General features: G+C 37.1%; 7 protein-coding genes, 1 long non-coding RNA gene and 3 other non-coding genes across 12 annotated transcripts in view; 4 read left to right on the top strand and 7 right to left on the bottom strand.

The window, feature by feature from the left end:
- Nucleotides 1–31, bottom strand: part of trnar-acg (transfer RNA arginine (anticodon ACG)) — a 73-nt gene extending 42 nt beyond the window's left edge. Inside the window, exon 1 of the tRNA in view lies at nucleotides 1–31. This exon is cut by the window's left edge and continues 42 nt beyond it. This is a non-coding gene — a tRNA (tRNA-Arg).
- A 114-nt stretch (nucleotides 32–145) lies between these two features.
- On the bottom strand, nucleotides 146–217 carry trnah-gug (transfer RNA histidin (anticodon GUG)). The gene has a single exon. It is a non-coding gene; the product is annotated as a tRNA-His (tRNA).
- Nucleotides 218–870: 653 nt separating this feature from the next.
- Nucleotides 871–942, bottom strand: trnae-uuc (transfer RNA glutamic acid (anticodon UUC)). The gene has a single exon. It is a non-coding gene; the product is annotated as a tRNA-Glu (tRNA).
- Nucleotides 943–8,095: 7,153 nt separating this feature from the next.
- cdk1 (cyclin dependent kinase 1) lies at nucleotides 8,096–14,465 on the bottom strand. The gene is made up of 8 exons (XM_060880418.1): nucleotides 14,357–14,465; nucleotides 13,613–13,659; nucleotides 12,617–12,773; nucleotides 10,526–10,649; nucleotides 10,172–10,342; nucleotides 9,922–10,085; nucleotides 8,643–8,784; nucleotides 8,096–8,547 (listed from the first exon to the last, which is right to left on the bottom strand). The coding sequence occupies exons 2-8, from the start codon at nucleotides 13,647–13,649 to the stop codon at nucleotides 8,434–8,436; spliced, it is 909 nt and encodes a 302-aa protein (XP_060736401.1). The 5' UTR covers nucleotides 13,650–13,659; nucleotides 14,357–14,465; the 3' UTR covers nucleotides 8,096–8,433.
- A 1,626-nt stretch (nucleotides 14,466–16,091) lies between these two features.
- On the top strand, nucleotides 16,092–19,397 carry dnal1 (dynein, axonemal, light chain 1). The gene is made up of 8 exons (XM_060879127.1): nucleotides 16,092–16,199; nucleotides 16,571–16,609; nucleotides 16,688–16,797; nucleotides 16,893–16,948; nucleotides 17,074–17,129; nucleotides 17,995–18,121; nucleotides 18,230–18,370; nucleotides 18,714–19,397. The coding sequence occupies exons 1-8, from the start codon at nucleotides 16,197–16,199 to the stop codon at nucleotides 18,761–18,763; spliced, it is 582 nt and encodes a 193-aa protein (XP_060735110.1). The 5' UTR covers nucleotides 16,092–16,196; the 3' UTR covers nucleotides 18,764–19,397.
- A 3,330-nt stretch (nucleotides 19,398–22,727) lies between these two features.
- Nucleotides 22,728–30,034, top strand: tedc1 (tubulin epsilon and delta complex 1). Its single transcript, XM_060880391.1, has 8 exons — nucleotides 22,728–23,108; nucleotides 23,222–23,315; nucleotides 23,486–23,697; nucleotides 24,746–24,889; nucleotides 24,965–25,051; nucleotides 25,669–25,755; nucleotides 27,936–28,109; nucleotides 29,041–30,034. The coding sequence occupies exons 1-8, from the start codon at nucleotides 22,962–22,964 to the stop codon at nucleotides 29,401–29,403; spliced, it is 1,308 nt and encodes a 435-aa protein (XP_060736374.1). The 5' UTR covers nucleotides 22,728–22,961; the 3' UTR covers nucleotides 29,404–30,034.
- Nucleotides 30,035–37,073: 7,039 nt separating this feature from the next.
- LOC132852880 (uncharacterized) lies at nucleotides 37,074–47,886 on the top strand. Its single transcript, XR_009649136.1, has 3 exons — nucleotides 37,074–37,138; nucleotides 37,230–37,311; nucleotides 47,543–47,886. It is a non-coding gene; the product is annotated as an uncharacterized LOC132852880 (long non-coding RNA).
- A 236-nt stretch (nucleotides 47,887–48,122) lies between these two features.
- Nucleotides 48,123–50,057, top strand: tmem121aa (transmembrane protein 121Aa). The gene has a single exon (XM_060879339.1). It carries the CDS (start codon nucleotides 48,123–48,125, stop codon nucleotides 49,071–49,073), a length of 951 nt encoding a protein of 316 aa, XP_060735322.1. The 3' UTR covers nucleotides 49,074–50,057.
- A 1,044-nt stretch (nucleotides 50,058–51,101) lies between these two features.
- Nucleotides 51,102–51,652, bottom strand: pth2 (parathyroid hormone 2). Its single transcript, XM_060878910.1, has 2 exons — nucleotides 51,555–51,652; nucleotides 51,102–51,465 (listed from the first exon to the last, which is right to left on the bottom strand). The coding sequence occupies exons 1-2, from the start codon at nucleotides 51,650–51,652 to the stop codon at nucleotides 51,102–51,104; spliced, it is 462 nt and encodes a 153-aa protein (XP_060734893.1).
- Nucleotides 51,653–57,015: 5,363 nt separating this feature from the next.
- rin3 (Ras and Rab interactor 3) lies at nucleotides 57,016–68,018 on the bottom strand. Its single transcript, XM_060880390.1, has 10 exons — nucleotides 67,507–68,018; nucleotides 66,329–66,990; nucleotides 66,132–66,246; nucleotides 64,900–64,972; nucleotides 64,719–64,810; nucleotides 63,222–64,613; nucleotides 62,681–62,989; nucleotides 61,318–61,449; nucleotides 59,158–59,321; nucleotides 57,016–59,052 (listed from the first exon to the last, which is right to left on the bottom strand). The coding sequence occupies exons 2-10, from the start codon at nucleotides 66,902–66,904 to the stop codon at nucleotides 58,714–58,716; spliced, it is 3,192 nt and encodes a 1,063-aa protein (XP_060736373.1). The 5' UTR covers nucleotides 66,905–66,990; nucleotides 67,507–68,018; the 3' UTR covers nucleotides 57,016–58,713.
- A 1,352-nt stretch (nucleotides 68,019–69,370) lies between these two features.
- LOC132852887 (synaptosomal-associated protein 23-like) overlaps nucleotides 69,371–70,284 on the bottom strand; it is an 8,795-nt gene continuing 7,881 nt past the window's right edge. For both annotated transcript variants that reach the window (XM_060880389.1, XM_060880388.1), the window contains one exon: nucleotides 69,371–70,178. In XM_060880389.1, the coding sequence (XP_060736372.1) occupies nucleotides 70,119–70,178 (60 nt within the window). In that variant the 3' untranslated portion in view covers nucleotides 69,371–70,118. The remainder of the gene's footprint in view (nucleotides 70,179–70,284) is intronic.

The raw sequence follows: 70,284 nt of genomic DNA, 5'->3' as shown, positions 1-70,284 counted from the left end.
TCAGACGCGTTATCCATTGCGCCACTGGCCCACAGCAGAAGCAGGCAGGCGCGCTCCTACCTGCTTATGCTTTTCAACTGAAACGGGGCAAACAAACAGAAGCCATGCTTAAGTTTAGCATTGGACTGTGAGGAGGAAAATCCAATGCCGTGACCCGGATTCGAACCGGGGTTGCTGCGGCCACAACGCAGAGTACTAACCACTATACGATCACGGCACACCAAGCAGCTGGCCTTGACAAGGGGGCAGCTGCTATACTCAATGCTGTACGTACTGGCCCCTATTGGTCTGGAGTAGAGACAGAATTGGCATTTTGTTTAGAAATGTTCGCATTAGCTGTAGCTTTTTTTAACGCTCTGTTGAGAGAAGAGCAAATTCACATCCAATCTAGGCCTACACACTGCATGTTTGGTCTTATTGACATTGGAACTGACATTCACAAACACACAGAGAGAAAAAAAACACAGAGAGTTCATCTCAGTTAATCAACATGCTTAAGTATGATTTAAGTTAAAGAATGCAATCTGAATTTAGATTTACTTACATTAATGCTTTGGGCAATGAATGAAAAAAAAAGCAGCACAAACTGTTGCAGTACAAACCATACACACTGCATGTTTGGTCTTATTGACATTGGAACTGACATTCACAAACACAGAGAGAGAAAAAAACACAGAGAGTTCGTCTCAGTTAATCGACATGCTTAAGTATGATTTAAGTGAAAGAATGCAATCTGAATTTAGATTTACTTACATGAATGCTTTGGGCAACGAATGAAAAAAAAGCATTCCATTAAAGCTCACAGGTATCCTGATCCTTACTAACTAGAAGACGAGGTGAACATCTCGCTAGCTCTGCCAGAGACCAAGGTTCCCATACCGGGAGTCGAACCCGGGCCGCCTGGGTGAAAACCAGGAATCCTGACCGCTAGACCATATGGGACCCTGGTTGCTAGCAAAGGCCACCTCCGGAACGGTTCCAGGGCAGGTGGGGGCCGGCAATTTAGTAAGCCGGTGCAGCAACCAGCGTACTGCCCACTACAGGACTGTCTGCATTTCAGGGATTACTAGAGCTGTTACTCTGCCTGAATTGAAATTGCTAAAGACTGTTGCACACCTCTGGACTTGGTTTGTACAAAAAGAATCTTAAAAAAACAAAACAAAACATAAAAAACACACCTCAATAGAAGCCCATACAGTGCCAAAGTGCTTCGGTCTTTTTCTTCAGTCAGAGCAGGGACTGTTATCAAGGTGGTGAAAATCCTGAATAGCTTAATTTAAAAAGGAATTTCAATTTTCAGAACAAAAATGACCCAAAGCATATACTGAAGTCAACAAAGGAATATCTTAAACAAAAGTAGATCAGTGTTTTGGAAGCCCCACCCAAAGCCCAGACCATCATTTAAATAAACATCTCTTGGGCAAATTGAAGAAGGTTGTGAATAAGAGATGTGCTTAATGCAAGACTTTAATTGCCTTACTTTTTCCAAAAATATTTTATTGTTTTTCATGTAATCTTTATTGATTGTATAAAGGGAGCAACAAGCCATTTGGGATATAACCTGATCTTTTGACAATTTCTTTTACAATTAATTAAATTATCAGATCTTTGCTTTGCTCATTATGGAGAATAGCAGTAGCCATAGGTACCAAAAAATGTACTTTTGGGTTTTTTTTTCCTTACTTAAACGAGGCACCACAATTTAATTTGTAATACATTAATTAATTTCACCACACATTCTTTTTCTGTTGCTCTTTCAATATACAAGAAGAGAAAAGACTGTAGTTGGTACTGCCCTTGGAGCAATGCCATGATCATACCTGCAAACTCACAAGAGGTGAAAAAGGTGACAAGGTTGGAAATCCCCCCCACCAAAGAAAAATTGAGAACTTAAAATGAAGCACTCTGACAAGAACATAAAGGGAAAAGACAACATTTGCTTCAAGTGAAAAAAGCACTTTTATTAATCCTATTTTTACCAAAATTTCTTGGAAATAATTTTTCTCTGTACAATTTGAGTGCCTTGGAACCTTAATAAATTAATGAACACAAATATTGCTATTTCTTTTGTATTTTGGCCGCCACAAGCCTTTCAAGTGCCCGTTTTCGTTGTTTATCAATGTGTCTCTTTATTGCTTTTTGTTCGTCCTCTGCAGCTTGAAGTGAGGGACGAAATAGGTGATTGCCTTATCTTGCTTCTGAATGCTGATTGGTCAAAAGACGCGAGGATGATTGAGACATGAGGCGTCATCTGCTTACTAGTTCTTCACAGTCCAGTCGGTGGTGGTGAATGCAACAAAAGTTGGTTTGCCATCCGCCATAAAAAGTCATTAGAGAGACTTCCGGTGGCGCGCGCTGCAAGATGGCTGCACAACACTAGGCTCCCGAATATTAACCTCTTATTTTTAGTTATTCATGTCATACAGAGGGAATATTGTCTCTTTTTGACAACTGGTGAATTCTAATACAAGGATGGCTACCGGCAAAAAATCGATTTCTCCCCAAAAGTCTGCTACGACCAGCAAACGCCTCAAAACACTGGACGACGATGTTGCCTCGATTGTTAGCCACGCAATTGAAGCACAGCAGGAGGCTATGCGAGAAATGGTTTCTTGTATGTTGACGGAGGCGATAAAGACGGCTCTCAATCCATTCAACGACTACATTAAAGAAAACAGCGCTGTTCTTCGTACAATGAAACAAGAAATTGACTCTCTGAGTAGTAGTATGGCGTCGATTACAACGAAAGTGGACAATCTTCAAGGTGGTTTACGCAATTCAAAGAAGGATACGAACTTTTGCTTGACTCAGTTAGAGCAGATTCAACGAAAATGCAATGACCTCGAAGATCGGTCACGTCGCAATAACATTCGTCTGGTGAATCTACCAACAGGAATGGAAGGCGACGACCCCATCGGTTTTCTACAGAAAATGTTGCCTAAATGGATCCCTGACATTTCGACGCGCTCTTGCCAGATTGAGATCGACAGAGCCCATCGCGTCTATTCGAACTCCAACTCATCTAAGCCACGATCGATGATATTTCGGCTTCTTCGCTATCCTGACAGGCAAGCCATCCTTCAAGGAGCACGTAAAGCAAAACCCACCTTGCCCGGAGGAGCGCGTCTGGAGTTCTACGCTGACTACAGTCACGAGACGGCACGAAAAAGGAAGGCGTTTTCAACCGTAAGAGCCAAACTTCACCAGAAAGGTGTTGAAACCTTCCTTATCTACCCAGCACTGCTGAAAGTTACTTACAAAGGTCAGAAAAACTCGTTTGAATCTCCGGAGGACGCTGAAAAGTATCTGGAGGGTCTTAATGAAACAGCGACACCGACTGCTCGCAGATCCTTAAGATTTCCGCCTGAGGAGTCGATGGATTTATAATCGCTTTTGGTAACAGATTTGTTTAAAACAAGAACTAGAAACCAGTTCAGCGTTTGCTCATGGTTCAGCACATCAGAGTGAAATGGTAACATTTCTGTTGTTATATGGTACTTTATTTAATTGTTTATTCTATTGTTATTTTTATACCTCATGTGCGAACTGTTGGATGTTGCTTTGAAGAGAGTTTAGTTGAAGTACTGTAAGCTCGCTAATCTTGAAAGTTGGGCCTCAGCCCATAATTTAATTCCGGTGTCATAAAGAGTTCAGTTATGGATATCACACGTTATATGATTAATCCGAGTTCTGTAATAATCGTCCTATAATTCTACATTTATCTGTTTGTTTAAATCATAGAGGTTAATAAGGTGAATAGTGTTCTAGACATTGCCTCGCGATCGCCACAGATGTTTGCTAAAAGGGTTATAGGGGAGAGGGAGGGGGCGCTTAGGCGCATAAAGCAATTCTTTTTAATCGTAATTCTAATTTTATTGTTGAACATAAAGGCTCTGGTATTGTTCTCGTATTGTTGTGCCTTAATTGAAGGAAATAGGTATGCATTTGTTAATATATATGCCCCAAACTCATATGATGCCTTCTTTTTTCCACAAGTTTTGAAAACTCTTTTATCTCTTCATAACTATTCAGTCGTCATTGGATCAGATATGAATGCTGTGTTTGACACGGCTTTGGATCGCTCCAATCCTTCAATTTCAGTAACACAGTCTCATTCTTCTGCGGCACTGAGATTGTTTAGTAAAGACCTAGACTTATGTGATGCCTGGCGTTTACAAAATCCAACGGCTAAAGAATATACCTATTTTTCCCCAAGCCACAAATCATTTTCAAGAATTGATTATATTTTACTTTCATCACCACTGCTTTCAGATCTAATACACATTGAGTTCCTACCACAAAGTGTTTCTGACCATAATGCTGTATTGGCACAACTCCAGATTAAGACATCCTGTAAATCGTCAAGATGGAGATTTAATACTATACTTTTACAGAATGAGGAATTCCTATCTCAACTGAGACCAGAACTGACTGAGTTTATCAGATTGAATCAAAATTCAGTCTCCAACAATGATATGCTATGGGCATCTGTCAAAGGCTTTTTAAGGAACAAAGCCATCTCCTTTTCTGCTAGACTTAAAAAGAAATATGTTGAAAAAATATCAGTATTAGAAAAAAGATGTGGGGACTTGGAAAAGGAATTAGGATACAACTTTTCCAATATTAAACAACATGAGTTAAATGTGGAAAGGGCTGCACTCAGTGATTTGCTTCGCAGAAGAGCAGAATATCTTATGCATATTACGAAACAGAAATACTATATAGATGGAAGCAGACCAAGCCGGCTCCTTGCACTTACTCTGAAAAAACATGAGCAACGTTTTAATATAAGGGCGATTAGAAATTAAAAAAATGTTCTCAATTCACATCCCAAAGATATTAACAAAATATTCATGTCATTCTTTGAAAAATTATATGTTTCAGAAACACAACCCAGTACTGGCCAGTTAAAAAGATTTTTCGACCAATTGAATTTAAATAAACTTTCAGAGGAGGAGGTGGACAGCCTTGACTCTGATATAACTCTAGAAGAACTACATAATGCAGTAACTTGTTCAAGTAAAGGAAAGTCTCCCGGAATTGACGGTCTTCCGGCTGAGTTATACCTGGTGCTGTGGGATTTATTAGGCCACATTTGGTTACGTACTATAAATGAAGCCGTATTCAAAGGCCATTTTCACCAAGACTTAAATACAGCTCTAATCTCTGTTCTACCTAAACCCGGAAAAGATCACTCAGACTGTTCTAATTATAGGCCCATTTCCTTGATAAATGAAGATGTCAAAATTTATGCTAAAGTTATTGCTAGACGTCTACAAGTAGTAATACATAAGCTAATTGGTCCAGATCAATCAGGTTTTATCCCTGGACGCCTGGCTTCTGACAACGTCCGCCGAGTGTTACACGTTATTGCGGAATCAAGGAAATTGAAAGTGCCTAGTGGCCTTCTATTTATTGATGCCGAAAAAGCCTTTGATCGGCTTGAATGGGGTTATCTGTGGTATACTTTAAAGAAGTTCAATTTTGGCGACCGGTTCATTAGAATGATACAAACTCTATACACTAATCCCATGGCCAGGGTATCTACTGGTGGACTCATATCGGACAGATTTCATATTCATAGAGGTACGAGGCAGGGTTGTCCACTTTCCCCCTTTTTGTTTAATCTATCAATAGAACCTCTGGCACAGTATGTTAGGCAGTGCAATCTGGTTACGCCAATCCGGTTGGGAGCTTCAAACCACTCTATTTCCCTATATGCAGATGACATATTATTATTTCTATCTGACTTGCAGCGCTCGCTCCCTAATGCCCTCAAAATTCTAGACGAATTTGGCATACTATCGGGATTTAAAATTAATCTTTCGAAAACTATTTTGATGCCTCTTAATTCCGATGGTCTAAACCTTTCTGTTCCAAGCAATATCTTAATATCAACACAAGTTAAATACTTAGGGATCGAACTCAGACCTACTTTATCCCTAATCTCAAAAATAAACTTTATGGCAATCTCTGAGAAAATTGAGGCTGATATTCAACGGTGGATATGTCTGCCCTCTTCACCTTCAGCCCGGATGTCAGTGATAAAGATGAATATTCTGCCTCGCATTAATTTTATTAGTTCCATGCTTCCTCTCCCCCCACCTACAAATTATTGGAAGAAAATAGATTCTTTACTAAGAAAATATATTTGGAATGGAAAACGTCCCCGCGTTAAGTGGTCTACACTTCAAAGAATTAAAACGAAAGGCGGATGGGGCTGCCCAAATTTTAAATTGTATCATTGGTCCTTTGTTCTGCTCTCGGTCAAGAAATGGTTTGATCCTTGTTCACAGTCCTCGTGGAAAGTAATAGAGCAAGAGATTATTTCACCAATTCGATTGCAGGATTTTTTATTTTCTGGTCTCTCATATAGGAAGTGCTCATTACATTATGGACCTATACTCTCCTACACTCTCCAAATATTTAAAAAGATTGAATCCCTTTTTCCTTCTAAAACAATTTGGCATACTCATACTCCTATATGGCACAATCGGAATCTACTTTCTGGTGGGAAGCCATTTGTACAGCCAAATTGGGCTGCAAAAGGTGTTCTAACGTTAAATGATGTAAGTGGAGAGAAATCAATTTTGAATTTTCAAGACTTAACAGGAAGATTTAACATTTCCCGTAACACTTTATTTCTATATTTTCAACTTCGTTCCGCATTAAAAAATCTAAAAGTTCCTTGGGGCAATAATCTTCTGATCCACCCAGTAATGCAATGGATTCAAAAAGCACCAAGCATAGGAATGGTCTCTTATTTTTACTTTTGCCTCTCAAACCTTAATTCTGATGACTTCCCTAAAGCTAGAGTGTGGGAAGCAGATCTGACTCCCTATAATAGAAGCATTGATTGGGACTCAGTATGGGTTAATACATTCCATGCATCCTCAAACTCTAACCACAAATTCATTCACTTTAAAATTATTCACAGAGCATATTTAACCACGCGTATACGTTATGCGATGGGTATTTCACCCCAGCCGTATTGCATGTTCTGCGGACCAGGTTGCCTTGACACTTTCAGGCATATGTTATGGGACTGTCCAGGTGTACAAAAATTCTGGGACATCACGCTTGATGGTATATATAAGATTATCGGCATTCGTTTTCCTAAGGATCCTGTTGTTTTGTTGTTGAATGATAATTCCAGGTTTCCTGTAAATGGGAAACAACTGAAATTTTGGCTGGCAGCTTTGACTGCGGCAAAGAAACTTTTAGTTCAACGCTGGAAACCCCCGCATGACCTTTCTGCTAAGCACTGGATTCACTCCTTATTGGAAATACTTTATCTGGAACTGTCTTCTGCAAGGACTAATCACGCAAAGCCTGCTACTCTTTCTATGTGGCAGAACTGGATTTCCATAGCTTCAAAGATTTTGGTTATTTAGTCTAAGGTTGTTATTCGGTTGTGAATATTACAACTGATTCAATTTGTATATTTTTGTGTATATTTCTTTGAGCTTATTCTGTTGTACTTTTGATTTACATGAGTCCTGGGGTGCAGTGGGATAGGGGTGGGATGGGGGTGGTTGTGGGTGGGTATTAGTTTAAATCAGGATCTTTCTTTTTCTGTTGTGTTGTATTTTTGCATATTCTATCAAAATAAAAACAGTGAATTACAAAAAAAAAAAAAAAAAAAAGTCATTAGAAGTAGAGACGCGAGGCATCAGCTTGATAGATGGTATACTACGCTGCGTCCAAAACTGCCGCCTAAGCACTACACCTAATTATTGGATGGAAGTAAGCGGTTTCGGACGCAGCTGACGCCGAAAAGCGACTAGTTTGCAGGTATGCATGATGGCCAAGTGAACAAACTGAGAACTGAGATTTATTTACATCCCTTGTTCCATCACTAGTTCCTTTAAATGTCACACTTCCAGCTACCTTAAAAAAAGTAATATCATCTTTGAAGTATTTTGAGGAATGGGCTGTCCACTGGATGTATTATATTAAAACAAAATTATTTGCTGTCATTAGTTTTTAAATTGAGGATTGATAAGTGATGTTTTTGAGGGCAAAAAAAGGAAATATAGTTTAGCCCCCACAAAGTGCAATTTATTGAGGCTGCATTAAATCAGCAACAAGTCTATTTTAAATCCAACATATAGAATATTTAATCAGAGACTTAGTATAGGAAAATACACAAACAAAAACACAAACAAAAGCAAACATACATTAGGAAAAAGGTTATTGCATTATCATCAGATTGTAAAGTCTGCATTAGTGCAGTAAAGAGCTCTTGGCTCAAATATAGATTTTATTTTGCATTGGGAACCATGTTTGGAATTCTGAATTTCTTGAAAAGAATGAGACTGATACAGGATTACAGTCCGTTCTGATTTTAGACACCACGGCACATAGCCCATTTTGGGCCAGATGTCACTTGTTTGTTTTGAGGTTCAGTCCTGTGTAAGTGTTGGTTACTGTTTAGCTCTTGAGGTTGCTGGCAGGTAGAGTGGTCTTATCCAAATCATCAAAATAGGGGTGAGTCATAGCCTGGCGTGCAGAAATCCTCTTCAGAGGGTCGTAGGTGAGCATTTTCTAAATGAGAGAAACAGTTTGTCATTCTGATTTTAACACTCTGGGTTTAATTTTCCTACTTAATGTAAATGAAAATCTAAATGGAAATGGCTTACCGCAAGCAGGTCGATACCATTCTTGTCAAGATTCTTAACCATGCTTCCCAAGTTGCCAGACTTCCACTTGGGGAAAGTATTCTTATAGTCAGGTAGCGACTCTACATCTGGCCACACCTCATTGTTTGGGGTACCAAGAATCCTGATAATCATATACACACCCAACAGGCAATGTTATATAATTAATAGCATTAATGAATGGAAAAACACAGCATGTTCAATACAAACAGACTAGGGAAACATCCTATGCTACAAATGGAGTTTGACAGTAATTGTATAAAAGTCTTAAAACTTATCGTGTTTGTTGTCAAATCATGTATTTGTCTTGTCTGAATAGCACATTATAATTGTCTGTGCACTTTACAGCAATAGGATATGATTTCCACACATCAACAACAAGGGGGATAGTTCAAGCACACATCACATGTGCCCCTTTTCCACCAAGGCAGTTTGAGTGCTGGTTCGGAGACAGAGCCTAATTTAAAATCAGTTCTTTCTTTTTCGACACCCAAAGCACCGGCTCTGAACCAGGAAAAGTGGTTCTTAAGTAGCATCAAAACGTTGCAGATCTAGACTAAAAGGTGGGGTGCACGATGTTTGAAAGCCAATGTTGACATTTGAAATCACCTAAACAAACGCGCCCCTAACCCAAATGGGTGTCACCACTGTTTTGATATCTCCGCCCCACACATACATACATAACCCAGGCAACTATTATGGCGGAACATGCTGGGGCAGCTGGCTGAGGGGATATTTTTATCAGCAAATGAACTCAATGAGTAATACTATAGTAATACAAATGTGTTTTGTAGTACCGTGAAAGGTTTAGCTCCGTTTCACACGGAAGACGTTCAGTTCTCTCCAGCGCTGGAAAGCTGATCCTATATTAACATGCGTCCTACTTCTTGCCTTATCGTAAGCCTTTTTTCGCTTTTCGTTTTTATCCTCCATGTCAATGTTTCAATCGCTTTCTGCTAATGTCAGACTTGTGCACTGAACACTCTCTCTGCCGCATATTAACAAAACATGCCCCTTTCTGCTCATTGACTACATGTTTGTTTTGTTATTCGGCCCAACTCAGTTTTCTGGAGCCTTTCTCAAACATCATGCTCCGCACCTTTAAGAACCAATTGCGTCAGGGGCTCGGGGCAGGGTTACTGTTAGCGTAGTTTTTATTGGATTGGTTCACTTAATTTAAATTTTCTTTCTGCTACCTCATACTGCTAATAACTGCGCTCTATTCAGGATACATCTGTCCATCATACACTGGTGTGTGTACCTGAAGATGCGGAAGAGCTGGTCAATCTCTGAGTCTCCGTGGAACAGTGGCTTTTTAGTAGCAAGCTCAGCAAAGATAGTGCCAATACTCCAAACATCTACTGGAGTAGAATAACGAGAAGCTCCCAGTAACACCTCTGGGGCCCTGTACCACAGAGTCACGACCTACAAACAAAAGAACACAATTTCTGTTTATATTAACTATTGCTATTGAGTTACGCAGAGACTGGAGAATTTGGATGGTTATATACCTCATGTGTGTAGACTCGAACAGGCACCCCAAAAGCACGGGCCAAACCAAAATCAGCCAGTTTTATCACCCCTTTGTTATCAATTAGCAGGTTCTGTGGCTTCAGATCACGATGCAGAACTCGACGACAGTGACAGAACAGAATCCCTTCTAGGATCTGATACAGGTAACTCTAAAGAACGGAGAGAGAACACAATGCTGCATTAGTCATACAGCTAATTCGGCTACTTTACCAAGACCCTTCAGAGAGGAATCTTTACTTTCATTTTGGTGCTATAGAGCACTATTTTTTATTATAATGCTATTTCAGTTCCACACACATACCACCAGAGTTATGCATATAGTTGTGGCATACCTTGACAAGCATAGGGTCCATGTACTGGCCCGAGGGAATAGAGTCCAAGTATTTCTTCAGGTCCATTGACAGAAACTCAAACACCAAATATAGTTTGGACTCCTGCATCAACACATCCAACAGTCTGAAGAGCAAAAGAGGTGTGAGATCAGAGACAAGAAACAAACTGAAAGTTCATCATACAACAAAACACAGCACTTGTAGAAGAACATTGTCTGCATTTTTCAGCAGAGGTACCTTCAAGTCTCAAGCAAGTCCGAGTCATTTTTTGTGAGAGTCAAGTCAAGTCACTGCTTTATGTCAAGCAAGTCAAGTCGTAGCTTGAGTCAAGCAAGTCACTGGCAAGTCATACATATGTTTGATAATTTAACTAAATGTATATATTAAACAAAGTTAAATCTACAGTATTTATGGACTATGAGAGTTTTATTTGCAACAAAAATGATTATTTGCATTTATTTTTAAAAAGGTGTCCACATACAGGTGTAAATACAATAAAAATCTAAAAATGAATAAAAATCAAAACTACAAAGAATAAGATGTAAATGTAACTGAAATAAGGCCAACATAAAAGCATGCCTCAAACATGGCAGAAGACCATGGAAAAGTATATATATAAAAAAGTACAATGGTTACTTTGCAACCAAATGGCATTTTTTGAACAGGTATTCCCTTTTAATGAGACATGAACACATCCTTAAGTTAGATCCTTCCTTTTTAAAAACAGAATAACAACAACAATCAATCACGTCAACCAAAAAAACAAATTATTGAATCCCACAAACCTTGAAGTGAATTAACTATTGGGGAGAGGGAGAGGGAGAGGGAGAGAGAGAGAGAGAGAGAGAGAGAGAGAGAGATGATTGAAGTGAGTTTATTAATTAAAGGGATAGTTCACCTAAAAATGAAAATTCTGTTATCTTTTTCTCACCCTCATGATGTTACAAACCTGTATAAATTTCTTTGTTTTGATGAACATACATGTAGATATTTTGAGGAATGTTTGTAACCAAACCATTCATGAGCCCCATTCACTTCCATAGTGGTAAAAAAGAATACTATGGAAGTGAATGGGGCTCATGAATGGTTTGATTACAAATATTCCTTAAAATATCTTCCTCTGTGTTCATCAGAACAAAGAAATTTATACAGGTTTGTAACATCAAGAGGGTGAGAAAATTATAAAAGAATTTTTTTATTTTTGGGTGGACTATCCCTTTAAATTGAATGTGTGTGCATGTGCATGAGAGACAAGAATATGACTGTGCTTGCAACTCTGAAGTTTTTTATATTTATGTTTTTTATATATATGTGCATCCCCATAAACGATCCATAAGCTTTTCACTCAAAGCCTAACATTGAAGACCAATTATAAGTGCTATTGCAAAAAAGCTGACATTTCCACATGAACAGTGACCAACCATTTACACTACATTGCGCTTGCAAATAATTTTATTTGATAGAACTTTGTCATTCAGTTGTGAGCGATGTGGTTGCATACTGCTGTTCTTCTCTTCTCATCTTGCACAAAATCCCAGTACCCGAACGTAATTATTTTTGGTGTAGCGCCTTCCATGTTTCGCCACGTCTGTTAAGGTTTATTAGTTACTGCACGCTCTGCTTGCCTGCTGCGTCAAGTGGTTAAGATTACGCTCTTGCGTGCGTTTAAAAACAGATTTAAAACAAAATAGACAAAAAGGATAAAATAAAAAACAAGTTATTTTGAGTCATTTAACTCAAGTCCGAGTCAAGTCTCAAGTCATGAATGTCAAGTAAAAGTAAAGTCGAGTCTTTTTTTAATATTTATCAAGCAAGTCTCAAGTCTCAAGTCTGCGACTTAAGTCTGACTCGAGTCAAGTCATATGACTCGAGTCCCCCAACTCTGTTTTTCAGTATAAATGAGCTCACAAATGCCCAGGACTGGCTAGTGTTTCTGGACTAACAGGAGAATCAAACAAACAAATAAACTACCCCTATCAGCCAGACTGGTAAGTTTGCTGTGAAGATGTCTGGCCATTGATGTCTGTGGCACCATCGGATACATGCAAGCTCTTCTGTAGTAATGATTACAAAATCGGATTAAGTACACACCGTACGACATTGGGGTGCTGTAACTCTTTAAGCAGCGAGATCTCTCGTACAGCAGTGCTAGGCACGCCCTCCTCCTCACTCTCCAGACGAATCTTCTTCAGAGCCACCACCTGACCTGTGGACTTGTGCCGGCCCTTATATACCACACCATACGTACCTAGGATAGGACAACATAAACAAGTCAGTTTTACTGTGCTTTTCTCATGAATTAAATGGCAAATAAATGAATACATTAAACAAATGGAAGTGTGTGCATCACCAGCAGTTTGTTCAAAACTTCTGTGGATTTGAAAGTCCAACCTAAATGACTTGCATATTCATTTTCACATGAAATTCTGGGTTGACTAAAGTTTAAAATCCTTTGATTGTTATGTAGCATTCTTTTCACTTTGGGTTCGTAAATTAACTAACTTGATATTACCTTAAGTGAGAAGTGCAGTTGCACTCTAATCTTTTGATCTATTCATTTCTTCTACCTCCTCCTTCTACCTGTACATGCTGCTCAAGGAGTTCAGTTCCCAATGCTTCAGGTTTCTCCGTCAATGCAATTAAGCTTGTCATCTTGGAGATCACTAGCTAGCCAAGCCAAATTTCTGCTCAGAATTAGTGCAATAGTGTCATACATTATGGCTACTACTGTAACTTTGAGTGTACTGCTTGCTGTCTCCACTAATTCTGCTGTTCAGAAAATAATGCTTAGGAAGAAATTAAACTCTTTTGTTTTTAAAGGGATAACTTCCAAAATAATAATAATAAAAAAACATCACAAATATTTCAATGTGTTGTTTACGTGGTATTGGAGAAATGTGAAAATATCCTTCCCTGTGAAAGTTTAAAAGATTCAAAAACTGAACTTAACCGGTAATACGTACTATACAAGAAAAATTCAATTCAATTCAAGTTTTTGTATAGCGCTTTTTACAATTGACATTGTCTCCAAAAAAAAAAAAAAAAAAAAAAACAGGAATGGAAAAACAAACAAAAACATTCACTCACCTTCCCCAATTTTCTCTATCTTGAGATAGTCTTCCATTATCAGGTCTCTGTTGAGCAAAAAAAATTCACCATGATTGCAACGCAAACATGTTTTTAAACATGTATTTAAAGTAAACTAAAATATTTTTATCTATTTATTGGAAAGTTGTCCATATTTGTGCTGAGATGGCAGTTCACTTAGTTTAAACACAGTAACACACCACAACACAGTAACACACCACAACACAGTAACACACCACAACACAGTAACACACCACAACACAGTAACACACCACAACACAGTCAATAAGTGGAAAATATGATGTATAAATCATCTGCAAATACATTCTGATTGTCAACAATATTGCTACATGTTAAAAATATTCTGTAAATTTGGTCACCAGCATTCAATAGACCTGGATTTAACATTTTGGAAGAATTCATTTTCTTTTTATTTCAGTTTTAATGGTTTAGCCTCCTTTTTTCTTCGACTTCTTAACCTAACATTTCGGTTCAGGAAACTACAGTCAAATACATGAAATCAGTAAGGTAGTTTTCTGTCTATAATTTAGTCAAGATGATTATCTTGGTTGTACAAAATGACCATTAACCCTGTTGCTAATCTCAAATTTCAGTTCATAAGCTAGCTAGCTAGCTCGTTGAGCTAGCAATGTGTTACCAAGTAACTGCTAACCGACAGAATGAATAATTAGCAATACTACCGTACATTTGTAGTAAAAGTCGTTTTTGATAGAGGAAACTTACCAAAAGTTAATCTATTTTGATACTGCGAAAACGTGAGAAGAGTCTGCATTGACTAGAGGATTTCCCAAGTTCAAACTGGCCGCGGTGACGGAATTCAAAACCAACCAATCACATTGCTGGGAGATTTTCAAAAGAGCCAATAAGGAGCAAGCACAGCTGCAGCGGGAGACATCTTTTAAACGCGGCATATCTGTGGGAATGTGGATTCGTGCTGCCAATTCCGCGAATATCCCGTACAAACGATCTTACGAGGTGGATTGTTTAATACAGGTCTTCTCAAGCATCTTACACCCACGGGACCCATTTAACTGTGAAATAAACTCCATAGTTTCTTGGTGCACACACACACACACACACACACACACACACACACACACACACACACATATACCAATATCAGAAATGCACAAATAAAAGTGGGCAAATAAAAATTATAAATAATAATAATAATAATAATTGTAATAATAATAATACTTATTATTACTATTATTATTATTATTATTATTATTATTATTATTATTGTAGTTACATTACCTTGATTGTACTGATAGACATTTCATTAAATTTGAAATACACCCGCAGTGCATTTACTGCATTTCTTTAAAAAAACTTTCCCATTTTAAGTAGCAGAAATCAAACCAACACAGTAAAAACGAGGACATGGCAACCCAGTCATCTGTTGCGATTGGTTGGAAGAGTGTCTTTCATAACCTGATTGACTGAAGCAGACACAGAGGCGTCCTTGCATTCAGTGAAATAATGTATTAACAGACGTATTATTCACATTCGTCAGTACAGTGAGATAACAGCTTGTTTGTCAGATTTCTCTATTTTCCCTATAATTATATAAGGAAACTGATTTTATTTACATTAGTTAGAAAATATAATGTATTATAATATAATATAATATAATATAAATAAGTATTTTCTTTACCTTTATGACCAAGTATATAGTATCAAGAAGCCCCCAATTTGTTGGAAAGGGATTGATTGCAGGTATTATTAAGTAATTAATAACAGTCAGTGGTGTACAAATATTGTTAGAGATAATGTTCTATAAATTACACATTTTTATATATTATTAATGAAAGCTCTTGTTTTTTTCATATTACAAAAAAAATCAATAATTAAAATATGTTCATTAAATGATTACCTGCTGTGCTGATTTTTAGAGTAAAGAAATTAATTGGCTCATTTCAAGAGCATCATATGAAAAAGCACCAGTTTTAAGAGGTGCTACTGTCTGTGTTTTTATATTTCTTGAATAGAATAAAGGAGAATTTTAACTAACAGGCACAATTAAAGCTGGTAAACAGTGACAGAAAATATAATACTTTACAATTCAACATTAAATAGTTTATTTGGGTAAAAAAAAAACACAATTTGTTACTTAGCTGCTTCGTTTATTATATTGTAGATTTAATTGTAACCTTAAATTCATCAAAGATATCAATTAAATGCCAAATTGTTGTCCTAAGAATAGAAATGACATCATAACCTTTAATTATTTGACATGATTTTTTATATGTCTTTTCCATCAATAAATAAGCATGTATGTGTTGTGTATATATTTAATTAATGTTTATATTTTGTTTATGTATATATTTTGTTTATGTTTATGGGTTTGATGGGTTGTATTGGTTTGTTTATGTACATGTATTTGCATAAATCGTTCTTTGTACATTATGGCAATTAATAATTAATACAATTAATACAGTTATATGCAAAACATACAACTTGTTCCTCGGTCATTACCCTTGTTTACATTATTGGAGCCGGAGGGCGAATTTGCGCATGCGCGTTGTATGATGACAGTTCCATAGCAACCGCTGTGGATAACATGGTGAGAGGCTAATTTATGTTTTTAACCTTTACTAAAGTGTTACGATGTTAACGAAGTTAAAAAAAAAATAGCTGGGGTACAACAAAACTACAGAATTAGTCAACTAAATGAATTAATCTAACGTTGTACATTCGGCAATCGGGAATTCATGTGCTTAGCTAATACAAGTTAGCTTCAGAATTCTAGCTAGTTATTTTACATAGTAATGTCTAAATGATATGAAATCCCAACAGAAGGCGAACAGGACAGGAAATGGCAGCATGCTATTCTGGTATTAAGTAGGCAAAGTGTTGACAGTGTAGTTAGCAAAAAAAAAAAAAAAAATTCTGGGATTTTAATACCAAATCCTCATGTTTTGTTTTTGTTTGCAGGCAAAATCAACTACTATTAAAGAGGCTTTGGCGAAGTGGGTAAGGAATTAATCTCTCTCTGCTGTTTTTATGTCGCTCTTATTCAGCATATATGTTAAGAGGTTGGTTTTCCTTTAGGAGGAGAAGTCAGGAGAAAAAGCAGGTGATGCCAAAGAAGTGAAGCTCTATGGCCAAATCCCTCCAATTGAAAAGATGGATGCATCTCTCTCCACCCTTACTAACTGCGAGTGAGTTTACCTGTTTGTTTGTATTTCTTTAGTATACACTTTTGTGTGTTTATCGCACAACTTTGGTCATGTTTGTTCTCGTGTTTGGTGTTCAGGAAACTGTCATTGTCAACCAACTGTATTGAAAAAATTGCCAACCTAAATGGATTAAGTAAGTAAATACTGTGGCATATGTGTAAATCTTACTTGTGAAATACAGAACATCAATCTTTTCTAAATGGAACAAAAATACAGTTTATCTTCTAAAAGTAAAATGCCATTTTCTGATTCTTGTAGAGAACCTAAAGATATTATCCTTGGGTCGTAACAACATCAAGAACCTTAATGGACTAGTAAGTGAGTGTTATACACCTAAATTAATTTAATGTGAACAAATGATCGTAAGTGGCACCCAGTGGTATTTGAATATATATATATATATATATATATATATATATATATATATATATATATATATATATATATATATATATATTCCCCAAGCTAAAAGGCTACGGTAGAGGTATGCATTGGGACTAATAGGAAGCTCAGCCTTGAAGAATGGCCAAATTCAATAACACAAAAGTTTATTTGGTGCCATTTTTGTACATTTGTTTTCTGTAACTACTGTGTCCTGTGTTAATGTCACTGTTGAGCATTTGCACTGGTCCACTTTTGCACATCCTGCACTATTAAACAGTTAATGTTTCTATTTTATTTTATTTTATTATTTTATTTATTATTATTAATTTTTTTAGAATTTTATGTTTATACTTTTCATAATTTATAGTTGTTGTTTTTTTTTGGTATGCACTGGTACACTAACACAAATTCTTTGTACATGTAAAGCCATGGCAATAAATAGGATTCTGATTAATGGACTAATTTGATTATATTTTAAGAAATAGAACCAACTACAGAGTAGGAGTAAATAAGCAGTCCCACAAATTACCAGACTGATATATAATAATTCCATAATTTATTCATCTATTTATCTTCCCTAACCACTTTATTCTGGTCAATCTGGATCTGGAGCTTATACTGGGAACATATAGCCAGGTGGCCCATCCATCCTTACACACGCATCCACATCTAGGAGTGTAGCCAATCCACCTACAAGAAAGTTTTTGGCAGGTGGGAGGCAGCACTAACTGCTGTAGCACCCATTTGTGTGAGAATGTGTGTTTAGGGATTTGTCTGTGTGGTCTTTTCTTTTAGGAGGCCATAGCAGACACCTTAGAGGAACTATGGATCTCCTTCAATCTCATAGACAAACTGAAGGGAATCCATGTGATGAAGAAGCTCCGTGTCTTGTACATGTCCAACAACTTGGTCAAAGAGTGGGGTGAGCACGTTCTCCAATGCATAAATTACATTTCTGACAATGGAACAGCTAGTTGCTTTTGGGAAAACAAAAAATAACAATCTTTTTTGTGATGATATTCCATGTCAGGGGAGTTTGTGAAACTGGCAGATATTTCATCACTGGTAGACCTGGTCTTTGTGGGGAATCCATTGGAAGAGAAGTACTCTGCTGAGGGAACCTGGATAGATGAGGCCACCAAGAGGGTCCCTAATCTGAAGAAGCTTGATGGTAAGGAAGATATTATATTTTCTAAACTTTTATATATACATACTTGGCTTTACACTGATACCAGCAGAGAGATAAACACATATAGTCATGCAGATTCACATTCATTTTATTCATATAATTAATTTATCCACATGTATAGAGGGATACATCTTCTTAACATTACATTAAGCAGTAAATATACTTGAGGGTTATTTACAAGTTCATCACTTCTTAGAAACGTTTGAAAAAAAAAATGTAAGCTACATTAAGGCTTTTGAAAAGTGAATTGTGAATAAAGTGAATTGTAGCTTTAGTTTTTATTGAAATACAATGCTGACTCTTGGAACTCGTCTGTCATTACTAGGGATTCCTGTGATTAAGCAAGAAGAAGAGGAAAAAGAGGCAGAAAATTAATATTCTTACTCTGTGGTACAGTTTGATGTCTTCACTACAACATGTTAGAAATTAAGTGATTTTATAGCATTTACAGATTTTATATTTTGACTTTGTTAATTTATACAGTTCTAACAGCTAATAAAAGTAACCCCACAAAACCCCAAAAATCAACCCCACAACTTTGTGGCATTATGTAGCTATCTCTTGTTGTTAATGTGACTGTAACATAAACATATCATATTTATGTTGTATTGTAAATTATAGGGTGCGAAGAGTCACACTTGAGGCACAAATATAAAATGTTAATGTTTTATAACAGTGAAGAAGAAATCTAACAGACAAATATACTAGATGCATTTTAAAATAATGTAAAAACCATCTAATCTGTTTTTGTTTACAGTAATTCTGAAGGATTTTGTAATGTGATTTTTACTTGCTTTTATGACTTTTTAGACAAGTTTCTATGATATACATTTATGTGGGATTTATCAGTATATTTAAAACATCTGTTGCAATAAAAGAACATAAATTCCTTTTTGTCACCAATATTGTGTTTACAGATGATGTACAGGGAGTTGAGTTCAGTTATTTTTATATGGCCAAGAGAGTTAAAGCTTAAATAGTGAAAAAATAACTAGAGCAATAACATACAAACATATGTCATATATATATATATATATATATATATATATATATATATATATATATATATATATATATATATATATATATATGAAAAGAGTCATATAAAGTTATTTAATTCCCAGGGAATTTGAGTTTTGTCACCCTTGTCTCATTTCATTTGGAGAAACAAAATGACATACACTTAAGTTTATGTAAATCTATTATAGCACTTAGCATTCTTACATTATTACCTCCAACTTTTTGCAGCAAGGGACATCTATTAACTGTAAAATTTCCAGGACCCCTTCAATTTAAATACAGAATACTCATTTGGTCATTTCATGTTAATGTTTGTATGTATGTAATCATCTTTATTTGTTGTAGAGTTGTATCCAGAGTTGTAAGTCACTCTGGATAAGGGTGTCTGCTAAATACCGTAAATGTACATGCTACTTTGCATCTGTATTCAGACCTCAAACTTGCCAAGTTCTCCTCAGATGTGACTTCTGCCAAGTCTTCCTTCTACAAGGAAAAGCTTGAAGCTTCCTCACATGACCCTCGGAAATTCCACAACATCATCTCTTCTCTGCTCAACCCCCCAGCTCCACCTTCTTCATCCTCACTGACTGCAGAAGACTTTGCTTCTTTCTACCAGGAGAAGATTGAGGAAATCTGCCAGACCTTCGCTTCAGCCCCGACTGCACTTACATCTCAGAGTATGGATTCCCCCACTACTTCATTGTCGCATTTCTCAACTGTAGCAGCAGAAGAGATTTTACAGCTCATCCAGTCTTGCAATCCTACCACCTGCCCATTGGATCCACTCCCTTCCACTATGCTCCAGACCATCTCGCAAGACCTTCTCCCCTTCATTTCCACTATCGTCAATAGATCCATAGCATCTGGTCAGGTACCAACTACTTTCAAGAGAGCAAGGGTTATTCCCATCCTAAAGAAACCTGCTCTGGATCCATCAGACATCAGTAACTACAGACCGGTATCACTTCTCTTGTTTCTTTCAAAAATTCTCGAACGCATTGTCTATAATCAACTGTCTGTCTATCTCTCACAGAACAACCTCCAAGACCCCAACCAGTCTGGCTTTAAAACAGCTCATTCCACAGAGAGAGCCCTTTTGGATGTCTCTGAGAAACTACATGCTGCTTGATCAGCCAAACTGTCATCCGTCCTTATCCTCCTTGACCTTTCAGCAGCATTTGATACGGTCAACCACAAGATTCTCTTGTCCACCCTCAGGAGTCTTGGGATTTGCGGATCAGCTTGGGAATGGTTTGCTTCCTACCTGGAAGGACGCTCATATCAGGTAACATGGAGGGGAGTGACATCTGCTCCACGCAGACTCTCCACTGGCGTCCCACAGGGCTCAGTACTTGGTCCTCTTCTTTTCTCCCTGTATACTCACTCTCTTGGGGAAGTTATTACCTCACATGGGTTCTCTTACCACTGCTATGCTGATGATACACAAATTATCTTCTCTTTCCCACCCTCAGATAACACAGCTTCTGACCATATCTCAGCATGTCTGGCAGAAATTTCATCATGGATGACTGCTCATCAGTTAAAGCTCAATCCTAGCAAAACTGAACTGCTGTTCATCCCAGGTGATTCATCCCCAGGTCATGATCTTGCTATATCCTTGCACAACGATCTGATCTCCCCTTCAGCCACAGCTCGCAACCTTGGGGTAACCATGGACAATCAACTGTCTTTTTCCTCTCATGTTGCTAATGTGACTCGCTCATGTCGGTTTCTGCTCTACAACATTAGAAGGATTCGGCCATTTCTGTCCACACAGGCTGCTCAGGTACTTGTTCAGTCTCTTGTCATTTCTAGACTGGATTACTGCAATGCACTGCTGGCAGGTCTACCTATGAACGCAATCCGTCCTCTGCAAATGATCCAAAATGCAGCTGCATGGCTTGTTTTCAACCTGCCAAAGTTTTCGCATACCACCCCGCTGCTGCGATCCCTCCACTGGCTTCCGGTAGCTGCACGCATCAGATTCAAAACACTGATGCTGGCCTACAAAGCCAAAAATGGACCAGCTCCCTCTTACCTCAAAGCCCTCATCACTCCTCGCACTGCACCCCGCACCCTCCGATCTACCAGCACTGCTCGACTGGTTCCACCATCTCTCAGGGTAAGAGGCAAGTATACTACAAGACTCTTCTCTGTACTGGCACCAAGGTGGTGGAACGAACTTCCACTAGAGGTCCGGACAGCTGAGTCACTGGCTATTTTCAAGCGGCAGTTGAAGACCTACTTATTCAGGAAACACTTCAACTAGCACTTCTTTCCTTATCTTTTGCATTTAAAAAAAAAAAAACACACACACACCTTTGACACTTTTTCATTGTAATTCTGAACAAATGCTTTAAACTCATGGTATCTTAAGTATGTAACTTAGTGATCCAGCATTAATGTATTCAATGTTAGAGATTTAAGTACTTATGTACGTCGCTCTGGATAAGGGCGTCTGCCAAATGCTGTAAATGTAAATGTATTTGCTTTTGCTGTCTTCTTTCTATATGCATTGTAATACCTATAATGCCCGCTAGGGGACAGTAACACTTCAGAAAACAAAGGTGTACTTTTTTATCTTTAAAACAAATGTCAAAGCTGCCTTCTGCAAAATATGCATATGTTTTGCCTGCAGATTGTAATTCACACATTAAAACATTTTTTATTTTGTGTCTGGTAGAAATAGGCTTCTACACTCCAGGAAAGTCTAGCAATATTGCCTTGGTGAAGGTGAGGTGGGATTACGCTTAGGTGACATGTGTTAGATGTATTCGTCCTTTTGGCCTTCCCCAAATCCAATGACACACCATACAACCAAATGGAAAAGAGTAGACAGCAAAATAATTAAGAATATTTATTACTGATAGTGGTGATTTGTCTTAGCCAGTCCACCAAGGTGGTGGAATGAACTTCCCCTAGAGGTCCGGACAGCTGAGTCACTGGATATTTTCAAGCGGCAGTTGAAGACCTACTTATTCAGGAAACACTTCAACTAGCACTTCTTTCCTTATCTTTCGCATTTAAAAAAAAAAAAAAAACACACCTTTGACACTTTTTCATTGTAACTTTGAACAAATGCTTTAAACTCATGGTATCTTAAGTATGTAACTTAGTGAGCCAGCATTAATGTATTCAATGTTAGAGATTTAAGCACTTATGTACGTCGCTCTGGATAAGGGCGTCTGCCAAATGCTGTACATGTAAATGTAAATATTAAGTATATCAGTAAAATATAATATAAAATATAGTCAGATATAAAAATATTTCCTGTAAGAATAGTAATACAACTTTTTTTTTGACAGTGGGATTATTATATTTGTTGTACATATACTTAATTTGTGGATTTAACAGGTCTTTTGAATCAGCTTCCAAAACAGTCACGTGGCTGTATGCTGAAGCGACGACTCTGACGTCATTCATCACGTGTTCTAGCAGAACGAATCAAAGTCGGAAATAGTGTTTGTGCAGTTGTTGTTTTTTTTTTTTTGTTTTTTACAAAACCTTCTGAAGCTTCACTATCAACACAGAAAAAAAAGACTTTTATTATAAAATGCCTAAGAAGAAAGAAGAGTGTAAACAGAACGTAAAAGCCAAAGAAGTGATCAAGACGCTTTGTGAGTTCCTTTCAGTACTGAACGTTGAGTCAGTACCGACTCCTGAAGTGTTCAGGAGAGCCAAATTCAACAAGACACATGCGGTCAGTGAGTCGTTTCTAACTGCGACACTTACTTCACACAGCACACATAACCCGAAGTCCTTCATTAAAACGCAAATGTACGATAAAATATTTACATATATTTTCTATTCCAGGCCCAAGAGTTGTGGTGTTTGCTCATCAGTGTCCTTAAGAAGGTCTTCGAACCAGACTGCGCATGCGCAGAATTAACCGAACGCTCTACTACTGGTACTGAGAGTTTGTCCAAGATATTGTACTGATTATATTTCCAAGTGTCCCTCTAATGTAGCTGCCATAAATAAACCTGTATGTGTGTCTGTGTGTTTGTTTGTGTGTGTGTTTTTTTATGTGTGTGTGTGCGTGTGTGTTTCCCGTTGTGAATTTAATAATACTTACAGATACCCAGTTACTCTTTGTAAAAAGTGCCCTCTGGCATAGTGGTTACGGGGGCTGGTGGGTTGTCCAACCACAACCCTGTGAAAGCAGAGAGAAGATCGGAAGCAGGGATCTGCTGCTAGCTTTCAGCTGGCTTATTGCATCAGGAAACCTGTTTGAGGCTCTAATACGAGAGAGACTCCTGCAGTTAGATGTCCTCTTCTCTGCAGCAGGGGTGAGTCTCTGGAAGTATATGGCAAGACATGAGTTTCCAGCACGTTCCTCTAGTCTATAAGAGACAATGACTATACATACATTGAAAATCCAGGGCTGCAACCAAACCACACATAATGTAGACAACATTATAGATACCACGGGTGTATTGCCCGACGTCTTACAACAGTAGTATGCAGGTTGGAATGCAGCTCATTCTGGAAGATGCTGGCATTATTGAGATTTCCAAATATTATAGAAATGAGTATGCAATTATCAGTATGACCATCAAGGTTTCTGAGTGTTAGGTGAATGAGCAAAACCCTATGCTAGTATGCTAGAACAGGGCTTAGTGTGTGTTTGAGCTCAAAGATGAAGATGAAGACATGTCTCTGTGATGATGCATTAGGCTCTGAGTAAAATCATGACAGAAAACTGGGGTAAACTTTGAGTAAGATCATTCCTGTTTATTTGATTTTGTAACCTCTAAATCTAATCTAAGTCATGACATAAATTTCTTCAAATCTTACCTTCTTAATAACTTTAGACAAGAGTGTAGTGGTTATTTCTAACAGTCTTTAATCTTTAAACCCATGAACGGTAAAGTGTGAAGAGACTATAGTTATTTTTAAGGCTTATTGTAACGTGCATGCATGCATGCATGCATGCACTAGCAAAAGCCTTGAACACATCACAGTGGTCAGAGCCACATGGAAACCTTCAAACAGTTCACTTAAATTTAGCAACAGCAAAACTGTTGTGGGTTGAAGAACTAACTCTGCTGCTACAAGTTAAAACATTTATAATTAAAAAGATAGATTGCCAATGTTAACAATGTTAACCCACAACACACAGACAAAATAGGATTTCCTTATAAGACATCTTAACCTACAGCTAGGGTTTATTTACAACATTAGACCATAGTGTTAAATCAGCGGGCTTGTAATTAGCTTGCACATATTTCAGTTTTGCTTTACTTTGATTTGTCACATTATCTGCAAAAGATGGCTGTGTTCTTAACATCCGGAGCATATGTCTCATACCAACACTGTGTGTGTGTAAAAAATCAGGGTCCACATGAAAAACTGGAGCTGGACTTAAATGGATGTGGAGAAAAAGATGTCAGGAGGTTGCAGTGGCAGTATGGGAAACTGAAGCTGCAGTGGCGGAGTCTTTTTATAGCTCAGCAAGAGCAGACCAAGCTTACTGACAAGGCAAGTGACGAGGCATGCTTAATGAACCTTATCTTATGGCTGAAAACTAAAATGATTTGTTGTTTGTTTCTCAAGGTCTGCTCTCACACAAGCTTAACGCCCACCTGTTACCCCAGCACTGCCTATGTTCCTAATATAACTGGATCAACTGCACTTGAAAAGGTGACCTATGACGGGTTATACTGCAAAAAGCATTATCTGCCAGTGCTCAGGAACACTGAACAGCCTTGTCAGTTTGTATGATTTGCAAGATAGGATTACTGCCATAATTATATATACACTGTTTAGCCTAATGGAGATTTATCCTTTTTTGGGTGACTTTTGGTTGCATACCAGGAACTGCCCATCATTTTGGAGATGCGCAGACCTGTCATTTAGCCATCACAGATTAGCCCTAGTCAAAGTCATACAGATCCTTTTGCTTGATAATTTTTCATGCCTCCAAAAGATTAACTTTGACAACTGACTGTTCACATGCTGCCTAATATATCCCACCCCTTGACAGTTGTCGTTTGAACAAGATAATCAGTGCTATTCACTTTTTTAATGTTATGGCTGATCAGTGTATATCTTGTCTATAGCACTTTAGAAGGCTGAAGATTTTTCCAAGAAAATGTTCCATGTTGTTTTTTATTTATTTGTTTGTTTGTTTGTTTGTTTGTTTTTTGAAGACACTCATTCCAGTGACCTCATTGCATGTTGATTGTATATATGCAAATTGAATATAAGCTACAGCACATTTAAGTCACATTTGAATGTTTTCATGTATTGTGTTTTAGGATCTAGAGCGCATACACACCCTGAATGGAATACTTGAAGCATATTTAGAATGGAAGACTGTGGAGCCACTGTTCTGGTGCTGGATGGTACGCAGGTCTCTATGTTAAGTCTGTATTGACAGCAAATAAACTGTAATCCAGAATTATTTCAACGTTTGAGGAAAATGCAAAAAGTATAAAAGAAGTAACTAAAAGAATGGAGTAAGCAATATTAGAATTCAAACACACATAGACGTTACATAGATGTATAAAGGGAAGAAGGAAATATTCATTGCAAAACAAAAATTGGCTCATCATTTTGTCAAAAGTTCTGTTTATGACCAAGTCAGAACCTTCTTTCAAGGGCATCCAGATTTTGGGCCGAGATATCTTGGTGCTTAACAGAATGATTTCCTCAGTTTTCAAAATTTCCCCTGCTCACCAGCTGTTAAATGGCTTCAAACCATCACTGATTCACCACCAAATGTTAGAGTAGAATATCAGGTGCTTATAGGTGTATGCAGTGTCTTTGCTTCTTTCTTGCAACTCTTCTATTGGTTATTTGTTATGAAAGTGGTGAAGAAAGAAACTGTTCATTTCTGAAAATGTGGTCTCTGGGCTCTAAATACATTTCCAGTCATAAAACTATTTTGTTCAATCATACATTGCCATTATTCTGGCATGAACCATGAGAAAAGCACATCTCCTACTTTTTTAGTATTCTAACAGTTTTTCACATTAGTTGTAATTGTGTACAATGCCTTCTGTATAGAACCATATTATTAAATACATACATAGGATATTCTACGTGCAGATTCTTTGAACAAATCGAATGGTATCCTTTCAGTGACTATTATTGGCACAGACAAACTTATAGTTAAATCCATATTTAAAACCCATAGTTGCTCCTGATACACTTGTTCCAGTGCTGCACTTACTGCTGTGCCACTGCCATGTTATGCAGAAATTCTGGTCAGCTGTGTTCAGTCATAAATAACAATACTAATATTATACTACTATATTAGACTAATAGAGTACCTTTATGGTAAGTGTACCGGATTTAACAACCACTAAGTGTAGCTGTATGATGCTCTTGTATCCCTTTCCTAACCCAAACTTCTAACTCAGTTATAAATTATATTTTTACTTGATTTATTAGTATGTTTACTAAAGAGGAATGGACTTGTAATAGGTAGTTCATAGTTTACAGCCTTTGCACATCCAATTAGATTAATCTCAAACATTGCAGTATATTATTAAAGTAGAACAAGGTTTTAGCTCTGAGCCATAGGCACTTTTCAAAATCCCCCCCACTAACTCTGCCTTGCTAAGGTGCTTTGAAGACTTTGCGTGAGCTGGCATCCATCTCACATCCATATTGCGCTGAAGTAATTTAGAAGCTTCCTGCTAAGAGCTGTGGTTTCAGAGCGCTTGGCAGGAATCACTAATTTTGCCTTTGAGTTTGCAGATTAAAGTTAAAAAAAAGAAGAAGCGTGACAGTGTTGAGATATTATACATGAGCAGGAGAGATTTTAAAAGTTTTTTGAGGTAGCAACGTGGAGGACGGTTCTCTTTACAGCTCTCTTCAAGTGGCAGGTGCTGGTTTATAGTTTCTTTTCAGTTGAAGAGTTTGAGACATGTTCAGTTCAAGTTTATTATGCAAGTATAAATGCAGAGTTTATGTACTAGTATTGGGACTGGGCTGAAAGAACTTTTGATATCATATTGAGTATACCCAAGTTTTTACTCTCAAAGCAGTCTTGGAGCGTCAGTTATGATTCTTCCTTCCACACTTTATGCTCAGTGAATGAAGAATGGAGAGTTAATTCATTTATATGACTGCATTTGAAGCCCAATTTGGAACAGAAGGCACTTCTAATATAAATAGAAAAATTTCTGTGAATAATTGCTTAAACGACGTTCAAAACAAAGCCCAGTATGTTTGCTTTTTGTAGCCACGTTGCTAATTACTTGAAAAGGTTAATACAAACTCCAATTGTATTCTATATAGTCAAACAGTTCAGAGTGTGTTATGGGTGATCAGTTGAAGATATTGTGAATAAAAGAAGTGGAATAAGTACAGGACAGTTTTTTAGATTTAAGCCATGGGTACAAGTCTATAGGTGCTGAGCTTTATATTAACAACAACAACAAAAATGAACATTACTGTTGTTTTATTAAACTTTTGGTGCTTCTTTAGGTTGTCCATTTCTGGTATGATTCCAGCCAGCAATTCTAAATGAAGCCAGTTACTCAAACAAAACCACTTTGCATTTATCCCTGTACAGGACAGTGTGATTGATGGCTACCTCTCAGACGGGCATCAAGAAGGACTTGTAGGTGTTCAACTAAGAGAGCAGGTTGTCACTCAGAGCTGTTCCCATGGTGACAAGGCGAATGGATCTGTGAGACGTCTGGACAAGATGCTGCTGAGGCTACAGACTAAGCACCAGGATAGACTAGTAATAACCACACACTAAGGCACAAACTTAAACTATAGGATTAACATTAACATATTTATTATGTATTTATATGATTAACATAATTATCATTTATTGTTCAACCCCAAAATAATTAACCGCAAGGAAGTCATTCACTACACATAGGCAATTTTTTAGGTTTACTGACAGTGAAGCTGAATTAAATGTGAAGAGAAAATACCAAATCAGATGGTTTTTCACTTTTTACATTAGCAGCTAATGAATGCTATCGCTAACTTATTGCAGTCTAAAGCCTGCCTGGATGAGCATAGAAACTTGGCACAGATTTGGCAGTATTGCACTCTAGTCCTAATAACACAGTTTTTTTTTGTCTAGGTTTCTTTGAAAATGACAATGTGACCTCTCAGTCAGCATTTCTTTATTCATCTGATAATAGCTGTGATTTGGAGGCTGTAGCGCTAGAAACCTGGTCTACAGCACATTTGTGATATCTGCAAAACTGACTGTCGTTTTGCCAGTTACCTAATGCAAGCTTTTATACAACCTACTCCACAGACATGTTAATTAGTGCCTCCTACTCTAAAAACTCATTAAAAAATTCCTTGAGCAGGTTACAATATGACCTTAAAATCAGAATAAGGAGATATGTAACTTTTCTTCAGTGTTATTCCTGAAAATGGATGAGGATTAGTGCTGTTAATTTGTGATCTTTAAAGAAATATCTAGGTCACCTCATCATTAATACAAAGTTTTATTGCAGGAATAAATCCATTAAGAACTTAAGTTGGTCTGGGGTTAACAGAGATAAAAGTACTTTGAGACACTTTTTTCTATTACACAGGTTTAGCATCTTTTGTAGATGGATCCTAGCCTACTTTTGTATCCAGCTTATAACTTTAATTCATTAGAATTCTAGTGTTAACATTGCTTATTTCCTGTACTGTCTCTCTAGCACAGATGCACAGACACGACCCGACTTAGCCACAAGCAGAAAGAAGAGGTGGAGAGGAGAGTGGCTTCCCGACTGCAGGACTTTTCTCTAGTTAACACTCTGATAGCCACAGACAAAGGCTTTATGCCATACTTCCATGAGCCACAGGCCTCCAGGTCAACAGGCAAACCCCACAGAGGTGAATCAAGCCAAGCCCAGACTTCAGGAATGCTCCAGGCATCATCAGTGCTAAAGGAGTTGAGGCATAGAAAGGCAATACTAGAGTGGGAGATGGAGCTGCTAAGACAGAGCAAGCGAGAGGAAATGCAGTCAAAGGCTAACACACTGGATGGACTGGTGTTTATTCTGCCTCTCAAGAGATGACACACACACATGCTAGAAAAACGCTTCAGGTTGCTTATATAACTAAAAACTTTCCAAACACCACTCTTCGGGTGAAAGTTGATTTTTATTATGAAACTATATAGCTCTGTACAGTAGTTATGCACTCCCTTTATACTTTGTTCCTTTTCATTCTTTTTTATGCATTTAATGCAGTTGGTTGCATTAAAAACGAAAAAACAGAAATGACAGAAATAATGCAGATAAGATGCACCAATGAATTTCTGGCTGTTTATGTTAATTTGTTCATGAAATGTTTGTGGTGGTCTCAAAAATCAGAAAAAATTGGGTTTTGATTAAAATTTAAATGAACTTTATTGGCAATAAATTATTAATATAATATAAAGAAAATACAAGTCTATTTTTTTACCAAAATGATGTGGAAATATTTTATTTAGGTTTTATTGGAATTGTAAGTTTTCATGTGGAACTATGTCTGCATAAACTCTGATACAAGCCATAGCCTCGGGATGAAATGACACCATATTGCACCATATTACATTTTCACAGAGCACTCACCCAGCTAACTAATGTTAATAAAACTGCAACAGAAATGAGCGCTTACTTTATTAACTGCTCAATAATACGCATAATAAACTGAGCCTAAATATGATGAGTTAATGCCTTCATTCCGCTCATTGGTTTTCAGACCATTGAACTACCTAAAGATCAGTGTTTGTGGTTGTGTATCTGTTCTCACTTTCAATTTAGTTTCTGTTCATATGTTATCCAGCCGGGCAAGGAGCTTTATGACAATATTTTCCCCCTGAAATGAATGTTTTGAAGAATATATGCAGCAACTAAATAAAGCCATTTCTGAGCAATAAAAAAATCTCAAAATATAACCTTATGAAATGCTATAAATATGTATATGAGCCTTCACACTATGCCATTTGAGGAATATGTAAAATTAAGACAGAAAAAAGTGTGCAAGCACTTTTTTGCAAGAGAGAAAATGATAAGTTCACTTACTGGCATGTTTTTGGGAGGTGAGAGGAAACTGATGGACCTGGTGGAACCCTAAGCAAACACAGAGTGAACAAGCAAAACTCAAGTATAGAGAGTGACTTGAGCTCGGGACTGAATTGTGAATACTGGACCTAAGAAATTTAAACTCATCGTATCACTAACATACCGTTCCTGGGTGCTAGAGGGATAATGACTAATGTAGCACTCCTAGTCCATGTTGTCTAATATTTATGTAACCACTTTCTGAGCTGACTCCTCTGTGTCAGCAAAGCCAAGGGAAGTGGTAAAGTGTGTGTGTGTGTCTTGAATATGCAAGTTCAGCTCATCCACATCAATTTTACTCACACTGTCCAAAACACTGCTCAAGATAACGCATGAGATGATCCTTGCTACATTTGATGAGAATTATTATTTTGCTAGTTCAACTACTAATTAAAAATGAAAAGTTTTGGGATAAATGATAAATTTCCTGTAAAGAAAATGGGTGTAAATCAAAGGAAATCCCTTCAATTAAATCTAACAAATAAAAGTCAAAATAATAATTTCTCTCTCTTTCTTTTTTTTTGTCTCTCTTTCACTCTCTTTATTTATTACTTTGAGTATCCTTAACTTAATTTTATAATGTTTAATTGCATGCAGAACCAGAAATAATGATCAAATATGGTGCTAAAATAACTAACAAAACGTAGGAATTTTCATTTCTTGCCAGTATTTTCAGTCCTGGATCCATCCAAAGGACAGAAAACAAGGAAATGACAGTAAACTAATGCAAACCAAAAGCAAGAGGATTTATTACAGGTGCAATTTCATGACTGGATGAAACCCCAGGCCCTAAGGACAGCAAACTCTCACCTGAGCATAAACAATAAATGTATTCCAGCAGCTACAGACAACATACCAGAGGATTTACAGTGTTTATAGACTCATTTGTCGAAGTTGAAGCACACACTGGGTGACATTAACAAGACCTATCTGGCAGTTACAACCAAACCCCTTAATCCTTCTGTAGTACTTAATTAACAGCTGTGGCCTTTAGTCATGCCACATTACTCAGAATACCACCTTTTTTAGTGGTGTCTCTGGGTACCTGTTCTTCCATAACGCTTCTGTTTCTGTGTAGTCATGCTGGTAGTGTTGCTGTCTGGTTTTGCATACAGAATGCACAGAATAATGGTGTCCCTTCAAAAGAGATTAGGTGTAAGAACCATTTTAATCTAGCCTCTTTCACCACTACGGAGGCAGGAAATTAATTATCCTAATTGACAGTCTATACAGTGCATCTAAACGTTATTGAATGAGGGCTGGCAGGACGAAGCAGTATGTGGCTTTTCCTTCCCCAGCTTTTTAAATGTAAATTGAAAACTTTTCAGGGCCCATTTTAAAAATGTAGTGTTAAAAACATTTCAGATTAAAGCTAACACAGACAGTAGTGTTTAAAGACATCAGGCTGGAATTTGGATATTAAAATCCAAAATCCAAAAAATATTCGTTCTACTCACTGTATTTAGTGTTTTAAAAACACATCAAATTTCTTATACCCACTCTATATATTATATGATACACTGACATCCAATAGTTTAAATTTTAATCTGATGCCTCAGGCTATATTTTAATTTACATGGGTATAAGTTTAAACAATAAAGTAATACTGTACTAAAGACTGAAGTGCTTTCTCCTTTTCATAATTTTGTGGGTAAATTATTTATATTTTAAATGTATGAAAATATAGAATAGTATGTTAATAGATTTTTTTAACTTATTGCTGCATTACTGTACATTTTACTTTTGTTGGTAATTGTTATTGTTTATTTCTCTCTTTAGACCTTGACTGGCTAAATAAATCATTCTGACCCCATGTTCTTCTGTGGAGAGCTATAGGTTATATATTAGGTAATATTGATTAATTAGTAGCTCTCCAGGATGAAGTTGAGCAATTTTGGATTAATGTTGATGTGTTTAATCGGTAGTTATTATAAAAGAGATGTAGTTAGCAAGAGAAATGTAATAGTCAGTTTATACTCAGTAGTACTGATTTACTGCTAAAGTACTGCCTGAGTAAATAAATCGTAATTAACATAGTAATTAACAATAGTAGTAACAGAGAACTCTTTTCTGTTCTGCCTCCGAGGTGGTGGAACAACCTACACCTTCCTTTAACATTTAAACTAGCGCTTATTTTCCCCTGTTTGTTAGCCAAACAGTGTTTTAGGTTGGTCATATCCTAAGTCTGTAATCTAGTGAACCAGCATTAATTCATTGATAGAGACTTCAAAGGACTTTTGTACATCAGTGTCCCATATGGTTTAGAGGTCAGGGTTCCTGGTTTTCATAGTTTAGATATAAATTAGATCATCTCTCAATACAGCGTTAACAAAGCTTACAGCTAATGCAACGATGTCTAAATGTATAGCAGCTGCTTGCTAACCAAGCCTAGATGTGTGAAGTGCTGTGATCATAAAGTGGTTAGTGCTTTGCGTTGTGGCCACAGCAACCCTCGTTCAAATCTGGGTCATGGCATTAATGTTTAAACTAGTGCTTCTTTTCCCTGTTGGTTTTATGTGTATATATATAAAAAAGCCAGAGTTTTCGGACGATGGTATCCTAAGTCTACAAACTAGGGAACCAGTGTTAATGTACTCATTGACAGAGACTTCAAAGCACTTTTGTACGTCACTCTGGATAAAGTATCTGTTAAATGCCATAAATGTAAGTGTAATTGTAGTAGTTCTTAGTAGTTAACACAAATATGTTTGTTTGTGTGTGTGTTTGAGTGTGTGATTGAGTGTGTGTGTGTTACTCCCAAAGCGTTCTTCTTGATTACACTCACTGGGAATGCTTAAAGTACCAAAGAGAAACAAGTGTACTCAGAATGGTTGGCAATATAATGCATAAAAAACATTATTAGTTTCTCGTTTCTCCTGCTGGGAAATTTGTTAATTAGCTCTTAATATTTGCAGTATTTGATTGCCACCATGATCTCTTAGCAGCATGCACTGAGCTGCATTTAAATCATCCTGGCCTTGTTTCCTGCTTCAAAAACAGCTCTTGCTGGACTAATTTTTTTGTTGTTTATTGTTCTTAATGATTCAGGTAATGTGCCAAGAAGTCTTATATCATGCCAAAAAGATTAATGGACCAAAGTAAACTAAAATCAAAATAAAATCCATTGACATAACTCAAAGCAAAGAGAAAATGTTTATGTGTTTAATATGTTTAATTAACAGTCATTTAGTCATAAAATTTTTAACTGTGCATTCCTCATACGATAAATTTATGCCAATGTTATTGTGTGTATAAACTGGTGAAAAATCTGCGATTATTTCAGTGAACAGTTAAATATTACCCCAACTTTTACCTGAAGTGTTAAGATTAGAGACACAGAGGTGGATGATACTGATCATCAAGTGATTATACATTTCCTGATGATGTCCTTTGTTTTGTCTCTATCGTCTCCATCCTCTATCTGTCTAGAGACTTTGGGCACTGTTGAGAAAAAATAACACAGTAACCATGCTTACTTGTGATTAAATGTAAGCTGGATTTATGAAAAGCCTTTATAAACCTTCCAGGAAAGACATACACATCTGTGTTGATGTGTGCTTCTGCTGATCTATGCAATCTCTTTTTCCATCTAACCCACAAAAAAAAATACAAGAAATACTGTCAGATACTGGCATGGAGATAATGCAATAATAATACATGTGCTATTTTTCATCTTATGCTTTGAGGGACTTGTGAATGAAAAGCCTAGACATGCTCACACACCAGCATAACAAGGCATACTGAGGGAGATAAATAACATACATAGAGTGTGCTCGAAATAGACTGCATAAAAAATGTTATGTAGGGGAATGAACATGAAATGTAGTTATATCCATGTTCATGAAGTTCAGATCTCAGACCATCTTTCCTTATTATCTAGTGGTGGGATGATGTTCTTGGCTTTAGACTTTTATTAACTATGCATCAAAAGATAAATCCATTCTTTTTCAAACAATTTGATTCAAACTGTTTTGAACAGTTGGTTAAACACCAGATTCGAAGAAGAAGAAGAAGAAGAAGAAGAAGAAGAAGAAGAAGAAGAAGAAGAAAAAGAAGAAGTAGTTGTTTAGGATGTGGATGTAACAGACAAAAAACATACTTTGTATTATAATAGATGGGTAAAGGATCATCTCTGAAGGATCACTGACTATATTCATTATTTTACTTTAAATGTTTCATGTTTGTATATAATTGGAACTCTTGTTTGGTTTTACAACATTTCTATAGCTCATTGAGAAAGTGACCTTGAATCTTGAGTCTCTGGTTTCATGTCTTGTCTCAATTCTATCTTGATCTATTGATCTTGATGATTTTGCCTGTAACTGCCTCAGCCCATCAAAGTCTGCACTGCACTGCACAAATAGGAAGACACAAAGGTTGTTGACACTGAATCATTTGTCCCAATCTGCTTAAAACATTGCTCTTTATCAATTGTCTCTTGTTATTGGTTCATCTTTGTCCCTGACTGCAGAGATAATCAGCCCGTCTAAATCTAATTGCCCGTGTAGCCACCAGTGCTTTTCAAGATTGCACAGATAGAGTTTAGTCGAGTGTGCATGTTGCTTAGAGACATCTGCACTGTGTTCAAGGCCTCATTGTCTCTATGTGTCTCCAGTAAACCCCAATCCTATACTTTTCACTACCTTGATCTACCCTTGTTTTAACCACTCTATATCACAAAAATCTCTATGACAGTGGGTCAAGCAGGGACAAATTTAACAACTCTGGTGGAGCACAGAGTTGAGCACCTGAATCAATCCATCTCTTTTCCATACTTATTTTACAGTAACAAAAATAGAATGGCAGAAGAGGAATGAAAGTTGTTCTGAGCATTGTGGTATAAAAAATGTAAAAACATGAAACAAACAAGCACATCCCAATGAGTTTGAATTTTATAAGTTTAAAATAAAAAAAAAGAAATTCCCATTCACATGTCTCCATCATTCTTTCCACAAAAGGCCCTAGACAAAAAATGAAGCACAACACTACTGTATCTTCGTTCTTGAAATGAAATGAATGAATGAAATTGGGGCATATATAGCCTTTATAATTGCCTCATATACATAACAGCACAGTGGAATTCTTTTCTTTACATAACCCAACTGAGGAGGTTGAGGACAGAGCACAGGGGCAGCTATGATACAGCACCCCTGGAGCAGGAAGGGTTAAGGGTCTTGCTCATTTGCCCAACAGTGGCATCTTGAACCCCAAACCTTAACCACCAGAGCCACCGCTGCCACAATTATTTAATCTCTCTATAGCCCCAGGTCTTTTCTATAGTCTCTGCACTTTTTGTTAAGCTACATATACAGATGTATATATACAGGCATTATAGTGAAAAACACTCATACATTTGCATTTTAGCAGGTCAAAGTGTGTATGAAGAAAGTACTGTATCTTCCTCTTTTCATAGTATTTAAAAAACACGCACACACACACGCATTCATGGATTTATAATGAATCCACTGTACTAAAAAAAATTAATTCATGTAATCTGGTAAAAAGTACAGAAAGTACGATTCAGGATTCATTTATTCATTCATTGATTTTTAGTAATTTCTTCTTCTTTCTGGTCAGGGTCACGGTGAATCCGGAGCTTATCCGTGTGAACGCTGAGCATGAGCTGGGCTATGTGCAGTTTAGCACAACACACCTATCTGCATGTTTTTGGAATGATGGTGCAAATCAGAGAAATTATAGGAATCCCACATAAACATGCTAAGACCATGCAAACAATAAAATAAAGCAAATTGAGCTGTTAATATCTACTTCTATCCAATGCTTGTGGAAAAAAATACATTCAGATCTATGCGCAATATTTTATTTCTGTGTATTATTAAAACTGCTGGAAATATAATGAAGTCCATGGACAATTTGTTTAGAATGAGTTTCATTTTAACCAAATTATGTTACAATAAAAATGCATATGCTAGTCATTCTTACTCAACAAATAACACACCGTTTACACACATATGGCCAAAGAATTCAATTCCACAAGTTAAACTAGACAAAAAAAATCAAACGCAAAAACTGAGGTGGTAGCCAATGGTTAGGGCGTTGGAAGAAGAAGAAGAAGAAGAAGAAGAAGAAGAAGAAGAAGAAGAAGTTTAGGATGTGGATGTAACAGGCAGAAAACATACTTTGTATTATAATAGATAGGACAATCTCTGACTATAGGACTAAAGGATTGCTGACTATATTCATTATTTTACTTTAAATGTTTCACATTTGCATATAATTTGAACTCTTGTTTGGTTTTACAACATTTCTATTACTCATTGAGAAAGTGACCTTGAATCTTGAGTCTCTGGTTTCATGTCTTGTCTCAATTCTATCTTGATCTGTCCATGATCGCGGACTACTGACCGGAAGGTCATGAGTTTGAATCCGAGGTCCACCGAGCTGCCCCTGCTTGGCCCCTGAGTAAGGCCCTTAACCCTCAATTGCTCAGTTGTATAAATTAAAAGAAATTGTAATAAGAGTTTCTGCAAAAAAAAATGGAAATGAAATGAAGTCTATGCCACTGGGTTTAGATTTAGTTAGTTTTTGAGTTCATTCATGAAAAATGAGGCAGGGAGGTAGGGGCTGACATTTGACATAAGCAAATTGGCAATAAATTAGGCTCCCTGTTGAGGGCGTGAGTGGAGAATGAGACACTGAATCAGGAGAAAGAAATTGGATTGGACAACACAGACCGCTGATGCGCGTGAGCTTGATGCTTTATTCTAAAGCTGATATTCAAAAGGTTTATATATTTTTCTTTTTTATATGTTTCTCGAATCTGCCGCTTCTTGTAGTGGGATTTAAACATCGTGAAAAGGATTAAAGAGTCAGCCGTCAGTGCGAATCAGCCCTGTGGACGACAAGCAGCAGTGTTTGGTAAGAGCTTGATCTCTAACGAACGGTGTTTATACCTTGTGTGTTAACGTTCTAAACATATGCGGTGCATCATTTCAGCTGCTTCCGAGTGCCAAATGATGTGAAATGTACAGTTATTAAAGCAACACTGTAGATTTTTGTTGCAGAAAGCTTCTGTTCGAGAAAAGGGGGTTTAAAAATAAAGACATGCATTGCCGTTTTAAAACTTTGGACATAGTGAGCAAAATATTTCAATTTTCAATTTCAATTCAATGGTTTTGTATAGCACTTTTAACAATTTGCCATTGTCTCAAAGCAGCTTTACAGAAGTATGGAAATATAAGAGAGAGAAAAACAAACAATTGTAATAAGAAAAAGAAGAAGAAGAAGAAGAAGAAGAAGAAGAAGAAGAAATATGGATAAAAATAAATAAATGAATATATACAATTAATGTTTAAAATTGATTCAATAAAGATGAACTTAAAAGTTATTATACTATATATCTATCCCTATCCCTACTGAGCAAGCGGCAACGGCGGCAAGGGAAAGCTCCCTGAGAGGACACGAGAGAAACCTTGAGAGGAACCAAACTCAGAAGGGAACATATCCTAATCTGGGTGACACTCTACAGTAAATAGTGTAAATGTAAATAATGTCCTTTTTACAACAGTTTATAATAGTGCAACCGAGAGCTCCTGAGGAACTAATGGGTCATCCTAAACTCTGAGTTCAGCGCAGACCTGATTGCTGATAAAGACCAGACCATACAGCTGACTGACACAACATTGGTTCAAAAGAAGTCATGACAGTCTCCGGACGGCTCTATTAACAACAATATATATACCGATATGTCCTGACTCATTAGCATAATAAGTGGCAGAAAAAGCTTTGCATTTGAATATTTCCTAAAGCATAAACTTAGTGTTACATCCCTTTTTTCAATTAAGTTATTATGATTTTAAAATATTGTTTGTTTAGTTGGTACTGAATAAAAAAAACAATAGATGAGGAATGCTGTTATAGAAAAATAATCAACAGCTGGGTGGTGTGAATGTGGCTCCACATGAAGCAGAAGTGTATTGTTTTCCTATAACAGCACACCACATCCATTGTAATTTAGTCTTTCTGTGTCACATCTAATCCATCTTCAGAAAAATACAGGTAAGTGGTTAAGATAAATTGTGATATAGAGGTTAGTTAAAGTGAGTGAGCATGTCTTGAAGTGTTTTATTCTTTTTATACCACATCACTGAATTAGGTCATGCTTACATACATATAAATATATAGATATATAGATATGTTCCTGTTATCACTTACATTATGGCATCCATAAACAGCTGGTCCCTCATAAGCTTTAAAAGTCACAGATTGTGGCCAAGAAACCAGAGAGCCAGAAAGTGTCCAGTGTCATGAAGCCTTTTCTTTGGCAAAATTCTTACTGACATGTTATAGCGTGTTGACAATCAAGACCAAATGTTTCCTTAAACAAAGCTTCAAACTTATTAGCAAGTTTTTCTCTGTTAAATAATAACACATATTTTAACACAAGCCAGTGAGAATTACTGTAGAAACCTTTGTCCAGGTTCCGTTATTTAGGCTTATAAATAAATGTTTTTAACTGAGAAATGTCAGTAGTACCAAATATAATACTATAATAAGAAAAATACTCTCTGCTAAAACTGTCTAAATCAACAAACCATATTCGTGTTCTGATTACTTCAGATTGGTTATTTGATGCAATTTATTAAAAATTACTTTATCATTGTATGTTGTCATAAATAAATCCATAGGAGTTAGACTATATTCGTGTATCACTTGAAGAAAAAGAAACTGAGAATCACAAAATATCCTGTCACAAATACTTTTACATTTTATATTCCAAACATAAGCATCCATCATCTTTTACATATTTTTGTACCCGCCCATGCAGGAGCTATTCAGTTAGCATGAATAACAAATGTCTTTCGATTCACTGTACATGTGTATGCTTAGCACCAAAGTTATAACATAAGTATTATTGAATTACAGGCTACAGGCCCAATAGCATTTTCATTTGACTTGCAGAGGAGCATGATTGTGTGTCTCACTATTACAGACATACAATGTATAGATCATGCTGTAACTTTTAAAATGATGGAAAAACAAAGAGTGTAGTATATATTCTTGCAGCAGTTGCAACATTTTTCCAAAGATGGAAAGCCACCCTCTTTTATGATGGTGTAGTGCATAGGAAAAATGAGAGGAGTGTTTAAATATCAAAACCGAACTACAAATATAATTGATAGTGTGTATGGCTGTTTGGCTCTTGCTATCTTCATTGCTGATAGGGCTAAATTCCATGGCAGTTAACCAGGAAATAAATGCAGTGTTATTGTTTAACTTATGTAATAAGGTTTGCATTGTTCTAAATAAAAAGTGATAATGCTGCAGTCTTGTGTTGATTGACAAAGACTGGCCGAGTTTCCTACTGTTAGTGGTTGCTGTAGTGGAATGTTGATCCGCATGTTTCATGTGGCAAAGGCTTGCCTTTCCTGATGTAAACATTTTTATCCAGGTTTGTGACAGACACTGAGAGTATGCAGACTTGTGCATTCCCCAGTTTCTGTGATGTAGCATCCCTGCAAGCAAATTGAACCCAGGACATTGGAATGAGAGCACAGGATCCTAGCCACGGAGTCACCAGGGAACCCAAATGCAGTCTGAGTGAAACATTAAAATCAATGAAATATGACCACTGCTACTTTTTTGCTCTCAATAGGTCACCTAGTCAGAAACTTGACATACAGTAGCTATGAGGTGCGTTTTCACAGAAAACTCAGTGTATGGATTAAATGTTTGAGTCATAATGGTGAAAAAAGGAGTTGTGGTGAAAATAGTGGTCCACCGTATGATCAGGAGTATGCACATAAAATTCCGACAGTCTGTAACAGTACAAACTTGGCTGTGTTCTCTGGGTGTCATTCATAGCAACATGAGACAGTTGCGGGTGTCCTGGAGCTCATGTCCTGTATGTGGACAAGGCTTTCCTCTAAGGGTGTTAAGCAGGCTGGAAGGTAGCAGGTAAAGAAATTAAGGCAAAAAATTTCAGGAAAAGGAAAACAAATCAATTGTGGATGCGCATTTTGCCAATGTCTTGGGGTCAAACTGAAGCAAAAGCAAAATTTCAGAAGTAACATATCCTTATTTAATGCTTAAAAATATCCTTACATACATAAACATAGCCATAATTTACATTGCATACATTGGTTTGAATGACTTATCACGCTTTAGCATCTTGTAGATTTTCTGGCCCTGAACCCATTCATTTGTTAACTTCACATGGGTCTTTAAGTGACTATTAATGTTTAAAATGCTCAAAAGGCACAGAGTTCTTGCAGCATGTGAACATCAGTGTAATATGCAACTAACTATTGACCCCATAATTGATTATGCATGGCATAACATCTGTTTCCAAGCCTAAATACTATTATTTTACCAAGAATTGTTATTTATTGAATTACTTCATTCATTCATCTTCAGTAACTAAGGTCCAGAGTCTATTATGCAGCACACTGAGTGCCAGGCAGCATACTGTATGCATACACATTTACACACATCTAGGGTCAGTTCAGCATATAATTCATCTTAGACTATGTAGAGAATTTGTCATATAATTTAACGTAAAATGAACTGTTACTTTGCAACAGTAAATTATAGAATACGTGCTGTTATGATTGCCTGTGGTTTGATTTGCAGTTATCACAGTTGTCAGAGCTGTGGGTTAGCGTTGTTTCCTCACCGGTCCAGTGTCCATGGTTTGATTCCAAGTTTGGGATAATGACTATATTGAAACTCACATGTTCCCTCTGAGTCCATTTTGGTTTCCTCCAGGTTCTTCACCCACTTCCCAAAAACATGGTGCCCTTCAATGGAATTAAATTCTTCCTCCTTATGCCCAGGGTTGTTGGGATAGACTCCTGTTCCATCACAATGCTAACCAGGAATAATTGCTTACTGAATAACTGATTTATTATTTGAGATGTGAGAGAAAAATGAAACTTTGCTTTATGATTGTTGACCATATAGCTTAAGCTCTTAACAAGGTCTTATGTTACTCATGAGTGTCTGTTTAAAATAGTGTCTGTTTTAAATATCTGGCCAGAAATTCTATATGTATATAGGCCTAATAGCTGAATCACTACATGGATTGACGCTGATATAATCAGATGCTGTGCTTTTATATAAATGGCCAATTTTATTCATGGGAAAGGATGGCTATAGGTTAAGAATTCATCAAGCATTCATAAGCACTTACAATCTTATGATAATTGGGAAATGCTTTGCTGTTTCATTTTCAGTGAATCAGCCTGTAAAATTTGATTAAAGTGTAATCATTAGACTGTAAAAAAAATTGTAACAAATAGATTATTTGGTTCAGAGACCTGTCAATAATTTGTGTCCAAATTATATTAAAATACGTCCTGACAGAGTTCATGTACATTTTATGATTCATCAGAAAATCATTAATCCATAAAATTAATCAGTTGTTGACTTCCATGCTCCATCAGCTTGATAACAAGAACATGAGGCTTAATAGTGTTAAACGTACTGCTAAAATGGATTAACAAGACTCCATGTCTGTTCCAAATGCTTACAAATACAGTTCATCAGCACTAGCTGTGCATCCTCCAGCCCTCTTTCTTTTATCATGCTTATATACAAATGGTAAAGAGTCACTATACTATAAACACTAAATATGGATAATCAAATAATTCCTTTCTAGTTTTTTCAGACATTTAATTTGAACTGATTTCAAGGCAAAAGCATTAACTGTTTTTGGACACTTTCTCAATCCATGACATTTTCCACAGCTTATGGTCCACACAGTTTCCTCTCCTAATCTTTTGTACTTCTGGATCACTCTGTGGGCACACTATTTTTTCACCATATCAGAGTAATGGCCTTCATATTGTAGTCAGGGCATTATGGAGTATAAGGCCTTTTCAGAACACTGAAAAGTTTTAGACAGGTTTTTGCCCTTGTGTTGCCTGGGATAGGCTCCAGGAAAATGTTTGTTGTTTTTACTCTACAGAACATAATTTTAGAAATGAAAAAATCTTTGTCATTTAAGACTAAAATGAAATTTCAGAGAATTTTTTCAAAATATAAATAATATAAATATAACTCTTGTCCCCTTTTGTGACCCAGCTGCATGGATGTATTAGTCTGCCACCTTAAATAAACATATTTATTATTTCCTGTCATATTAACAAATTTATCTTAATTCAATAAAATTAAGCCAGTAAAGTGTTTTCTTTTGACTGGATGTAAATAAGGTGTAATATTTTACAAATATATATAATACAAATATTTTGTAAATAAGGTGTAATATATTTCATTTGTACTGCATGTGAAAACACAAATTTGCATGTGCATTAGGATCCCAGGTTGTGTAAAATGAGCCTGCGCATGAACACACATACAAATAATTTTATCTATTTATACACGGTCTCGTCACCTAGAAAATCCCCTGGTTGCTTAGTTACAAGTAATCCACTCATTTACTCAAACGAAGGCTCAAATGATATCAACAGTCTTAAATACTTAAACGCTTATCAGTGTTTCAGATCTGACATATATTTGGCTGGTGATTAGAATTTTTTTTTTCTGTGACGGTTAGGTGATAAATGAATGGAAAAACGAACACAAAATTTCTCAGTGTTATCATAACTTGTACTAACAAACTTTCTATATATGTAAAAGGGATTTTACTTTCTCAAAGCCAGTTTCCATTCGAAGGTCATCAGACTGACTGTCCAGGACTAGCACTCTACTGGGATTAGAAATGTCTTGAAGAAGAAAAAAACAGAAAATGCAGCTTGTCTTGTTACTGATAAACTACAATGTGTGTACTTCTCTGGCCCAAAGACTGCCTTAAGTAGTTCTAAGTGTTAACAACTTAAATCGCATGACTTGAAATTTGCTGACTTTTTGCCATAATCTGGCAAATTGACTTTGACATCAATGAGTTGTGACTTCACTTGGATTCGAGCTCTTTCACTTGGAAAGACTTGATAGATTCTTGCTCCCTGGTTAATGCTGTTTGTAACAACACAACATGTAGTTCAAGACTATCAGATGCAAATGCAACAACTTTGAATTAAATTGAAATATTCAGCTTTTATGATCACAGTTATGTCTTTCATATGTTTCCAATGAGTTTTATACTTTAGATTGATGTGATAGATCAAATGATGAGCACTAACTTAAAAGGCCTGAATGATTTGCATAAATGTACTATTCTAATTATTGCCCTGTCCTTAAATTTGGTAACGAGTAAATTATGACTTGTTTAGGACCCGAAACTTAAAAGTTACAGTTTTGTGCACGTGTCATGGTGCAAATATTAATATCGTCAGTTTTCTAAGCAACCACAGATTGCTTCAGAAATTGAAAATTTGCTTTAAAAGCCTTGCAAAATGCACTGCCCCTGTTTATTAACTAGTGCATCTTAAATCACTGGCTTGTATGACAGACTACACAAAACATATCAATATTAAATAAATATTTGGCATTTTTCTTAACCAACAAATGTGCTTTCCCTTTATCAGAATCCATGAACCCTGACAGGTGTCTGAGTCAAACAACAAAACTGTCTAGACCAGGGGAACGAGTGCAAATGTAAGTTGAAGCCTTGAGAGGAGTCAAGATTTTCAAAGAGAGTTTTTTTCTCTGCTGATTCATTCTTAAAACTGCAATCAGAAACTAACATATCAATTTTTCCATTGTAGCAACGGAAGCTTTAGCATTAAAGCACCCATTATTTAGATACAATATATAGAGTATATTTGGTCTGTAACAGAAATCATATTTAATTCTGGGATGGGACAGAAACATCAATATTCAGGATCTATATAAATACTTTACTACAGTACATAGTGCAATGCTTTGGATATATTAATATAATGAATTAGCTGAAGGGGATAAAGACAGTGGCCTCTCACTGCAATTTTGTGGAAGCTAATGTGCCTTTTGTGTGCATTGATTGGCCTGATGAGCTCATTCTCTACTGCTTTAGTTCACATATTACCCCATGTGATTTGCCATTTTAATTAAACTCTTGACTTAAAACTGCAACTCAACAGCCTTTTCCACTGAGTAAAGTAGTGTGACTTGTGCAGTAGTACTTGTGTGAGTGTGTGTGTGTACTTTAATGAATATGAATAAAATACTGTATCTGTAGATGTCTGCATGATGTGTATTGAAGCCTTATATGTTTATGTTTGTGCACCACTTTTCTGTTTCTGTTACAACTTTAGGAAACATAAGACAGATTTCCACCAAAGGAACCATGGCTGAGTTTAGTTGTTCAGCTGCGGTTGGAGATATCCATTAATGAGATACAGTGAGTTGTGGCTGATGGTTTTTACCAATTCGTCTTTAACAGTGTTTTCTCAGACCTATTTGTATTCAGATTAGCATGTGTTTTTGACGTTTTGCTTTGCACCAAATACTGTAAATGTACATTTTGAAAATTTATCTAAAGACATACCACAAGCACGAAATATGCCACTAGTGGAAAAATACTTCTTTCATGTTTGGTATATTACTGGACACCAAAATTCTGTAAAATCTATATAAAGCCAAGATATAAATTTAATTTGATCTACATTTTAATCAATAACAGCAAAAGGTCATGGTGGCATAGAAAAACTCCCTGGGATGATATTAGGAGAAAAATATATAAGGAGGGAACCCATCCCTGTCTGGGTGACATTGGATATTGTAATTATAAATGATTTTCCTTCTTTAATTGTGTAATATATGGTCAAAAACTGCAATTATGTAAGTGGGAAATACATTCTAGATTTAACATAAAGTCCATATTGATGCAGACGTCAACAAAATGCATTAATGATACTTCTTCAGATTCTGGAACCTAGGCCAAAAAATTGTTTCTTATTTTCTTTTATTAAAGTAGTAAACACTCCATCTTTGAACTGCCATTGCATCGTTCAGCTATGTGCTCAGGACTTCATCAGTGAACATTTGAAGACTTCGGCAGGAAAGAACTAGTGTTAAGTTTATAATGAACTCAGAAATTATGCTGTCCTGTTAATTCCTCAGGAGCTCTTGATTGTACTATTCCACTCGAATATAAACTGTTGTAGAAAGTACATTTTTTACATTTACATTTTTGACTATCCAGGGGTTCCCTTCTGAGTCTAGTTTCTCTCAAAGTTTCTGCCTCTTCATCACCTCAGGGAGTTTTTCCTTGCCACTGTTGCCTCAGGCTTGCACTAATATTAGTGATAAATATTAGAGATAAATAGTAACAAAATATTTAACTTCTGTAAAGCTGGTTAGAGACAATGTCCAGTATTTAAAATGCTATACAAATAAATTTAATCGAATTTAACTGAATTGTGTCAACAGCAATATTATTATGCATTTGTTTTATTGTGCGTCGTTTATGAAATGTAGCCTCTGCATAGGAAAATATTGTAATAATGAAGTGGATATTTTAATGTACATCCCTGATCTCAATTTATGTCAAGTCATAAATTACATTCTAACCACTGCTCACACCTCTCTGAAGTGTGCTAGTCCCCCACTGCTTAGGGCTCATCATCCGTTTTTATTGCCTTCTTAATATAAATGGTTGCTATGGAAGCCAGCAGCTCTGGAATATTAGATAGAGATATTTCTGAACTCATAATGCATATGGTAGTGCCTTAATTCTTCCACTGCTGTCATAACCTACTTCTGTGAGGTTGCTGCATTTTGAGTCTATCCTTTGGAAGCTTGACAATGGGACAGTCAGATGGGGGCGCTTAGAGTTTCAGTAAAATACTGATATGTAAGAAATAAAATACTTAGATTCCATAGGATCCATATATAATATAGCTTCCATAGAATCAGTGGTGGTGTGGGCTTAGGGAGTCTTTTATTGCCGATGTTTTCTCTGGCTTGCTCATTATAAATGTACATCAGGTTTCTCTTAAGCCGCCTTATGTGTATGTGTATTGTTAAAAAGCATTATATAAGTAAACTCGATAAATTGGTGCAATGGGTTATTTTTGCTGCCTCACAGCTCCAGAATCCCAGGTTCAATTCTAAGCTTGGGTTTTTGCCTATGCAAGGTTTTGTATATGCTTACCAACTGTGTGGGTTCCTTCAGGTTTTCCAGTAGGTGGATTGGCTATGCTAAATTGATTGTTAAGACTATGCCCTGTGATGGAACCCAGTGTCCAGTTTGGGTGCATTCCCACCTTAAACCAGGGCTGTCAAGTGTCACGCATTGAGGGTGACATTCACGCATTTCGGTCTTTTGACACGCTCTCCCGCCACACATCGTATTTCTCACGCAGAAAAACTTTTTGACTATTTATCATATATTTAATATGCCGCAGCATCCAAAATGTATCTGTCCACACCGCTGTCTCTATGGAACCGGGCAGGAATCAAGCGCGGTTTAAGATCTTAGTCGAGCCTGACACTTATCAGCCAATCAAAAAAAAGAGGCTACACAATAGCCAATCAGAAAATAGCACTATCTGGGTAAGATTTAACAACCAATGAAAAAAAAAACATATTCATTAGAGAGGGTATTTTCGATGGTCGGTTTGAACAAAACCTCAAAACGAAACAGCTTGTCTCTGGACGGGACATTGTCCTCATTCATGACCCTAAAAATGTCTGGGCTTGAGCTGAACTGTTTTAAATGGGAACAACATTACAAATGATAAAGGAGTCCAAAAAGGCAACAAACACTTACAATAAACAACACCAGTCATAATCTCTCCCTCTCTCTCTCTCTCTCTCTCTCTCTCTCTCTCTCTCTCACACACACACACACACACACACACAAATTAATAAATGGAAATTAAACAACTACTTCAATCTGTCGGGGGGTTGGGGGGGTGGTCAGAGATGTCACGCTTGCCTGTCTTCAAAACTTGAGAGTCCTGTTAAACCATGTTACTGGAATATGCCCCAAAACCACCCTGACCAAGACAAAGTTTCTAGGTGAATGAACAGAATAGGCAACAATTTTGCGTGTGCTTAATAAGTAGACATTTTTAGAAGAAATCGAAAAGATTTTATACAAAAGATTGTTTACTTTTGTCTACGATTAAGCTGGAATGAAAATAATTCATACAAGTTCTAAAAATGGGTATTTTACAGGACCAGATTAATCCACATTGAACCAGTGTATAACAGAGAACATGATTAGATTTACCAGACTGAACTCCTTTTCTCTCATTGACAGGATCCATGAACCAGCAAATCCAAAAGACAACCCGTGGCTTCATATCCAGGCCACACAACGACTGGCTCCCACCAAAGATCACAGCTTCAATCAACAGAAGCTGAACCAGAGTGAATTTAAGCTTGTAAGCATCCTGTACAAAAGTAATTTGCTCTAACTCTGGCTGTATGGAGCCAGGGCTCAGCAGCTCTGCCATGGTGTTATTGTTGTCCACCTGACATAGATGAGTGGGTCTGTGTCTATCAGGAAAGGGTTTGCTGCAGCCAAAGAAGATATGTATGCAAACATTTCCCTACTTAATCTTAGAGACACTGACTCATTTGAAACACACAGCCATTCAGGCTGTTGAAGCTTGAGAATTACTGAGCACACACAAGATTCCATGAAATCCTAGATATTCCCAGTTTCATAACAAGCATTGTCTAAAGACTCTTACATCAGCATCAATGGATTGCTAGAACTTGCTAAATATGAAGTAAGCATTTAATATCTTATCTATTTTTTATTATTTTTATATCTATTATATTATCCTGTTATGTTTTTAAATAAATTGTGAGTTAAGAGCAATAGAAATCTCATTATGGTTTTGCCTTCCCCTGACAAACAGCATGTCTGTTTAACTACCATAGTCATCATGACGAGCATGGCTGTCATGGATGCGTACCTGGTGGAGCAGAACCTGGGTCCACGTAAGATTGGCGTTTGCATCATTGTATTGGTAGGGGACATTTGTTTCCTCATAGTTTTGCGCTATGTAGCTGTTTGGGTAGGGGCTGAGGTGAGGACTGCAAAACGTGGCTATGCTATGATCCTCTGGTTCCTTTATATCTTTGTTCTGGAGATAAAACTGTACTTTGTTTTTCAAAACTACAAGGCAGAGCGCCAGAGTATGGAGACTGTCACACGGAAAGCTTTGACTCTGCTACTCTCAGTTTGTGTTCCAGGGCTGTATTTTGTCCTGGTGGCCCTGGATAGCATGGCGCACATGAGAACTTTTCGGAAAAAAGAAGACATGCGAGGTAGATTGTTCTGGGTGGCATTGGACTTGTTGGACATACTGGATATCCAGGCCAACTTGTGGGAACCACAGCAAACAGGACTGCCCATCTGGGCTGAGGGACTAATGTTCTTCTATTGTTACATTCTTCTGCTTATTCTGCCATGTGTATCTCTCAGCGAAATCAGTTTGCAGGTTGAGCACATGTCTCCACAGAAGATGATGCTTTACCCTGTCCTCAGCCTTGTTGGCATTAATATTGTTACTACTCTTATTCGTGGGGTCAATATGGTGCTTTTCCAAGACAGCCGAGTGTCCACCATCTTTATTGGTAAGAATGTAGTGGCCTTAGCCACCAAGGCCTGCACATTCCTGGAGTATCATCGGCAGGCTAAAGAGTTCATGCCACAAGACCCTGTAACCATTGCTATGGAGACACAGCACAACTCAATGCCACACAATGAAAAGCTGCCAAATACTACCACTAGCTTTCCAGAAGAGTCATCATCACCACATGAGATCACTGACACGTGACCAGAGTTTACAAGAACTCCTAGGACCAATTCCCATAGTAAGCATTTTGGAGTGTTTTTGAAGTTGTACAAACTATACAAACTATATTTAAACTACTGATCTCAAAACATGTATTTGCAGAGCAAAGGTGTGGTGATAATACCCATTAAGCCAACTTAAGACACTAGTACAGAATAAACACAAATCTATGTTGTTTATTCACTTCACCATGTTTTTATTTCATGGAAAATTAAATTGCATTTTAATTTCAGCTTGCTCACATTCATCTCTTCCCAACCTCATGCACCATCAACATTGTTTCATGTATGGCTGTTAAATTTATTTATAAAGCAGGTGTGTGCTGTTGCTCTGTTTCTGCTGCTGCAAACCAATCTGCCTTTGATTGGATTTGTCTGAAGGTTGCTTACACCACTGTACATACACTTCTTATTTACCTTTCACTACAGAATGAATTCTACGTTAGACTGATTGTAAGTTTGGTGCTTGAGAAATATTAAATACTGGCTTGTTAGGCAGGTGAATGAGGTCGTCTTTTCCAATCCTTTTTGACTAGACAGCTTAAAGTTGGATGCTGAAGTTCCTCTTTATAAAGAATTTTTATCTCACTAAACTAAAGCATAACCTCAGCGAATTAATGATTAGTGGCCATTAATTTCCAAAGTGAAATCTCTTTTGGAATTATTAGTCGTATGTATGTTTTAATCAGGATGAATAATGTAACCGTAAAGGTGACAGAGTGATTCTGTTGCCATGAAGAGAATATTTGTATACTGTAACTGTGTTAATTAGAGGTGCTATTTTGCAGCAGTTTCTTACAATGTGAGATTTTCCATAGCTACAATATATTTGTTATTTAAAGAATTCCCCAGATTTCATGACTTTTGATTAATCGCCTTGTATGCTTCATTATAGAGCCTATATAGTACTGTACTTTCACATTTCACAAAAGAAACACCCTTCAAATGATCCATAAGGGTTGCCAAATTTTCAAATCTATCAGAACTCTGAATCAATCAGTTTGAACCGGTTAAATATGTGCACCTGTCCAGAAATACACATTTTGTTTGGTTCAAAAACATATAAAAATGTGTATTGTAAACATTTGGAAAAAAGAGACATTTTTATGATTTTATGGCATTTTGTTGACATTTAAAATGCAGGAAATGATTGCAGAATATTCGTAAATGTGTTGCCTGTCTGAGAACATTGTCCATGTCCATATATGTGTGAGATGATGATTTTAATTGCCTCTCAACTTTATTAAAAGAATTTTAAGAACATGTAAACTTTGGTTTGAGACTTATTTTATATGGATATCCTATAGTCTTCTATATTCTATACAGTGTTTAGAACTGACCAACAGAAAAAAATAGGCTTTTAATCTTTCCCCTTTCCCCGTCTGCATTGTCCCTGTTTATTTTTTGTATTTTCTATAAACTACTATATAGAATTCCAAGTTACATTATTTTTTTAAATGTTTTCTATGGGTGTAGGTGTAGGGTGTATAGGTTTCTAGGTATAAAATGAAATGCAGAATAAAATAAGCTGACATTATAACGTAAAATGATGAAGCATTAATAAAGTAAATAATAAAAGTATACCACAAATTCAGTAAAAGAAATCTCAGGGTTTTTTCCCCCTATACATTTATTCCATTCTATAAGGAACTGCTCAATGTTGATATCTTAAAGAAGGGATTACAATACATGTTTATTAGACATATTTTCCTAATGGTCAAATGACAGACATATATTACAAATCATGCTATATGTGTTTACATTTCTTTTGTGGTTCAGATATCTTACAACTCTACAGAAGTCAAATCAAACAAATTGGCAACTATTATATATAAACACATAATATAAGAATATATATAAACAGTAAACAGACAGCCTACTGTACTACATAACTTTTCAATGATGATCAGATTTTTTACAGCGATTAAGCATACTTCCTGTTTTGTGATCTAACGAACATTCTTTTTTTGTTTGTTTATTAAAACAACCTTAACATTTAGACACATATCATTTATTTTGAATTAACCACCAGCAGTTTCTGCATGTATGAGTTTAGCCATTTCTGTCTCTCCATGGCTGTGAGAAGCTTACTTTTCTCTCTGAATGCTGCATCATCTGCCACGACAATGTTCCTCTTTTCTTGGTTTCCCACCCTCTGCTGCCAGTCTCCTAGCCATCCCTTCATCAGTTTCTCCTCAATCTGTGATTGGCTAAGAGGGATCCACTCATTCACAGGCAACTGCTCTGTTCTGGGCTCGGCTCCACCGAAGTTTGGGTCGGACAACATTTGGATGCTCCAGTCACGGAGTGAGATGGAAGGGTAGAGAACCTTCCATTGCTCCTGTATAGAATCCTGGCCATCTGAAGGGGATATTCTGTGGTAAAACATTTAAATGTATGCTTTTATATTTCTTGTTTTGCTTTTATGGGGATAGGCTATGGTCTGAAAGTAATAAGTATTTACCTCTGGAAAGGTTGGGGGTAAGCAGAAGTGTTCAGGCTCATATACATCAGGACAATGAGCAAAAGTACAGGATGAGGAGTTAGAGTTAAAGCTACCATCTGCAGAAAGAGTAAAGGTAAATCTGTAGGTATTAATTAGTCGGTTCATAAACTTCATTTATCAGGCATGATTTGAAAATGTCAATTTCTATATCGAATTTTGTACTCTTTATCCTACACGATGGCACAGCGAGCCTGGAACCCATTTCAGTGAACTTTAGTGCACAAGGTGGGGAAAATCCTGCACAGGGCACAAACCCACTTATGGACACATTCATTCACACATTACAAACTATTTAGAGATGTCAAATCAGCCTATGACGTACCTGGGGGAAATATAGAACCACATTAAAAAGAAACAACTTTATATCAGATATATAAACAGATATCTTTCTCACCTTCTGTTGCTGATTGCCTTCCGATCTTGAAGTGGAACACAATCTGGTGTTTGATGAAGTCCAAATAGGTATACAGTTCTCAAAAGTAATACATTTGAAGGTACACGATTTCCCCAAACTGCTTTCTTGTGTTCTTTTTTAAAAATGCTGTTTGAGTGATAACCACTACAAACGTTATTTTAATTGAATTAACAAGAGTTTTCAGATTTACCGTAACCTAAGGTGATGGTGCAAGAAAAGCTGTAGCATGCTTTCGCGACAAGTGCTGGAATAAATGTGCCAGATCGTAGATGTACAAGCTTATATATACAGTCTTACTGAGTCAGAAGGGTATAGAGATGAAAAAACGATGAAAAGACGTGTGTCACACGCCCCTAAACGTCCTGTTTGGCCACAGATTTAAAATAGAGAGGAATAACAGAGGAACCTGTTTTGACGTCATTGCACTTAACGATGTCTCAGAAAAAGTATGAATGGAAAGAAGCAAGTGTGATCATTGGGTGATTGTACATTTAGATTAAACATCCATGTACATGGACCTTCTTGCTGGTGATATGTGAAGCCCTTTACTCTTTGACCTCGGTTTACTTAAACCCACAAAGTTCCAGTGAGACGGCATAAGGTAAGATTATTTGTGATGGAACCGGAAGTGTGTAACAAGCTTCCAGAATCCAATTTTGATTTATGTCGTTAATGTCTTCAGGCAGCCTACGCACAACATGTTGGGAATTTAAGCCATGCAAAATGTTAGTCTCATTAAATCTGATGGCCTTTTACAGCACCTGTCAAATGCAAGAAAACACCCAAAACACGTTAAACTGGCAGAAATGTGATGATGATAATAATGACTCTAAAGTACGTAACCTATTAACTGGTGATTTTGCAAATATATATAAAAGGCTCAGAAAAAAATGAAACAAAAATGGCCTAATGATTTTCAAACTTTTCCTTAGTTGTATATAATGCTGCTGTTACTAATGAAATGCACTAGCATAGTGCTGATTAAATGTGAGATAGGAGCAGAAGACTAACCGAAAGACATGTTCATTGTTCTCTTGTTAAAAGCAGCACATTCTTCCTTAAGGACAACACACTCTTTCACGTATGGTCCAGAGAGTTCTCGTTAGTGTGGGCTACCTTTATTTTGCCCTCATTTAAAATAATGGGCAGCGATAAAGTACATAAGCATCAGACAAAACGGAACCTAACACTCATTATGGAGCAAGGCAGCGCTGACGTGCACCAGTCTCTGGATGAAGCGTGAACAGAACAAAGGAAGAAAAGGGGGCTGTTACACAGATGAGGCCATGACACATATGGCCACCGGGTGCAAAGAGGATTTGGGCTTGAGAGCAGACCTTGGTTGTGATCTATAAGGATGCTGAATGGCATAAGAGTGATACTCATATACAGCCATTAGTCATGCATATTTTTATGCACACAAGCACCATCATATTTTGTCCATATCTCACTCAGCTGTCTTTTCACCATTATGACATCACATTGTCATGTTCACTATGTTAAATTAACACAGTTAATGAAATGATGCAATCTATTTGAAATGCAACATTTTCTCTTATTAAAAATGTCATTACATGACATTTGTTTACTTTTTTAATCAAATATTTAATTAAAATGTTTCACGTTTTCAACTTCCTTATCAGATTATTGTCATATGGTTATCTAACAATATCAATATCATCAATCAAAATCAAAATTATCAATAATATATTATTTTCAAATTTTCAGTTTTTTTCTCCATTAAAATATACAAATTTTAGCTTATTAACAGGCCTAGAACAATTTTACCATTTAGATCAGCATTCAACTTCAAATTTAGTTCAAAATAGGTCTAAATTTGGACTAAAAGAATCCAGTTAATTAAAATTCCCATCTTAGAAAGGTCCAGATGAGCAAATGACATGGCTAAGTAGCGACAACAATTACATTTTAAGACTTAATTTTAATGTGTATTGATAATTGTGATGATGTTGACTATTGCCATTTACTATGAACAGATGTTTAAATGTTTTAAATTATGTTTTAAATTAATAAAGGCAGAAATCACATCTCAGAAAAAACTCATCAGATCCTTAATAAGACCAGTGAAGGTAAAATGAAAAATACCCTTTTACCTTTTTGAACTAATGTCTGTAGCTAGTCTCTGGCTGTGTAGCTGCCTTCAGCTAAATAACAATAAAATAATAGCTAAATAATAAATGCATAAATTTGGTTAAAATGCAACAGAGGGGAAGCACTTTGTGGATTTCTCAGCTTTACCAACTCAGCTACAGAATATTTTTTTGTATTTTCATGCCTGTTACCAACCTCTGCATCAATCTGATAGGTGCATTAAAAAACATCACAGTTAACAGGAAACATACGGTTTCGCGTTCTTTCATTTGTTTACTGTTTTATTGGCTTTAGCAGTAAACACATATGAGCTTATACACCTCTAATGTTATTCTGTATTCCAAAAGACCTTGAACAAATACTGGCTCATGATAAAGATACAGAAACATATACCAGCTTTCTTGTAAAGGTTGAAGTTCAGACTTTTTTAAGACATATTTTCACAATAAGAAAAAATATTCTCTCTTAACACGCTGTGCCGGCAATACAAAGTTTTCTGTTTGAATGAAAATTTACTGTGTTTTTCTAACATTATTTAAGAGATAATAACTTATTATTCTCTCATTCTTATTTTGCAAAATTTTATATACTATGGCGCTATGTCTAATTTCTTACATGAGACAACTGAAACAATTTGGTTAAGATAAAGCTACAGAAACAGATACTGTACCAGCAGGACCATTGTGCTACATAAAACAACAGAGGGATACACAGAGCTTCCCCTCTGTTGCATTTTAACCAATTTTGGGGGGAAGTCGTGGCCTAATGGTTAGAGAGTTTGACTCTCTATTGGATGTTCATGGTGTGTGTGTTCACTGATGTTTGTGTGCATTTTGGATGGGTTAAATGCAGACAACAAATTCTGAGTATGGGTCACCATATGTCACGTCACTTTCAATTTGGTTATAGAATAAGCAGGTAAGCTGAAAGTTGCAGCAGGAGTTGATTTTCTGTTCTGGTGCAGTACAACCCATTGAGTAAAACTGCAACATAGTAGTTTAACTCTTACAAGTCAAATTACATTTGGACCATTGAGAGCATCCTCAGCAGCTGCATCACTGTCTGGTTTGGGAACTGCACCGACTCGGATCGCAAGACCCTGCAGCGGATAGTGAGGACTGCTGAGAAGATTGTCAGAATCTCTATTCCCTCTATAATGGACAAATACACCACACGCTGCATCCGCAAAGCCAACAGCATTATGGATGACCCCACACACCCCTCACACATGCTCTTCAACCTCCTGCAATCTGCCTGTATTAAGGACCTCACAACCAGATTGTGTAACTTTTTTCCTTCAAGCCATCAGATTCCTCAACATCCAGAACTGAACACACACTCATTCAATATAAATCTATGCTTACATCACCCCCCTACAAAGACTGATAATGTTAATGCTGTTTATGCTGTTCAATTCAATGCTATTTTGCACAAAAAGTCATGCCGCTATTGAAAGTGTACATATGTTTGTACATGAACATGATATTACAAATTCAAATTCAAATTCAATTTATTTGTATAGTGCTTGGGGGCACGGTGGCTTAGTTGTTAGCACGTTCGCCTCACACCTCCAGGGTTGGGGGTTCGATTCCCGCCTCCGCCTTGTGTGGGTGGAGTTTGCATGTTCTCCCCGTGCCTCTGGGGTTTCCTCCGGGTACTCTGGTTTCCTCCCCCGGTCCAAAGACATGCATGGTAGGTTGATTGGCATCTCTGGAAAATTGTCCGTAGTGTGTGAGTGTGTGAGTGAATGAGAGTGTGTGTGTGTGTGTGCCCTGCGATGGGTTGGCACTCCGTCCAGGGTGTATCCTGCCTTGATGCTCGATGACGCCTGAGATAGGCACAGGCTCCCCGTGACCCGAGGTAGTTCGGATAAGCGGTAGAAAATGAGTGAGTGAGTGAGTGAGTGAGTGAGTGAGTGAGTGTATAGCGCTTTTAACTGTCTCAAAGCAGCTTTACAGAAGTATGGAAACAGAAGAGAGAAAAAAGAAAAAGAATAATTATATATATATACACACACATATATATATATTTATACAATAATAAATAAGGATAAAAAATATAATAATATATAAAATTAAAAGTCTAAAATTAATTTAAAAATATGAACTTAAAATGTAAAATACTATATATCTATCCCTATCCCTAATGAGCAAGCCGGAGGTGGCGGCAAGTAGAAAAAACTCACTGAGATGATATGAGGAAGAAACATTCATTGAGAGGAACCAGGCTCAGAAGGGAACCTCATCCTCATTTGGGTGACACTGGATAGGAAATGATGTAAATGTAAATAATGTCATTTTTACAACAGTTTATAATAGTGCAACCGAGAGCTACAACCATCTTGCTGTGTACTAATCACCCCTGAGTCATTTGCACAATGCAATTGCTATCTGTACTCTGGTCTTTGCTATATTTTATGTACCTATCCTGTAGCGTATTGTATTGTTTGTACTGTCTGTCTTTACATTTTAGCCCTTAGCTCCGTGTTGTCTCTGTGTATCCCTCTGTTGTTTTATGTAGCACATTGGTACTTCACTATGTACTGCGTCATCTATTTATGGTTTAAATCACAATAAAAGCTTCTTGACTTGACTTTTGATTTGACTTAAAATTGTTCCTGTGATATTATATCATTCTAAAAACATACTAGAATTGTATGTATTGTATGTAAATGTATTTTCAATTAGATATAATATTCTTGTTGTATCAAATAGAAATATTATCTAAATGACTTATTGATGGTGTGTACATTCCATTCAGGAAGCCAACAAAAAAAAATAAAAAAACATTTTCCACATGGTAATGCTTATTATAAATAGACTGTAAATAGATAGTGCTGTGTCAGTTACTTTGAATTTAAGTCTGGCAACTAAACACAAATGGTCAACCACATGATGATAGGATACTTTATTGGTGTACAAATAAAAAAAAACCCTGCTTGCTGTGGCTGGATTTAAATTGTTATATATTTCAATTGAATTACATCACATATTGGAAATGCACCTAATCACCCCTGAGTCATATATAAAAATGTTTAAGCGATTCGAGTCATACATACAAACATTATTCATGTGCTCACTGTTTATAACTGGAAATATTATCCAGAACGTCTGAATTAAGGAGCAGACATTATATTAAGTGAAACCAATACAATGTGGCAACAGCAAAATTTAAGACCCAGGTAAAGTTGACAGGCAAATAAACAGAATATGTAAAATACAGATTAAAAAAATGCTGGTTTGTCAGCTATAATCTGACATGTGCTAAAACATTAGATGTGCTAAAACATTAGCCACATTTAAATCTAGACTCAAAACTCATCTTTTTAGCTGTGCATTTTCTGAATGAACACTGTGCTACGTCCAAACTGATTGCACTATGTACAGTATAATCCTTTCCTCTGTTTAATTGTTTTAAATGTTGTAATTACAGTATTGTTTTATGATTATTTTACTTTCTTTTATGTAAAGCACTTTGAATTACCATTGTGTATGAAATGTGCTATATAAATAAACTTGACTTGTCTTGCCATGCCTTGCTTTGCCTATAATATAAACATTGGCATTTCAATAAAAAAGAAAAATCGTAACTATTTAATCTATGAGCCTTAATCTCTCTCACTCACTCATTTTCTACCGCTTATCCGAACTACCTCGGGTCACGGGGAGCCTGTGCCTATCTCAGGTGTCATCAGGCATCAAGGCAGGATACACCCTGGACGGAGTGCCAACCCATCGCAGGACACACACACACACACACACACACACACACACTCTCATTCACTCACGCAAACACACACTACGGACAATTTTTCCAGAGATGCCAACCTACCATGCATGTCTTTGGACCGGGGGAGGAAACCGGAGTACCCGGAGGAAACCCCCGAGGCACGGGGAGAACATGCAAACTCCACACACACAAGGTGGAGGTGGGAATCGAACCCCCAACCCTGGAGATGTGAGGCGAACATGCTAACCACTAAGCCACCATGCCCCCTGAGCCTTAATCGATTTCTAAATAACTTCGGAAATATAGACCCAAAATGTTACCCTATTAGAGTGAGGAAAGGGTTTTTGTCAGTATCTATGTATAGTAAACGTTGTCATGGTGACTCAAAAAAGTCACTGGAAAATTTTAGTCACTCCTGAAAAAATTCCTGTTCAATTCATCAAACCAGTGCCAGAATGTTTTTGAGTGTGTGCATGACTTTTAGGAATACTGCTCAGCTGTGTGTAGTAGAAGGTAATGACAGGTTTATCAAACAGATACTATTAAAGAGGCTTCTTATGAAATGCAATTCTGCTGTAACCCTTAAACTTTAAGTACATTCATAGAGTATAGAATAAAGATACTTCCTTCTGCTTTCAATTGCATTATGGGGTTATTTAAAAGCAAATACTTCACTAATTCTTACTGACTATAATTCAAAGTGCAATTTTGGAGAAGACTTGGTGCCAAGATGGAACTACAATAAAATTCCACTTAATCAGTTGCATTGTGTTAAGCTTTTTATATCTGATGATAGTGATGTTGCAGAGTGTTTTATTTTCTGTGATAGGAGCAAACATAATCTTTTTTGTAATTCAGACTTCAGATCAAACTCCCCTCCTCGGCAGGTGTTGGTTCAGGAGTATGCGGTATTTGTTTGTCAGGTTCCTTATCTGGCCAGCGTCCGTGCTGGTACACAAAATAAAATTCTTTGCGTGGCTCACTGCAGTGCAGGGTGGATTTTATAGCAAGTGGTAACTCCTCTGGAGTCAGGGGTCGGTAGTGGCCGTCTACTAGCATAGTCAGACAGTAGGCGTCAGGATCCTGCACTTCAAACTTCTCTGCACACTGGGCACTCAAGTCCCGAGCAGTGGTTTTGGGATCCACACCCAGAGTCCTGGTGTTAGAACATGCCTCCAAGAAAGAGACAGTGATGAAATCCTACAAAAATAAAAAAAAAATTCAGGTATGAAACTCTACCTAATATGTGTGTAAAAGTTCTATAAGCAAGTCTCACCAGCAGCAAACATCATTGATGTACCCTACCTGTATGGCTGATTGTGAGGCGCGGGCCTTATTAAGAGTACGGCGACGCTCCCAGCGATGGATAGAGTCCTGGATTTCCAAACTCAGTTGCCTGGACGCTGCTTGCTTATCGTAGTTTTTGATATGCTCCAGAGCACCATATGTGGTGGTCAGATAGTATGAGCCTAGGAATACAAATAATACATCACTGAATGAATACTACAGTGTACAGCTGTAGTTACCGTACATGTACAGTGATGAGGAAGGTGAGTCATGCAAAGAGAGCCTATATATTGAAGTTTTATACTTGCAAAATTTAGATTTCTGAGTTCAAACCTCTACATGTCGACACTCTAAATAACAAATTATTTGGGTTGGTATCTTAAAAGAAGCTCAGGGTAACCCACAAAAAATGCAATGACAAAACTTCATTAAAATTGCAGTTAATGATAGCTAATGCTGCACTGTGTAAGAATGTTATAAATACATTGTAATTGAGTAAGGGAGCAATAAAATATGTATAATATAATGTTCCTGATCTGCCCTGATTCACCCTGACAATCCGGTAAGAGTAGTAACAGTGTTCTGTCAATGGTGTTGGGTAGGAAATTTGTATTCATATCGTACACCAGCTCAACTAAGACTCCACAATAGCAGACTGATGAATCAGGGAAAGAAAAAGTAAAAGAGATACAGAGTGTGTGAGAATCAATATAATCAATAATAAATTAGATTTAGGAGTGATGGAATTTTTTTCTGTTGAAAACCACCAGGTAAAGCATTTATACTTTCTATATACTTTGGAATTTGGATTGTTGGTTTAGCTAAAAAGATAACAGATAATACTTTTAACTTAAAGTTCTATCATCTTTGGTAACTGTCATCCAATACTGTAGCTTTTAAGTTGTGATATGATACTGTAGTTTGGTCCTCTACACTATACCTCAGCTGTCTACATTAAGGTAGCAGAACATATTATTAATATTTCCTTTAGCAGGGCTAAGACAGGGCAAGGCTACGTTTGAAGAAAATGCCATTCCTATGCTGAATTTCTACTCAGAAACTCAAGGCAGTCGCTGAGTAAAGCAAGTTCTTATAAACCAGCATGGCTGCTCATGGGCTCAGTGGCAGTGGTGGCTCAAGTGGTTCAAGGTTGTTGAACTGAGGATCGGGGTTCAAGCCCCAACACTGCCAAGCTGCCACTGTTGGGTCCTTGAGCAAAGCCCTTAACCCTCTCTGCTCCAGGGGCATGGTATCATGACTGACTCTGTGCTCTGACCCCAACCTCCAAAGTTGGGATATGCAAAGAATATAAAAAGAATTCACTGTGCTGTAATGTATATGTGACAAAATAAAGGCTACAATCTATCTATTCTATCAACACTAAACTAAGGATCACTTTTTACTTTTAAATTTGACATGCTGTATATACAAATATTTGCTTTAGATCAATCAACATACAGACATATAAATTTAAATGAAATGTATAACACTATCGATATAGTTTGCTGTTTTGTGGCAGTAAATATACATCATTTACATCATTTATCACAGTCAGGGAGATTGTTGCTAATAAAAGACCAGTATGCAGGCATCAAGCACTTTGCAGCTCAAATATACAATTACATACTTAATATACAGACTTATACTGTATATAAGTTGAAAATAATGTAGTGGCCAGTGTTGACTTCTCAATTCCTATATCCACCAATGGTTGTTAGCAATTTAGTAAGCAAACGGTATAACTGGGAAACCACCACTGAATTGTAAGATTATGTATTTATTCAAAGAAAACAATTAGTTTTTGTTGAATTATTAATCCAAACCATGTACTATAATATTAAATAGCATGTCATACAGCATTGTGGTCCTGAGTATTTAGTCATGAAAAACAGCCTTGCATTCTCCTTGAATGTGTATTACTTGCCACTGACAAGAATGAGATTCACACGGTGCAGCATGACCCATGTCATGAAAGGAAAGTAGCTTTTTTCTATCAATGTCTTCACACAAAATCTAGAGCACATCTACTAGCGTTTTAACAGTGTTTACTTTTGCTTACTTTCATGAAATATTCCAATATTCCAAAATTTCAGGAGTTGGCTGTATTTAATATTTTACATGTACTGTGGGATTTCCTGTAATTAAGATACTATAGCATCTGTGTGTTTATGTATTGACCTTCTCCAAGCTGTAGCGCAGGGTCCATCAGTTCCATCATATATTCCACATCCAGCAGCAGTGCAGTCATGTTGCAACGAGCCAGTACGTACATCAGTACAGGCAGGAAGTCGTCTGCACCATGAGGCTTCCCTAGAGAACCCAGCATATCATTTTACATATCTCTGATGTATATAAGACATCTCAAAGCATACACAGCATTTGCAGCATTTAACATAATTATGCCTGTAGTCAAACTGCATTGGAGAGAGCCACAGCAAACAGTAATATAATCTCCTTCTCACCCCATAAACTGTAGCCTGTTTTTTTTTTTTTTTGTTGCAAATGTTAGAGTTCCTGATTAGATTTGGGTAATGAGAACAGCTGTGGTATTGGGACTAATCATGGCGTAAGAAGGAAAGGGTGGAGCAGAGCATTGGCAGTTCAGTAGATACTTTTGTTCTTGCCAAAACCAGACAGAAATGGAACTCTCTTGCAAGATTACATCTGGAAACAGAATATGACTTATTCTTCTTCCAAACCCCAAAATGGTTTCTGTTGTAATAATTCAGGAAGGAAATTAAGAACATAGACTGCCTGCTGTGTGAAATACTGCAAATACCCAGACACGAAGAAAATAGAAAATCTATTTTAGCATGCTATGGGGAATGCCATTCATGATGCTGACTTTCATTGTGGTTGAAAGAATAGTATCAAACACACGGACAGTCTGAGATCAAAGTTAATACCTTAAGTATTATGTGAAAACGAAGTACATAGGATAAGATTTTCAAGCAAAGGGTCACCAACCACCAACCTTAATACCTGTTTTCCAATCATTTCCAATTCCAAATTTCCAATCAGCTAATCATGTGGCAACAGTGTGATGCCAAAATTCATGCAGATACAGATCAAGAGCTTCAGTTGATGTTTACATTAAACAACAGAATATAAAATAATGTGATCTCATTCACTTAAATGTGGCATGGTTGTACGTAGGTGCCAAATGTGCTGATTTTGAGTTTTTCAGAAACTGCTGATTTCCTGGGATTTTAACACTACGAACAGCATTTCTGTGGGTGGATGAGAGATAGGTCATGTTCAAGAACATAGTTCATGGCCAAACTGGTTCACAATGCAGATTATTGCATAGATTAATTGTAATGAGGTATAAGGGCTGAATACAGAATACATATAAGAACAGAAGTCTAAGGCTACAATGTTTGAATTTCTGAAATACTTAAACCAAGTCACTGAGATCAGATTTTTCCCCCTTTCTGATGTGTAATACAAATGGAATAACACCTTCCCATATAAGGTGGTTTTGTTTGAAAAGGGATTCAGTCATCCCAAGTTATTCACAGTAAAGAACACAATTACTGACCTGGGCAGCCAACAGACATGGACTCATATATGATCTTGCAGGTCTTGAGGAGCAGGTCTATTTTCTTTTGTGGTGAGTATTCCTGATGCAAGTTTGCTAATTTCCCTTGGATTTTCTCCATGACAGGCGAGTCAGGAACACAGGTGGTTACACCCAAATCTGTGGTTGTGGTGCCCAACAATATCTGCTGATTTTCCTTGAGCTTCTTTAGGGTGCCTGCACGTGAGTGGATGTCCCTGAGCCCATTATATATCGCCTCTCTTAAGGGCTTCAGAACACTTTTATAAAGTGACGCCTCAATGATTATCTCTGTAGAGAAGGAGATTAATTATAAATAACATATAAAAAGAGAACTCAAGAAGCTAAGCAGATTAAGAACTTGCTGAAAGTAAGAAGAAATGTATCATACTTAAAGGCAGATGCTTATCCAGAACTCTTTAATTCTTAAGTATAATTATACTAAATTGATGGCAATTATATTAGATCACTTAAAAATGTGAATATAAATTCACCCTGTCACGGAAGTATATAGATAAATTACCCAGTTTCTCATCAGAATAAATAGATGGCTCCTGCAGGTTCTGTAGCTCTGTGCTTTGGATCAAATAGCTCTTGAGCTGTGTCATCATTTGTCTGATCTCTTGGAGCATCTCTGTACTGGAGGAATGCCTCCTCATAGTGTCCAGAGTAAAACCACGGTAGTCCTGTACCAGGTTACCAAAGTATGTGCTCCCATCTCTAGTAAGCTCCACAATCCTTTTCTGAAGCTTGCGGTCAGTACTCATGAAGCTTGTGAAGACGGTGGAGAAGTTCACCATGGAGAGCCGTTGCTTAGCACGGTCTAGTATAACAGTGGGTGTCCTCTTTACAATGGCACCCATCGAGCTAGGATCTGCTTCTTCTTCTGTGCTGCTCGTGGAGTAGGAGTCATGTTCAGGCTGGGGAGCACCTCCTTCAGGGGCAAATAATGACACATCTGAAACTTTGGGGTGGTCTGTATTGATCCCAAGGTTATGGAACATTGCAGCGGGCTGTGGAGTAATGTGGCTCAGCTCTTGGGTAACACCTACAGAGGTATTGGCAGCATTTTGGGTTGTTGTGATCGTGGATATTCGTTTTCTCCTAGGAGGTGGCACTGGTACACCAGGCTTCTTCATGTCATTTGCTGGAAGCATGTTCACAGAGGAATCTCCATTTGAAATTTTCAATTGATCAACAAGATCTTCTGCTTGTGCTATTTTAAACTGTCCAGACTGCCCGCTCACCCATTGGTCCATGCAACTGTCATCAAGGCATATAAGAGACACGGTAGAACCAGGATTCTCACTGATCTCTGCTGCTGCAGATGTGCAGATAGTTTCCTTTAAAGGTTCCTGATGGATTTCTCCTGTGGGTTGGCTCTCTGATATCCGGCGTCGGAGTGGGACTGGGGGACTCTTGTGTGAAATGGGGCTGCTACCCTGTTTAGTTGCGTCACTTAGAGATGGTTGCTCTGCAACTTGTTTGTTACACATTTCTGCCTCAGCAGTGGGTAATAGAGTTCTCTCTGCCTTTTCATGCCCACAATAACTTCCTTCCTCTTTTTGGACTATAGGCGAAGGAGAACCTAGCAACAGAAGTGAAGAGTCCTCTGACGTGAACTTCTCTCTTGCTGGCTTGGCTGACACTTGCATCAGTGCATCTTCGGAAATGGTAAGTGGACGTGGAGGTAGAGGTGGAGGCCTCTTGAATTTTGGCGGAGCCTGAACAGGCATGTTAATGCTTTGTGACCTCAGGATAGGTGTAGGAGAGTTGGGAGGCAGACTGTTATAGTATTCCTCAATGAAGATCGGGTTGATATACCAAAGTTGGTCTTTTCCAGAGGAGACACTGCAGTCTGCAGATTTATTCAAATCTTCCCGTATGTGACTATTCAGCTCTGAACCCCAGAATTCTATCAATGAGGTTTAGTACATGTTAGCATAACAGAGTAACTCAGACATGCATAATTAAAGTATAATAAAATTAATTTAGTGTTTGAAAATCTACTTTGTATTACCTACTCCTAGTGTGGAGATCACTTCCATGTCTTCATATTTAAATGCCTTGACGATGGCCTGAGGTAATTTCAGGGTAAAGGGTAGAATGTCCCTGAATAACAAAAAAAATACTGTCCTGAAAATGTGCTCATTGAGAACTATAATTTGGGAAGGGTGGACTGGAGGGCTAGCATAGCTTACCTGCTAACACAGTAGAATGCAATGAGTTTAAATATGTTGTCAAAAACCAGGACAGAGCCTTCAAGGTACAGCACTGTAAGAGAAGACACAAACCATGAAGCTATTTATGGTCACGAATTTATAGAATTCATCTTAAGTATACCACAACTACACTTTTTCAATTACTTTAAACAACATATGGCCAACAGTATTTTTGACCAATTTAACTGTATTTTCCATGCAATAAAACATATACAAAAAGAGCAAGTCTGAAATTGAAGATTGTTTGATGAATGAAAACAGTGACCGATCAGCTTTACAGTATACATGAATGTAATACTGAGTTTCACACAGGCTTTGTGACAAAATTTAAATAAATCAATAGTAACTACAGCAATTAGCAGACCCAGATAGGGCAGAACTTTTGTCACAACAAGACAGCAAGCTAAATTTAAAGATCTGCCATCATCAAACACCCACTGCAATACAAACACACAAACATTACGTGGAGTTCAGGAAGTTGGACACATCAGTTCAGTGCTAAGGACAGGAAACCTGTGGTCATCGCCCCTCCTCCACAGACCTTGTCTTCTTGTGTGAACAACTGTGTGAGTCATTCAAAATCAAACTGTGTTTTGTACTCTGTATTTCTAATTATCACATTTCAGATCAGTGGCATTGACCATAAATAAGGAACAGCATAGAAGCTGCAATAGCTGACCAAGGTTATAAAATGCCAGTTTACAGTTGAATCCCGTGTATGTATGGTAGAATTGAGAGGTTTTAGTTAATTTACTTTTTGCACTTTTATTGCATTTGTAGAAATTAGTAAACTGAGCAATGTGTGTGGGGTTAGAAATTGTATCCAGTAAAGTTGTAAGCACGTTCATCTTATCATTACAGGTTCTAACCAACACTCTTAGCTGATGTATTCTTGATTCCTCATCCCTGTCTTGTCTCCTTTAGCTATACAAATACTTGAAGACATGTCCATCCATCCATTTTATGTACAACTTATATATGGTTACAGAGAATCTGGAACCAATCTGGGGTGCCAACAGACACACACACACACACACACACACACACACACACACATTTAGAGTTGCCATTAGCTTACGACACGTCTTTGGGCCGAGGAGAAAACCAGAGTGCCTAGAGGAAACCCCTGAAGCATGTTTCAACTATGTTCTATGTTCAGAAACTAGGTATCCACTTAGAGAAATCAGAGAAAAGTGATTACACTAACTCACTGGTCTTTTCTTCATTGACAGGCAAGTCCTGGATCTGGGGAACTCCATGCTGGTCTGGAAGACGAACTGATACCACCATCAACGACTGGCCACGGTCCCTCCTCACTAAAAAGATCTGTGAAACCATAATTTAGGCCAGCATATATATTTACTGCATATTTATATTTAAGATAAGATATGTATGTATACAATTTTACCCCAGGCAGCTCTTTGGTGAGTATTTGAGTAGCTCTTTCCTTGGTCATTCCCAGTTGTAGCCACACTGGACATGTCTTGATCAGCTTCTCCAAAATGCTAATGCTAGGGTGGGCTAATGTCTGAGTTGGTACAGGTGGGGATGGTACAACAGGAGTTTTTGAAGTGAGTGGTGGTGGGGGTCTCTGAAGAGGTGATGATAATGGTTTGGAGATTGGCCTTGGAGGAGCTTTGGGCATGGCTGTAGTGGCAGTTTTGGGGATTGCTGATGGCTGCTGCACTGGGAGAGGTGGACATGTGGGCTTAGGAGCCTTTGCTTTCTGATGACGAGGGACAGAAGGTTTTGAGTTTTGAGGTGGTATAGAACTTGGGGGTTTTCGAATTGAGCAAGGAGGCGAAAGAGGCAGAGGAGGTGAGGTGGATTTTTGGAGATTTACTGGAGTTGGGGTAACTGAAATGTCCACCAATTGGACCGGTTCTACAGAAGTTGATGAGGAAGGACAGTCGGAAAGCAAAGTAGACGGAGTTGTAGGTTTGGGGATGACGGTAGGCGATGTGGCAGCAGCCGGGGACAGCATGGTGCATATTTAAGAGTAAGGAGAAAAGGCTGGAAATGAAACAAGGGATCTCTGGTTTAGTGATTTAGATGGATCTGTGAAACATTCTGAGAGAAAAGAAAGACAAAAATAATTGTCAAATGACAAGCATATGAGTTTATACTTCAGCTAAATTGTTTCATGGAATTCATGAAAGCAGAAATGAAAGCACTTTGTTGAAGCAATATTACTTCTGTATAAAAGATATCAATAGTAGTTGCATATTTTGGTGGAAAATAAAGTGCACATATCTTATGACATTGAGTCATTACAGTGACATGACAGCTGGGAATAGAATTTAGAACATAGTCTCTGATTATGCTCAGTGGTTTTACGTAGCATGAAGTTGCTGATGTTACTCATAGTCTGCTGTCTAAATGTTCTTTCCTTCTCTTGGCAAGGGTTTTCCTTCCATATTAGTAGTACTAAATAAATACGCTTCCCAAGGGTATGATGTTGAAACACCGCCACTGTTTTTTTTTTGGCTGATATATATTTATGAATCAATGCAGAGAAATGTCAATAAAAATTACAACAAAAAGAAAACACTTGTAGGAATTCTTTATTTTGTTTTATCAACTCACCCACTAGGCATTTTGAAGTCTTTGGTTGCAACAGCTGCTTTCTTCATTGATGTTTCTTTTACACAATCACTTGCTTCTTTGTGTTTCCATTTACCACTCAAACAGGCGACCTCAGCTCGTCCATCTTCTCCTTTTGCTTTTCTCTTCTCCTGTTTTCTTTAAAGCTATATTTCTCTTCCCCTAGTGGAAAATAAATTTCATGAAAAATACTCTATTTCTTTATCGTCCTTATCTTGGTCTTGACTTCCTGTCTGTGAACAGCAGTATTCTCAGGAAGGGGTTGTCCGGTGTGGTCAGCCAACCCCTTAACACAAACATATGCACAAAGTTGCACATGCAAACATCTAAACTTCTCTACTTGCCAATAAACACGATCTCCAGATGGGCTAGATGTCAATTCAGCAGACCTGAATTGTGCGTGTACTGTATGAGAAATGACAAAATCTATTCGTAAGCAGTGAACTTCCCAGTCTATTTAAAGTTAAGTTGCTCCAGATGCACCAGAGACTCTTAAGTACTCAACAAAGAATGCAGCACATGTGGGAAGTCTCACTGCGAGGTCTGAAGCCCAGCCCATCCCTTTTAGCTCATGACTGGGCATGTACAAATGTGACCAAAAGAGAGTGTTACATTGTTTTGTTGTTAAGACTGTTATTAGAAGAATTCTTTATATGAACCTGGATAACCAGCCTAACATATTTGTTAGAGTTGTTATTCTTGTAACATGTACCTTATGCAATTACTCATTAAATCAGTTTCATTGTGTTCATGGTACGTATTGTTGCCTTGTTAATGTAGTTATTAGCTGTAACTACTGTGGCTGTAGTTAATGCATAAGGGTTATGATATTTTCGCTTTAGTTACTCGTAGGGGTCCTTACACTTCAAACAAAAGCCATGCAGACAGATGTTTCCTGTTAGCAAACTGTGACTTCACACTCAATTGAATCTGAGCAGTAAAAAAACCAAGCTGCACTGAAAGGGTCTTAAAACGCCAAAGGCTCACTGAAAGTTTGTCAATAAAAGTAAAAAAAAAAAATTGTATGTTTCTCCAAATAATATGAAATGCTACACACACACACACACACACACACACACACACACACACACACAATGCAACAACAAAAAAAGCCTTTGTGTAAGTTTTTGTCAGTGTGATGATAGAAGTCATCATGCAGTTTTAACATGTAGACTGTAAAAGCTACTGGGGACTAACATAGAATTTAAAAGGAAGCTTGATTCAGTTTTTTCTTCCAGTTGAACCAGTCATACTTTCCAGTTCCTGCTAAAAGTCTACTGGCAGTTCAGCTGTAACCCCACCCCTTAAATCACAGCTGCCACTTCAGTAATTCAGCTGTGAGATCCTCTGATCAGGCAACTTACATTGGATATAAGGCCTTTTTAAATATGTCTAATTAAAAAACAATGAGAACGAATATATAAGCTTAAATTAACCAGGGGCAACTCTTTCAAAGAATCTGCCACAATTTTATTTGATAAATTTGCAGAAAAGCAGTGCAACAGATCATTTCAGGTCTAAACTATCTACAAAGTAGTCATATGGGCAACAACTGTGTAGCAATTCTAGAAAATTACAAAATATACTCATCAATGTAACCTTGCCATCATTTCACTGTAATGCTTTGAAATTCACTAGCTTAATTTGTCCTAGTGTAAGTGTGATTGAAGAAGTAGATTTAAGAAAAAAACGTAGTTTAAAGTTGAAAAAGTGCCATAGATTAAAAATTGTCAAAGCAAAATCCCAACTCATCAGGCTGTAATTTCCAAATGAAACAATGCCACCTGCTGGTAAACAAAAAAAAAAAACATAAACGAGTTTGAAATAAGGATGAATCATATCTGTGTAAAGGCTCTGTATGTGCTTTATTAAAAGATTTTTAACTTTAATAAACCCTATCTAGCAGATCTATTCATTTCATGGTGAAAATACACGTACATTTTCTTTCTTCATGCCAATATAGTGTGTACACACACTTTTTAACACTCAATTAATTTCCAACTAAAACAGTGGGCCGATAATGCCATTAATTCATTTACAAGTTAATTCACAAGTTCACTGCCGTTTTTATAATTAAATATAGACACAATCAAAGACAGACAGAAGGATACAACAAGTAAACATTTATAATAACCCTAATATGAGGAAGTTAATATGAACTCATATTACAGCCTAATAAGGGAAAACACACACAGACATGTGGAAACATTAGATACAGGTCTCTGGTCCTTTTGTGGACAATAACAAATCCAACATATCAGCCATGCTGACCCAAGAACTGAGAGGGCATTAAAAACAGCAACCCTCAGAGAATATCACAGGAAATCAGATCAGCGATCACCAGAGCATGTTGCATAATTACAAGCTGTGTATCCAGCATTTATATCGCATCTAGTGATGAAGACCTGAATGAGGCAGTGTGTGTACAGTACTATTTACAAAATAGCATCTAAACAATGACAGAGGCACAGGTGGCACTGGAAGAACATTTCTAAAGCTGAAATTATTTGCCCTATAAAATGAATAGGTGCTTGTATGTGTGCATGGGATAAGAGAGTGGAAGAGGAGCCGCTTGTTCTGTGGACTTCACTTCTCTACAGGAGCTTGTTGGCTCTCTGGTTGGCTTCATCAATACGAGCTTTATTCATGTCAGCCTGTACAGGAAAAAAGGCGGCATTAGTGAAACATAGTATAAACTTTATATATTTATATATACACAAGTTTCCTCATGCAAGCACAGCGTGGCTCAGTAACAAATGG

The sequence above is a fragment of the Tachysurus vachellii genome, chromosome 10 (assembly GCF_030014155.1).
Source record: "Tachysurus vachellii isolate PV-2020 chromosome 10, HZAU_Pvac_v1, whole genome shotgun sequence".
Lineage (NCBI taxonomy): Eukaryota > Metazoa > Chordata > Actinopteri > Siluriformes > Bagridae > Tachysurus > Tachysurus vachellii.
This window is presented reverse-complemented; position numbering and strand designations above follow the sequence as displayed.

What these genes read in the sequence shown, in the direction of transcription:
- cdk1 (XM_060880418.1), bottom strand. Translation starts at nt 13,649, where the DNA reads ATGGAAGACTATCTCAAGATAGAGAAAATTGGGGAAG. An exon ending in GATAGAGAAAATTGGGGAAG is followed by an intron (nt 12,774 to 13,612) that starts GTGAGTGAATGT and finishes GTCCTATCCTAG; the next exon opens with GTACGTATGGTGTGGTATAT. An exon ending in ATGGTATCGACCTGCTTGCG is followed by an intron (nt 8,548 to 8,642) that starts GTAAGCCATTTC and finishes TCTCTCATTTAG; the next exon opens with AAAATGCTCACCTACGACCC.
- dnal1 (XM_060879127.1), top strand. An exon ending in CAACTTGGTCAAAGAGTGGG is followed by an intron (nt 18,122 to 18,229) that starts GTGAGCACGTTC and finishes ATTCCATGTCAG; the next exon opens with GGGAGTTTGTGAAACTGGCA. An exon ending in TAATCTGAAGAAGCTTGATG is followed by an intron (nt 18,371 to 18,713) that starts GTAAGGAAGATA and finishes TGTCATTACTAG; the next exon opens with GGATTCCTGTGATTAAGCAA.
- tedc1 (XM_060880391.1), top strand. Translation starts at nt 22,962, where the DNA reads ATGCCTAAGAAGAAAGAAGAGTGTAAACAGAACGTAAAAGCCAAAGAA. An exon ending in GATCAACTGCACTTGAAAAG is followed by an intron (nt 25,052 to 25,668) that starts GTGACCTATGAC and finishes ATTGTGTTTTAG; the next exon opens with GATCTAGAGCGCATACACAC. An exon ending in CTAAGCACCAGGATAGACTA is followed by an intron (nt 28,110 to 29,040) that starts GTAATAACCACA and finishes CTGTCTCTCTAG; the next exon opens with CACAGATGCACAGACACGAC.
- tmem121aa (XM_060879339.1), top strand. Translation starts at nt 48,123, where the DNA reads ATGGTTTTGCCTTCCCCTGACAAACAGCATGTCTGTTTAACTACCATA.
- pth2 (XM_060878910.1), bottom strand. Translation starts at nt 51,652, where the DNA reads ATGGTAGCTTTAACTCTAACTCCTCATCCTGTACTTTTGCTCATTGTC. An exon ending in TACCCCCAACCTTTCCAGAG is followed by an intron (nt 51,466 to 51,554) that starts GTAAATACTTAT and finishes GTTTTACCACAG; the next exon opens with AATATCCCCTTCAGATGGCC.
- rin3 (XM_060880390.1), bottom strand. Translation starts at nt 66,904, where the DNA reads ATGCTGTCCCCGGCTGCTGCCACATCGCCTACCGTCATCCCCAAACCT. An exon ending in TGTCAATGAAGAAAAGACCA is followed by an intron (nt 64,973 to 66,131) that starts GTGAGTTAGTGT and finishes CTTCTCTTACAG; the next exon opens with TGCTGTACCTTGAAGGCTCT. An exon ending in CCTCACAATCAGCCATACAG is followed by an intron (nt 59,053 to 59,157) that starts GTAGGGTACATC and finishes TTATTTTTGTAG; the next exon opens with GATTTCATCACTGTCTCTTT.